Raw genomic sequence first — 72,089 nt, 5'->3', positions numbered from 1 at the left:
CTTGTGGCAGCTTGGACCCATTATCTTGTTTGTGGAGCTTGCTCCTGATTGGCCACTATCAGTATTTAGGACAGGGAGGTCTTAGCCTCCCTGCCGGTTATAGCGTTCAGTTTCCTGGCTGCTGACCTGCTCCTGTACTTCTGGATAGACCCTTCTGTGTATGACCCTGACTTCTGCCTGTGACTCGTATATCCTTTCTACCGGACCTGACCCTTTGCCTGGACCTCACCTCACTGCCTGCTTGTGCCCTATGACCTCGGCTAGTCTCTGACTTTGCTTATCTCCTGCCATCATCCCCTCGCCCGCAGTACTGTTATATCCATAAGCTTGTACTACGCAGAGCATAAGACCTGGGGGCATCTGAGTACCTGTGAGCGCAACAAGCTCTACAGGAAAGGCGGCTGCTCTTGGTGAAAACCTCTGCCACCTGTTCTACAAGCTTATGACAATATTCATTAGCCGTGACGCTCTCCCCTTCCCTTATTATTCGTTTCTCCTCAATCACCCTCCCCTTCACTGTTATTCCTTTCTCCTTTACCAGCCTCCCCTTTCTGCTATTTCTTTCTCTTCCTTCTTCCTCCCCTTCCCCTCTTATTCCTTTCTCCTCCACCACCCTCTCCTTTCCTGTTACTCCTTTATATTTCACCACCCTCCCTTTTCCCTGTTATTCCTTTCTCCCCCACCACCCTTCCCTTCCACTCTTATTCCTTTCTCCTCCACCAACTTCCCCTTTCCTATTATTAGTTTCTCCTCCATCCCCCTCCCCACTTATTTCTTTCTTCTCCACCACCTTCACTTGTTATTCGTTTCTCCTCCACCTCCTTCCCCTCCCCTCTTTTTCCTTTCTTCTCCACCACCCTCACCATCCATTGTTATTCTTTTCTCCACTACTACCCTCCCTTACCCTCTTATTCCTTTGTCTTCATCACTCTCCCCTTCCCCTATTATTCCTTTCTCCTCCACCACCCTTACCATCCCCTGTTATTCCTTTCTCCCCACCACATTTCCCTTCCACTTTTATTCCTTTCTCCTCCACCAACCTCCCCTTACCCCTTTAATAGTTTATCCCCAACACCCTCCCTTTCCTCTGCTATTCCTTTCTCCTCCACCATCCTCCCCATCTTCTGTTATTCCTTTCTCCCCAACTACCCTCCTCTTTCCTATTATTAGTTTCTCCTCCATCCCCCTCCCCTCTTATTTCTTTCTCCTCCACCACCCTCATTTGTTATTCCTTTCTCCCCTACTACCCTCCCCATACCCTCTTATTGCTTTTGTCTTTGTCTCTCCCCTTCCCTTATTATTCCTTTCTCCTCCACCACCTTTACCATCCCCTGTTATTCCTTTCGCCTCCACCACTATCCTCTTCCGCTGTTATTCCTTTCTCCTTCACCCCCTCCCCTTCCTTGCTATTACTTTCTCCTTTACCACTCTCCCCTTTCCTGCTATTCCTTTCTCCCACAGCAACCTCCTCTTTCCCTCTTATTCCTTTCTCCTTCACCACCACCGCTTTCCCCTGTTATTCATTTATCACCCATCTCAGTTTAATTTAAATCCCTGGGGCAGTCAGCACTCTTCCTTTTTAGAATGTTTGATAATCTACTCCTCAGTCTGTACTTCAATTTGCATAAACACTGTACACTCCCAAGTTTAAGAGATGTGTTTATAAGTTATTGTTTGGTAATCTAAGTACTCCACCTCACTCTATGGCTGCTTTTAAGGAGAACTCCACCCATGTTTAATTTCCCTCCTTCCCATGCCCCCTTTCTGCAAACTGGGATTCCTACCTTCACCTCTTTACACACTTGGACACACATTTCAGGGTATGGAGAATTATGAGGATTTTTTTTTTTACACTTCAGATCAGTTAAAATAAATGAAGTATTTTATTAAAATCAATGTAACATTATTTGTGAAGCATCATCTAATCAAGGAAGGTGCCATTCACATATTTCTACATAAGGAGTAAGTGCACATCACAGGGTTAATATGTCTGTCCTGATTTCTGTGCAAATAAACAAACACAGGTGCTGGTCACTATAGCCCCATTTACTCATGATGTGGCCCCCATATGAACTGGGTTGTCTGGAGTAGCCATCTCTTGCCACTCCTTGATTTAATATTTTATCATATATTCACACAGTAAGACAATATATCACCTCTAACTCTCCTTGCTACATTTACCTGTCACAAACTTCACCCTGCGCACTCGTGACTTGGAAGCTTACTGTAAGGGAACACACGTGTTTCCAGCCTAAACCTCACACTCACCTCTCTTTCAGGCTACAGATTTAGCTTGTCCCATTCCCAACAAAAACAAACGCTTCACACCTCTCTGCAACTGTCACCAGCTACATGTAAGGTCCATAGCAAACCTATGACTTATTTAACCAACTGCGCACACTCTGCGCTCTGGTAACTAAACAGTTGACACCGCACACACTGGTATCTAAAGAGTTAACCCAGCCAAGCAATCTCTCTCTTCTAAATGGGCAGTGAATTCGTTTAGAGCAATAAAGACATCACTAATTAAATTTTAGATTTAATATACAAAAAGTACAATGCTTACAGGTTATAGAAACAATTGTCGTGACATAGACAGCAAAACAGATTTAAAATAAAGGGATTAAATTCAGAGTATAATTTACAGACAAGTGGTATATTCTGCACCAAAGGAAATTGGCTTGAAGATGGACAGCTTATCAATGATGATTGATTCCCCAAAAGACTGACAATTAGTCCATTCACAACATAGGTATTAAGCAAAATCAAATGGGACGACATTGACAGGGGCAGTGTGGATGCTAATGTGGGGATGAAATGTCCCCTGGATGTCACCTAGGTTTTGCTCAAAACTATTCCTGAGTTTTGAACTTTTCTCAGATTTATCCCAGTGACATAACTCCTCCGTCAATAACCCAGTCATAATCTCCAGCACATTTAAATACCAAACATGAAGGAATTAATAACAATATGACATACCTTTCCCAAAGACATGTGACCACAGTTGTTCCCTGCTACTGCTGGTACCCATAATTTACAACCCTGGGGTGGTTTTTTTGTCCCTCAGTAAGGAATGACATCTAGATTTACCAAAATATGAAATATGAACGCATTTTCTTTGAAGTTCATATTTCTATATACCTGCATAGATAGCCTTCATGTTTTGCCTTTGTCTACAAGGTTCTCACCTAGGAACATGGCTTTCCTTACTTTACACCCAGTGGATATTTTGTTTCTACAATACCTATGGAAAGCAAGTCTTCTCTAAGTAGAATACATGATCAAAGACAATGGATGTCTGTGATGTACATATCTTAAGTTGGTTTCCTCACAGTGGGTCTGCTCAACCTAATCACCTCCCATTGGGCTAATTGACCAAATGTTTTACAAATGAAACAAAAATTGAGGGAAAATCACATTCATTCCTATTTATCAATTCAATATTTTATGAGGTTTTGAAGGCAAAGGGTGGTCACAACCAATATTGATTTGATTTAGATTTCTCTTCTGTTGTTTCACTTTGCATTTTGTTAATTGATGAAAATAAACCATTAACACTTCTATTTTTGAAAGCATTCTTACTTTGCAGCATTTTTTCCCCACCTGCCTAAAACTTTTGCATAGTACTGTATATATACACTGTATATCAGAGATAGCAAAATAATACTGTACCATCCTGAGTTTCCCCCAGCAGGTCTTTGAATACATGGATTGAAATGATGGTTATGTCTGTTCAGCTGCTGCTATGTGATAAGGGCTTGCCTGCCACGCTTGTTATTTATATTGCCATCCACCTGACCAGTAAAAAAAAAATGCCCAGGGCACCCATTGACACTACAACATAAAAATAACTTAATATCTTATAAATATAAATGTTTTTCCACTTGTTAATTGTGCAATTATTTGCCCATCCTCATAAGCACCTGGCTATATATATGGATTAAAACATATCACCTGGTAAATTCTGTTTTCAGTTGTTTAAAGTGCATGTTGCTCTCCCTATTTAGAGTAAAAAAGTCATCCTGGTTATTCTCACTGCTACCTGTGAACACTGAACACCAATAGGATAAAGTACAATCATTATTTGATAACACACAATTAGAAAGCTAACTCTGCTTTCCTTTTATATAGCCTATCCAAGCGGTGACCGGATCCAGTTCAGCAGCCTGATATATTACTTTTTCTTCATTCTTTTTATCATACATAATGAGATTCCCTTGGCTCTTTTTTAATTCAAATATAAAAAAGTATGGTTTATGCCTCCACCCTTAGGTCTTACTATCCTTCACATGATATGAATTTAAAGTCTGGGTGTTATTTTTGTAGTTGTGGTGCAGTGTTGGACAAGAAATAACATGCAATGAAATGTACAGGATATACTTATTTCATTTCGCAAAACATTTTACAACTTACACTTGGAAATCGTGACATTGGCAGTGTTTCCAAATGACCAGTTCTGTGCTCAATTTAGCCGAATGGGATCGTGATGGGCAACCACAGTTTGGCCAGTAGATGGCTGGAAACACACATGCCTGTAGCGCACACTGGCTCATTTTGCTTTGGTTTGAATCTGATTGGGCAGAACGATGATTTTAGGCTCACATTCTGGCAGATAATGGTACACTTTCATAGGCAAACTGAGGGGGGTTTCCTAGTGCCTGGAAACCCCCCTCCAATCCTGGGGCACTGTATAATTGAGGTGGCTGGACCCTGCCCCAGCTTCACACGGCTCTGCTCGAAAATAGAGAGCTTCATGCACCTAACAGTAGTGCACACAGCATTGCCCATGTATATTATGGGGATAGGAAGAGTTGGAGAGCAGCCAAGCACACTCTAAAATTATAGCTACGCCCCAATACATGCTGGTCACGCCCACTGATGGCGTGGTGTGGAAACCCCCCTCTACAAATCCTGCGTTTGCCCGCCTTTGGCAAATTATTATTAATATCTTTTATTTATAAGGTGCCACAAAAGGTTCACAGTGCCGTACAGAGATAAAAGGATAAAACAGTACACAGCATACAGGGCAAAAACAAAGCAAAGTGCAAATAAATGATCTACCCAGCTGAGGATAGGTGCACTGGGCAAAGAGGTATGAGCGAAGACCAGAATACTTTAGAGACTAGAAAAGGGATGGAGGAGGGGCGGGGAGTGCACCAAAGCAAGTTGAAGCTGTGCCCAGGATTGTGGGCGCGGGCAACAGGATCAGAGCCCGTGATTTAGAGGCAAAGGCAGAGGAGAAGAGGAAATCAAAGGCAGGGGCCTAGTGTCGAGACACAAGAATGAGGCTGGGGTACCGAGAGCAGAGGTGACATGAGAAAGAGGATACAAGATTAAGAGGGCCCTGCTCACAGGAGCTTACAATCTAAAGGCAAAACAAACAAGCAGGCAAAACAAACAAGGTAGCTGACCAGATGTTCTTGGACATTTTTAGATAGAGATATTGTGAAGGATGACATTAGGATGGAATGTGTATGCGTGTATAGGATAATGTATCACTTTCTGTCAATTTACATATTATGAGTTACATATATGTGTATGTATGTATATGTATATATGTGTATATGTATATATATATATATATATATATATATATATATATCTCTATATATATATTTAGATATATTTACACAGGGCGTATAGGGTTATAACTAGACTCTATCTGCACTTAGGTGAATTTTCACAATATCTTCCACTTTTACATTATTATTACCACAGATATTTATACTACGGTTTTGAGGCTATTAGCCAGAGTCAGAACTAGTAATTACTTTACTGCATTTTTCTCTGTGAAAGTTGCCTAATCTGTATTATTTAAAAAAAATAAAAAATAATAATGTTTGATAAGAACAAGAATTCTTGTGCAGAATTTTATACCTGTTCAAAATGCTTTGCCAAATTACCTATGGGGCAAAAAGACCTGGGAGCTGTTTATGCACATTGTGAAACTGTCCTTAGCAGCTTAGTACCCCACTGGGGAATAACTAGTTAATGAGGCTCCTTGTGGTAATAGAGAGAAGACTGTCTATATATATATATATCTACCTACAGTTTAGAGTTTTATTATAGAGGGCTCTAAAGTTAATGGAGACAGTATTTTACATGAGTGTTCAGTCAAATTATTATGAGACATTAATTTTATTATCCAGAGATTTATTTCCATATTGTTTTGAGGCAATAGCCAGGGGCAAAACAAAAGTGATTATAATATCTATTATCTCTGTGGTGATTGTTTACGGCTTGTCTGTTTCTTTTTAAATAATAACATATTGGGGGGAATTCAATTCCTCCCAAAGTATCGCCGCCCTAAACCTATTACCGTTGTTAGGGTAAATTTAACCCGGCTTTCTGCTCACAGCTCAGGGAGCTGCAAACAAAAGCCGCCGTTGAAGCGCACTATTACTGTAATAACGGTAATAGTGTGCAGGCCTCGTTACCTTTTACAGTAACGCGGCCAATTGAATTTTCCCCATAGTGGTTAAAAACTGAGAAGGCGCATTTCATTTTCAGATAATACTGCTCCCCCTTTACAAATTGGTATGTTCCTTGAAGCCAATTCACAGAACTGGATAGTAGATAGTTAACTAAACTCCTGAGCAGTTTTACCTGTCAGACACTACTACTGATCAGCAGTATACTGAGTCTAAATGACAGGCTGATCTCTATCTGCTGCTACTGATCAGCAGTATACTGTGTCTGAATGACAGGCTGCTCTCTATCTGCTGCTACTGATCAGCAGTATACTGAGTCTAAATGACAGGCTGCTCTCTATCTGCTGCTACTGATCAGCAGTATACTGAGTCTGAATGACAGGCTGCTCTCTATCTGCTGCTACTGATCAGCAGTATACTGAGTCTGAATGACAGTCTGCTCTCTATCTGCTGCTACTGATCAGCAGTATACTGAGTCTGAATGACAGTCTGCTCTCTATATGTGGGTTCTACAGTTATCACTGCTACTGATCAGCAGTATACTGAGTCTGAATGACAGTCTGCACTCTATATGTGGGTTCTACAGGTATCACTACTACTGATCAGCAGTATACTGAGTCTGAATGACAGGCTGCTCTCTATCTGTTGCTACTCATCAGCAGTATACTGAGTCTGAATGACAGGCTGCTCTCTATCTGTTGCTACTCATCAGCAGTATACTGAGTCTGAATGACAGTCTGCTCTCTATCTGCTGCTACTGATCAGCAGTATACTGAGTCTGAATGACAGTCCGCTCTCTATATGTGGGTTCTACGGGTATCACTGCTACTGATCAGCAGTATACTGAGTCTGAATGACAGGCTGCTCTCTATCTGCTGCTACTGATCAGCAGTATACTGAGTCTGAATGACAGTCTGCTCTCTATATGTGGGTTCTACGGGTATCACTGCTACTGATCAGCAGTATACTGAGTCTGAATGACAGGCTGCTCTCTATCTGCTGCTACTGATCAGCAGTATACTGAGTCTGAATGACAGGCTGCTCTCTATCTGCTGGTACTGATCAGCAGTATACTGAGTCTGAATGACAGGCTGCTCTCTATCTGCTGCTACTGATCAGCAGTATACTGAGTCTGAATGACAGTCTGCTCTCTATATGTGGGTTCTACAGGTATCACTGCTACTGATCAGCAGTATACTGAGTCTGAATGACAGGCTGCTCTCTATCTGCTGCTACTGATCAGCAGTATACTGTGTCTGTCTGACAGGTTGCTTTCTATCTGCGGGTACTCTGCCCTAGATATGGTACTGGAGGGATTAGTACCTTACATCAGTTCAGTTCAGAAAGGGCTGAAAATTGGTATACTAAGATGTTTTTAATTTGTTAATTTAATTTGTTAATTGTTAAAAGTGTTTATAAAGATTTATAAAAAATATATATATATTTCTTGAAGGAGAAGTGACAGTTGGGAGTGGTTGGTGGTTGCCAGGGGTGACAGTGGGGAGTGGTTGGTGGTTGCCGGGGGTGACAGAGTGAGAGGAGTGTGATACTCAGGACCGCTGAGAGATATCCCTGTGTCTGGATAGACATCTGGATAGATGTGGCGATGAAAATGAAGGATGAGGTGCTGGAGAAGAATGATGAGGTGGTGACATGTGGACAAAACCACGTTAAAAAAGGGCGCTTACGTCGGGAAGTAACGCTCTTCCCCTGAGGAGGCCTGGGCTATGGCCCAAATGTATGACAAGAACCTTTTTAACACCTTAAGTAGCTTGATTTGACTAGAATGCATGAGTATCATGCACGGGTTAACTTGTGTATATATATATATATATATATATATATATATATATATGTAACTCTCAACTGCAGCTCAACGCTACGGGGATGATTTCTCCTTCAGGCTCTCACACATCTCTCTGTGTATGCACAGCCCCTGGCTCTGACACTTCAGCTACCATGCCTCTTGCAGCAACCCTCACTCCAGGGTCTCTTCCATGCAGAATGTCTCCCTCTCTCTCTTTGGGTTCTCTTTAGTGATATGGGGTTCTCCCCCTCTCTTGGATTAGGGACTCCTCCCCTCTGTATATGCAGCCATACTACTGCATGCAGTAATTCCCATTTCTATTTTTGTGTTCCTTACTCTTATGGGCCACCCCTCTTTTGCTTATGGGACATTAGTGATTGTCTCTAGGCAACAGACGCCACTCACCCGCTCCTGGGCAATGCTGGGGGACCCTGGAACACCCACCTCCGCTGCCCAAGGTCCCCAGCTTTCACATCAGCTCTGCTGGTCCTATCTCTATTTCTCTCCCTCTCTCCTTAATCAAGATTTTTTATGTCACATCCTTTTTTTATAGATTCCAGTAAATTTATTGTATAATCCTTTATACATGGATCAATCATAAGGTTTTTATTTACATTATACATTTGTTTTTATTTGTCATACTTACTTTTGCATTATACTTGCATCTAAAATTATGTTATATATAATTCATATATAGTTTATTATTAGCGTTTTTATGCTTACCTAATATATGAGTAATGTGACTTATGCATCGGTTCACTCTTAATATTGGTCTATTAATCATGTTGGATTAATTATCCAAAATGAATGTGCTCCGTGTTTATGATATGCCTTATAAAATGTATCATATAAATTGCCATTTAATATGGTGAGAATTTCTCTTTTATGGATATTATACAATGTTAAGCAAAATATAGATATAAAATCTCCATGTCCACCTTGTCTTGTAAAATTAGTCTTTTTCGCCCTGGACTCTAATTTTGTTTTTCTGGGTGGGGTGTTTGTATTTATGTTATTTTTTTCCAATCAATACTTGAAATCGTAGTTACTGAAACGGGAGATCAACTTCTGCTCAATAGCACCTGACTTGGCTGTCCTTAGATAGGCTGCTGGATTATTATCTTGGGCCACAATAAAGGAGGTGACAACTAAACAACCCTTGAATTTTTCAGTGACTGCCCAGATTAATGCTAGAAATTCCAGTTTAAAAGAACGTTATTGTTTGTTGCGTCTCACAGATCTATTGGGTACTCTACTTGCTCCCTCCACACTTGCTCTTGTTATGTCCGTATCTATTGTCACCTATAACGATTGTCCGATGCGATCAATGTGGTTCCAAAGCACAAAAGAGATTTAATAGCAATAAGGAGTAAAATACAATAAGAATGTAACAAAGTATAACTGATACATGCGCAATGCACCCAGGATCCAGGAACAGTCATCAAAGCTAATGTCTGTTGGCAAAGAGACTGTTTTGCTACCAGAGGCCAGTTAATATACAGTTTGGTTACAAAGAAACGATGATGATGTCACAAGTATATACATATAACACTAGGAATGTTCTTCATTGGTCCAGGGTTTATGATGTTCCAGTAGATTGCTGGTCATAGGTCAGTTCAATAGTTCATCTTTCCAAAGGGGGGGGGGGGCTACTCACTCCAGCTGTTGCATACATGTCTTCCTGCCCAAAAAAAGTTTACGCTGACCCATAAACAGAGTGCTTTTGTGTATTAAACTCGTACCATTCATAACTAGCAATCACTATGTGCGATCGCTTCTCTGTTGATACCGGATTTCTGCTGCTAAAATATGTATTAATATGAGACCAAACTCCACACATTTCTGAGAACCTGAATCATAAATACCTTTACTATAGTTTTTTCTATGTATAAATAATCTCTACTACATTTATTAACAAAATGAATGTGGGTTGGAACTTTAATAAATGTGTCCTATTTACAAATGAAGGTGTGAATGTAAGTGTATGTGCTGTTTACCTGTGTGATTGTGTTATTAACCCCAGTATGACATAACATACTGTTAAGTGCGTATTGTCGCTAACCAATAACGATTGTTGAATCTCGATTTGTGTTTCCAAAGCACAAAGATTTATTCTCAAAAGGTAGAAGAATATATTCAAGCAAAGTAATAATAAGTACAGCCGTTACTTATCGCAGGCGCTCTGAATCCAGTGTACAGTCATTCAATCCTGAAGTCTGGGGACAAGATGTCTGAACACTAGATGAGGAGCTGCTGCTTATATGCACACAGAGATACAGTAAAACAATGCAGATGGTATAGCTGGCTTCTATTGGTCCAGGTTTCAGGAAGGTCCAAGGGATTGTCAATCATTGGCTAGTTTAAGCTCAGGAATCCAAAGGAGGGGGTCATCTCTCCAGGGGATGAGCTCTGATCTTCCCGCCAAGATTACTCAGTCATAATAGTCCATAATTCCTTAACATTAATAGCTTGCGTATGCACTCTGCGATTCCTTCGCAGAGTGAACCGGACAGTCGCAAATGCAAAGAGGATTAGTATGATACCACACATGACTAGATTCCTTCAACGTGTACCATATGTTTTGCTGATATGCATATAACTTATAATATTACATATAAATACTACTATATTTCGACATAAATGACAATGTGTTGCAACTACCTTTAATGTGTACTATTTTACAAGTGTGAGTGTTTGTGCGAATGTATGTAAAAGACTAAATACTGTTGTTGCCACGTGTTGCAGCTGCGTACGCCCTTCCACGCCGTAGCGTGCCCTTCCACGCCGTAGCGTACCGTACGCATCTTTTCAGACAAAGACAACCAAGTTTGCTCAATTTTAATTGAAATGACTTTATCCAATATGCTGACTTCGCCAATACTAATTGCAATCGCACAGTAAACCAATATTAATTATTTTAGCGGACTTCATCCAGTTATTCGACTTTGACACTCTTGGGCCAGAACTGCCCCAAAGTTCTTTATTGCTAACATCTGTGTACAAATTTAATGGCCAACTGCAATAAGGAAAGGCAATAGTCACAGTGGGCCGGTATACGGGGGTAAGCCACACCGTCACTTCTACTGCTGCTTTGATTGAAAAACTATCAAATTACATTAATTTACATTTTCTATACCATCACTTCTAAGTTTGCACTTCGAGGACTGGTGAAAGGTTATATTCAGTAACGTTGGCTTTAATCTCCTTAAAAGCATTTGTTGTTTCTCAGTCCAATCATACCTCGTTGTAAATTTATCAAGCTGCGGGTTTGAAAAAGTGGAGTTGTTTCCTATTGCAACCAATCAGATTCTAGTTATCTAAACTGGAATATCTGTGCTTCAACCTTGTGGGTGTCCCCCTCCATCTCCACCTCATGGGGAATTAGACACATATTATTGGGTTGCAAACCAAATTTCATCGCAGTTAGAATTGAAAGTCTAGCTTAAAGGACTGTTACAATTTTTTTTATCCTAAGTGCTTCTATTTTATTCCATATAAAAGCATAAAACCAAAAAAATTTCCTAGGTCTGTTGGTTTTGCCTTCTTCTTTGACGTGTATTAGAAATTCTTTTAATGGGAACTGGTTACCCCATACACTGCCAGATGGGCTTGTTCTCTTTTACATATGTGATGGACAGCTGTCTGTCCCCCACAGTGTAATGTTTAACACTAAATGAAAACCAGGAAATTATGTCAACTTTATAGATCCATTAGGACTATATTCAAAATGCACAACTATGTAATTAATTATTTTAAATTAAACCGGTAAGGCAGTTTTGAAAAAACAAACATTAGTAGTAAATAGTAAGTAAAAGCTTGATTGCAATGAACAATGGACACTTACGCAATTCCTGAAAAAAAGTTATAAAACAACGGTCCTCTACCACTATCTTGTACTTCCTTCCTATATATGCTCCAGGCATAATTTAAATTAGCTGTGTTTGTGGGCTGTCCTATGACACTAATGTCATGTGATCATTTAGAGCCGCTGGTTTGAAGCCTGGGTCTGATTAAGGGTTCAGGCCATCCTAGGCTAGGCTAATCCATGGTAGGTAAAAACTGATTTGCACTTAAGTTACAATCCAGCCTCCTCCCCTCCACCCTTTAAATGTTCATGTGCCCATGTTTTCGAAACTCAGCTCCATTTGGCTTTTAAAAGGGTACCGGCAATCTTTGTTACCCATTTCATTTTCTTTAAAACCAGAACTGTATAGCAGAATAGAGGCATGAACAAGCACTACTAGCACTACGAAATATGACGGTGGAGTTGGCAGTCAGGCCTGTCCCTGTTGCCATCCTTGTCCCTCCTACTCGCTTATCCTCAAGCGTCCGCCCAAGGATGACTCATTGTCTTCAGCCTTTACCATGGGAATATGTTAAGATTACAACCTTACAATATTTTTCTTTTTATGTTTTATATTTATTTAGGAGAACAACTTATCTGTCATATTTTAAAATTCATTTTAGTTTATACTCCTCCCTGTTACAATTTTTCACCCCCCAAAATTTTGCATCCCCAAAATCCTTGCACACTAGGCTGCAGCCTAGCCAGCCTATTGGATAATCAGACCCTGTTGAAGCTGGCAGAATTCCTACAGCTTGTGAGCAGGGCCCTCTTACCTCTCTGTGTGTATGTATTGCCCAGTATTGTTTTATTACTGTTTGTTCCCAATTGTAAAGCGCTACAGAATTTGCTGGTGCTATATAAATAAATGTTGATGATGATGTCACAGAAAATTTCTCAGAACCGACTCAGCTTGGTACTCGGAACCTCAAAGTTCGGGTGGGTTTGGTTTTCACGAAACCGAGCCCGCCTATCTCTAATAAAAATGTGGATTTGCAGACACTGTACAGTTGTAGCACACAGTAAATGTAACACATGTTTAGTTATATGTTGTCTGTTGTGTTATCTGTGTGATGTGCCATTGTGTGTAGGTGTCAGGTTCACAATAATGTCATTCCCTTTTTTTCAGTAGATAAAATGTATTCATAAATATCATACAGTGGAAATGTATTTTTCATGTGCCAAGAAGTCTCAAAAGAAATAAGAATACATGAGAAGATCTATATTTCATTAAGCGAAGTAAAATATTTATACTGTGATTATACTGTTATTATCTCCCTAATAATAGCTATGAAAGTTACTTGCAGACACCAGAGAGGAGAGAATCGATTTATCATGTTTCGAGATTCTACAAATGTAAGTAGTTCAGACCAAGTGAATTAGACCATGAATTCTGAGCCTAAAAATGTTTGGGGGGCAAATGGAGCCTTTCAAAATGGGCATTAGTCAAATGGTCTCAGATCTCCTACTCCTTCCATAAAGGGGCCCATTCATGCTGTGTTTTTATTGTCCAGGTAGGCCGCATTAGATCTGTTTGGCCACCTATTGTGGCCCTAGGATGTTTATTGACAGTATATCAGGATCTATCAGAAGTCAGAGGGTACAGATGATAAGTACTGTTGGACAATGGACTCATATCATCATATGCAGTCAGCATCCAACCATTTGATCTGATGACCGTTCACTATAAGGGCCGAATGACCAGATCTTTCTGATTTGGCCAAACATGTATGTGCGTTTATGGATACACCTCAAAGAGATCCTGGCCATAGACCTAACCAACATGTATGTTATTATAATCTCACTGGGAGGCAGACAAGGACATTTAAGGCACTAAGCAGCTAGATGAACTCTTCATCATTAATCAGTACCTAAGCCCTGATCAGAGAAAACCCAGTAGTCAAAAGTGGACTTTAATCAAAGCTCCAGGATTGCATTGTGATTGTGAATCTAGAATACATTCAACCCGAGCTAGCTGAGCACAATGGGAACTGAAATTTCAGCAATTGCAGTAGAGGTGAAGGTTGCTATGAAAATCGAGAGAAAAATGATGGAAGCCATAATGTGTTAAATAAATCTGCAAAGGTAAATAAAACCTTTATTTGCTAGACAGCAGTAGTGCCTTCTAGCCTCTGGATACTACATTAAGCAAACCAAACCTATTTGTGGACAGAAAAAGTAATAGTGTAAAGTACAAAAATAAATACATATTGCTGCAGGTTTTTTTTTCTAATAATATTATTTTTTATTTTGGGTGATTTTGTTTGTACATTTTAATATATATTTCCTTTTAATGATTTTATATAACCGTTTCCCAAACATCGCACTATACAATGTTCTGAGATACATGGGAGATTCACACAATTACTTCATGACCTTTGCTCTTTCAGACTCTCCCAGCTGTCACCAAGCTGGTGTGATTTAGTAATAAATATGGATAAGAACATATTTTACAGCTGCAAAATACATCATGTATAGGAAGATGTGTCTGCTGTCTCAACCTAAAACAGAAAAATAACATGGATTTGTGTTGTTCCCTTTGTTTAGCGCAAAGGTGGCAACATGTTACTTGTCTTGTGTGATGGGTTATGTACATTAATATTTACAATTTATCCACAGTAAAGGAAACAATTACCTGTGCTGTGCACATTGCTGTGTGTTGCATATTTTATAGATGAATGGTTTCAGGACAGGTTCTCTAAAACAATGTTATGACACATATACTGGATCTTCAAGCATGTCAAACAAATTGGAACTCACAGAAAAAACCTGGTGAATTTTATCTGGTACAAAGAAGTCTGGCAACTTTGAGTTGGAATATGCATTAAGGGAAGAGTTTACATTTGAAGTGGCACAGTATTTTTTTGCTTAGAAGAAAACACATGCCTATCAGGAAAATTAGTGGGTTGTTGGAATGGTGTAGAGCAGACTTAGGGAATCTGTGGTTCTCCAGCTGCTGTGAAATTCTGTGGAAGGGAAGTACTGGTTCTCCAGCTGTTGTGGGATACTCTGGAAAACCAGGGAAAGTCCTGCTTCTCCAATTGTTGTGGAATGCTCCGGAGAACCATGTGAAGCCCTTCTTCTCCAACTGTTGTGGAATGTTCTGGTGAACCAGGTGAAGTCCTGCTTCTCCAACTGTTGTGGAGTACTCTGGAGAACTAGGTGAAATCCTGCTTCTTCAACTGTTGTGGAGTGCTCTGGAGAACCAGGGGAATTCCCTTTTCTCCAACTGTTGTGGAATGCTCTAGAGAACCAGGTGAAGTCCTACTTCTCCAACTGTTGTGGAATGCTCTGGAAGAGAGGTGAAGTCCTATTTCTCCAACTGTTGTGGAATGATGTGGAGAACCAGGTGGAGTACTACTTCTCCAACTGTTGTCGAATGCTCTGGAGAACCAGATGGAGTCCTACTTCCCAAACTGTTGCAGAGTGCTCTGGAGAACCAGGTGAAGTCCTACTTCTCCAACTGTTGTGGAATGCTCTGGAGAAACAGGGAAAGTTGTGGTTCTCCAACTGTTGTGGAATGCTCTGGAGAACCAGGAGAAGTTGGGTCCTGGAAACTCTTTTGAACACGGTTAGCCTAACAGCCTCCAGCCAGGACCCATTGGAAGTACAGACCCGGCAGCAGTAGCAGTCTATATTCTATAAACATGGGTTGGGTTGGAGAGAAGCAAAATAAATTTAAGGTGGAGAGTCCAATTGATAAGCCATTTTGCTTAACTGCACTTCAACTTGCTATAATGTGTTACACAAACAGAGGGTTGCAATATATTGTACCTGGAAATGGAAAATCCAATGCTCTCCCTGTAATGCTTCAGATGAATATCACCAGGATAACCCAGCTGCGCTGCCAGAGAGGAGGAATCAGATGCCTGTTCAACCCCAGGGGCAGTAAATAATAGAAAACCACAAATAGTTTAAGAGGTTTATTATACAACAAGGTATAAACCAGCAATTAACTTACAATCTGATGATTCTAAGAAGAAAGCAGCAGAACATTTACAGGCTGATCCCCATTGGTCATCAGGTCAACCTATGCCAGGGGAGGCCTGGCAAACTTCAGCTCGGGGCACAAGACTCAAATAAGCAGCCTTTATAAATAGAAAAAAAAGGAGGTGACCCAGCCCAAGGTAGCCCATGATGGGACTGGCCGAGGGGGCAGATGTCCCCTGCCCCCTAGCCCAGCCTGTCCCTGACCGGGGCCACCTAACATTAAAACAACGCATTCCAAATGCAGACATTTTTCATCAGGCTGCCAGACCAGAACGCAGATGAATGTGTCACTATTACTAATCCTGTCAAAAATAATGTTCAGTCACTGACTAAATGCTCTCCATTGAAAATAACATATGAAATAAAAGGAGTATTTTAACAATATAATAATTTTTTGTTATGAATGACTTAAAAATAAATCAGATGTTACACAGCGTAATACCCACATGCATGTAAATAATAGCTGTCTATGTTTGAGCTGTTTAACAAGCTCTCTCTTGCTTCACTACCCAATAATGAAAAGTGAGGGATTTATTAAGTGATGAGAGAACAGCTAATTTTCCCCATGAAATAAAAACCTTTTCTAGCATCTTAACAATCAGATCAAAGGAACCTTTAAAAGACTGTGATTTACTAAAAGGTGCAAATTATCCCAATCAAAATATGTAAGCAGTGTTAAAAGAAAAGTTTGCATTCAGATGAAGTTTTTGCAGAAATTTTTCGTTGGGAAAATTTTATTTAACAATATAATAGAAATATATTTATATGTCTTTATAAACACCATTAAACAGGTCATTTATCCAATAAGTGTAATGTTCTGATAATATGACATTAAAAAAATATTATTTTGACATGTGGATCTAACTATGATTTTTACATTACTTTATGTAGGCAGTCAGACACAAATACCCCATGGTGCCTTTAAACTAGTAACCTGTCTTATAAAATAGGCGGAAAGAGTCTCCAGGTATTTTATTTTGTGATATAACAAATGCTTTACCATTGAGAAAACAACTTGAATTCTTCCTATAAACTGTATACTGCTGGGCTAATTATCATCTCAACAATCTACAAAGAGAATATTTCCCTTATTTTTTCCCAGAAAATCAGACACTTCCCTGCGTGATGACATCAGTATAGCAAGAGGCTGATTAAATAAACTTAGATCAAAGCAGTGTTAAGACTTTAATGGGTCTAGAAGAATATTATAATTAGTGGACTTTCATACACCATTGTAAAACATGAGGAATAACTTGCAACTGTATCTCCACAGCGCAGTGTATCAAATTTTAATTTGGTGAGGACAAAAAAGCAAACCTCTGTTAAGACCAGAGATGCTCACGCTCGGTTCCTTGGAAACCGAACGCACACGAACTTAGGGGATCCGAGTACCGAGCCGAGTCGGCTCAGTACTGTCGCGCGTCCTTGCAATTGAAAACGAGGCAAAACGTCATCATGACGTTGTCGCATCTCGGATCTCGCAAGTTTTGGATTCCATTTTAAGATCCAAAATAACGGTGGATGGGAGGGAGGGCAATCCATCTTGGGAGAGAGGGGGCGGTCCCAAGGACAATTCCATCTTGGGAGAGAGGGCGGTCCCAAGGACAATTCCATCTTGGGAGAGAGGGCGGTCCCAAGGACAATTCCATATTGGGAGAGAGGGCGGTCCCAAGGACAATTCCATCTTGGGAGAGAGGGCGGTCCCAAGGACAATTCCATCTTGGGAGAGAGGGCGGTCTCAAGGACAATTCCATCTTGGGAGAGAGGGCGGTCTCAAGGACAATTCCATCTTGGTAGATAGGGCGGTCTCAAGGACAATTCCATCTTGGGAGAGAGGGCGGTCTCAAGGACAATTCCATCTTGGTAGAGAGGGCGGTCTCAAGGACAATTCCATCTTGGGAGAGAGGGCGGTCTCAAGGACAATTCCATCTTGGGAGAGAGGGTGGTCTCAAGGACAATTCCATCTTGGGAGAGAGAGCGGTCCCAAGGACAATTCCATCTTGGGAGAGACTGTGGTCTCAAGGACAATTCCATCTTGGGAGAGAGAGCGGTCCCAAGGACAATTCCATCTTGGGAGAGAGGGCGGTCTCAAGGACAATTCCATCTTGGGAGAGAGGGCGGTCTCAAGGACAATTCCATCTTGGTAGAGAGGGCGGTCTCAAGGACAATTCCATCTTGGGAGAGAGAGTGGTCCCAAGGACAATTCCATCTTGGGAGAGAGGGCGGTCTCAAGGACAATTCCATCTTGGGAGAGAGAGCGGTCCTAAGGACAATTCCATCTTGCACCATTTTTTTTTTCTGCCACTGCTGTGTGCCAATGTGTCCTAGATGTGCTAAGAACTGCCGTGTGTTTGTGTCATTGCTCTGTCACTTACCATCCAGCCAGGTCGCTGCAGTCTTTGTTTGAAAGTGTATGGAAATAATAATGTAACCTGTGAGGTGACCTAAATTGACTGCAAATTACTTGAAATTAGTGTTATTGAGGTTAATAATAATAATAATAATAATAATAATAATAATAATGTAGGGACAAAAAAAAGCAAAATGAAGTGATTTTAGCATATTTTAGCAATTTTTCTACAAAATACAAAAACAAAACCAAAACACATGAGGGTGGTTTTGCCAAAATCTAAACCAAAACCAAAACATGAAGCTAATCCAGATCCAAAACCAGTTCACGGGGGTCAGTCAGCATCTCTAGTTGAGACTAGATGTAGTAGTTATAGATGTGTAGTTATAGCATGGGTTTAAAGATTATGACTTAGATTTGGTCTCAACGTAATTTTCGGTAAGGGTTAAAATATGGAGTTTATCTTCAGGGCATGGGCCAATATCAGGACTGTATAAGAAATAAGGACTTTTGAGGTTGGTATTTTTTATTTTTAAATTACCATCACCCTGGTCCTCATGGTCACACACTTCCTATGCTGAATGCACAGCACCAGTGAGGGCGTGCCAAGGTCCAGCACTCGCACATTCATCCGATTCAAGCTCTGGTCATCTCTGAAGTGTGATGTTACCTGTATAACTTACACCAGCTACAGGGCAGGTGTAAGTGCTGGTTGATAGTGATGACGGACAGGTCTGCACATAGGAACACGTGTTTATACGTAAAACAACTGTAAAAATGCATTTAATGTACAGTAGGAATTAATAACATCCTGATATATATATCTCATGTAAAAAAAGATTTTTTCATGTTTTTTTTATTAATGATTATAGTATTAAGAAGTGTTAATGTATTTCAGTTTTTTGCATTCTGATGGAATTTAATATTGCACATATGCAGTGTGCGTATCCTGCAGTGTGTTTTGTCTATCTGTATATGGCAAGTACCGTATATCCAGAGCGTACTTATACTCGTAATCGTAATGGAAAAATTTCTTGCGATCCGCTTGTACTTGATTAGGCGCGTACATTTGTGCAATTTCCGTCGGTAATCTTTTGACTTAGAACAGAGTCATCCTCAACAACCATAGTCCTCTGCATTCTAAGTTATGGATAAATTCTATTCAGAGTTAACAGCCAAAGCGAACTGCATAAATGACCTGCATTAATATACCAGGTATAAGGTCATTAAGCTTACATTTTAAAATGTTAGCAATGCACCTTATCTCCCACTCAGTTGACACAGAAAAAATCTGCTAACACATACTGGTGTCCACCAACACATTTTGATGTCAAACGCTCTACTGCTTAGGCGTGCATCCGTGCCTCTGCTTTTATTTTATCTCTGTACCTGAAATGTGGTTGAAAATCTGACTCACTCCTGCTTATATTTTCAGGCTTTGTTTGCTTTAAACTTTGTAATTTGTCTGATTTACTGACCCCAGACTTCTTTTGTACGCTCTTGTCTTTGTCCTTAACCTTCAGCTTGTTTATCAGACCCTGAACCTGCGCAGCCCCTGCTGACTAATTGCCTGTCCTAAACTTAATTTTTGCCTAATTCCTTGGTACCTCCTCTGTCAGTAGCTTCCTAATGAGACGAACAAAGGGACCGTTACCTGTGAGTGTCTAGCCCCAAAGTCCATCACCTCCTTGTAAGGGCCACTGGTGAAGACCAGGAGGGAAATGTATCAAGTTAAGAGTAAGTGTAGATGGTGCCTATAACAACCAATCAGATTCTAGCTGTCATTTTGTAGAATGTACTAAATAAATGATAACTAGAATCTGATTGGTTGCTATAGGCAACATCTCCACTTTTCAAATCTGCCGGAAACTCTCAACTTGATACATTTACTCCCAGATGTCCATTCAAATTTGTGCTTCAGGTAAACCATCGACTGCTAGAGGGCCGCACCTTCAGCCAATCACACCTCCCACAGTCTGTGACACTACTGGCTTTCTGTTACCCACCTCAGCCATGCTGGACCTCTCTGTAAGAGTAGCAACACAGAAAGACAAGTAAGATCCTATTATTCAGTTTCTGCCAGGTTTCTATTAAACAAAAATAAACAATGTTAGTAATCCTTTGTGCCACCCAAGCACAGTCTTGCCAGCTGGCACTTCTGCCAAATGCCAAATGGGCCGGTGGACACTGGTGCTGCCTTGCTCTCACCAGACCCTGCTATCACTGATTTACTTTCTTCTTTCAGATTCACCGCTGCTGGCCCTAGTGGCTATGGGACTATGGTCTTTGAGAAAAATGGCATGCGCAGCCATTCCTCCCATGGGCCTCTGCAGAGCCAACAGCTGCCAGGTGAATAAGTCCGGTGTCCGCAAGCACCACATTGTGTATGTATTTTGAGATACTACAGATAGTTAAACTAAATGAAAACCTAATATGTAAGGTAGCAATTAAAATATATATAGTGATTATAGTGATTAATGATGCATGCAGATAAATAGAATTCAAAAGTAGATATTGTCCCTTACAGGGCAGCCGCCAGCTAATATAAAATATAGTATAATTTTACCTACAAAATGTAGTCTAAATATATCTACTTTTGCATTCCATTTATCTGCATGCATCACTAATCACTATAATCACCATAGAGATGGATAACCAATAACAAGCTAAAAAAACATGAAAAAAGCTAAATAACTTAAGTTTATTGACCTTGGTAAACCTATTAAAACACCAATCATGTAAATACAAAAATAGTATTGATGTGTGAATTCATGTGTAAATTAAAACATGCCTCATGGTAGAAACACAAAACTAAAATGTATTTTTTTTTTTATTAGCTATTAATACGACGTCATGCCTGCACACATCACACGATACAGCGTATGAAATACAAGTGCACAATGTAATTTTTGATGTAATCACAGAGAGCGTGAATCAACGTTTTCTCAACAAGAACACGCTATGCCAGCTGTACTTGCCTGGAACCTAGGACCTTCACCAACGTAAGAGATAAGGGGGTTCAGACACCAGTAATGGAAGAATTAAACAAACTCTTGCTCAAATTTCATGTAAAAGCCACAGATGAAAATTTGCAGTGTGAATTAAGAAGTCTAGCATGGCACTGGGACAAGTTGACGATCATCACTAGAGGCCTGATTCATAAAGGATCTTAACTTAAGAAGTTTCTTATTTCAGTCTCCTGGACAAAACCATGTTACAATGCAAGGGGTGCAAATTAGTTTTCTGTTTTGCACATAAGTTAAATACTGACTGTTTTTTCATGTAGCACACACACACTTGATAGCTTATTTGTACACTGAAATTTAAAGTTGATATTTGTGTGCTACATGAAAAAAACAGTCAGTATTTAACTTATGTGCAAAACAGAATACTAATTTGCACCCCTTGCATTGTAACATGGTTTTGTCCAGGAGACTGAAATAAGAAGTTTCTCAAGTTAAGATCCTTAATGAATCAGGCCGTAGAAGAATACCCTGTTAGGGTGGTAAGAGAACTGCATGTGGAAGACCAAAGTAGGTGCGATGACTTGGGAAATAGCTGTTGAATAAGCCATGTGAGACTTGTCCTGAGAAGTCTTCTTATTCCTTAAAAGTTAACCATGCTCAGAGTTTTTACAGGGATGGAAAAGTTAGCTTTTCTCTGTTTCTAAAGCATCTTGACCCTCCTGTGGTTTATTCAGCATGTGACTGAGCAGGCAAAAATACAGTTGATTGCTGGGTAGTTCTTCCAGAGGTATAAATAGATACAGGTCTATGTCTTTACATCATTCAATGTCTATTTCTAAAGGTGAAGCAGCAGACCCCCTCACCATCACTTTAGTTAGTAGCCTATGGTTAAAGTTTGTTTGTATTGGAGCAAATATTATGATTTATTATGCAATGTTTATGTTTTCATGTTAAGTATTTTATTTAATCATAATAATAATAATAATAAAAAAAACAAAAACACATTTTTGGTTCAATGGTTTAGCATTAATATTGTAAATTGTGTTATGATGTTTTAAAGAATTACCATGGCTTTTATCTGGCAGAAATTATTACTGTGTCTTTATTGGTACAGGGGGAAACGGTAAGTTTTTAAAAATTCCTTTTATTTGCACTCATTATTTCATTCAACCCACAAAAACTATAATAGATGGAACAGAATAAAAAAAAATGTAGTGTAACAAAGGGAGGTGTTTGCCACAGGCTACTATAAGAGGAGATAAGAAGGCAGAAATGGTAAGCACTTCTGCCTTACAGCACTGGGGTCATGAGTTCAATTCCTGACCATGGCCTTATCTGTGAGGAGCTTGTATGTTCTCCCCGTGTTTGCGTAGGTTTCCTCCGGGTGCTCCGGTTTCCTCCCACACTCCAAAAACATACAGGTAGGTTAATTGGCTGCTTACAGAAAATTGACTCTAGTCTGTGTGTGTGTGTGTGTATGTTAGGGAATTTAGACTGTAAGCCCCACTGGGGCAGGGACTGATGTGAATGAGTTCTCTGTACAGCGCTGCGGAATTAGTGGCGCTATATAAATAAATGGTGATGATGATCTCCACTTTTTCAAACCCGCAGCTTGATTTATTTACCCCCAAAAATCTGTCCAGTTATGTGAGGAAGGTGAAACTAGCAGATACCCTAACATCTTAACAGCTTCCTCACATGAAGCAGATCTTCATCTTACCACAACTATTTTAGTAAATAGAAAATACATTCTCGTTTCCTTCTTTCTTGATCTGTCACAGGTTCAAATAAGAAAAAATAAAAATCCCCATAAAAAACCAATACAAGACTACTCAAGACAAATTACCACCAGTATAGGACTGTTCACCAGCCAATCACAAGCAACTTTCCTCCAGTCATTTTTTCCGAGCTGGTAAGTGCTGTTTATGGGGATTCTTTGCGTTTGTTCCTTTTTTTTTTATAATTTGGACCACAATGGTTTAAACATAATAAAAGATTAAGATTATATTTCCTATTTGGATCAAAAAGAAAACAAGATTGCATTTACTACTTACTAAAGTGGTGACTTTAGTTAAAGTTTATTAAAAACAATAAGTATGTGTATTTATTGTTTCAGCTCTTTTGGTAAAAAGGGCTCATCCATTATAGTGGGACCACTGGAGTAGGAAAGTTGCCATGCCAGGAGATCCAATCTTGTTAAGTACCCCATGCCTAACAGCACAGGGGAGTAGGAAGAGTCTAGAGCTTTCACTGTTTGAAGATTTGGGAGGAGCGGTTTGTTTTGTTCATTTTTATTTTATTTTTTTAATACTGAGATTACTGTTTATGGGGCGTGATTGGCCTCATTGAAAGTATAGAAGAAAACCTGCGGCCTGATTCATTAAGGATCTTAACTTGAGAAACTTCTTATTTCAGTCTCCTGGACAAAACCATGTTACAATGCAAGGGGTGCAAATTAGTATTCTGTTTTGCACATAAGTTAAATACTGACTGTTTTTTCATATAGCACACAGATACTTGATAGCTTATTTGTACACTGAAATTTAAAGTTGATATTTGTGTGCTACAGGAAAAAACAGTCAGTATTTAACTTATGTGCAAAACAGAATACTAATTTGCACCCCTTGCATTGCAACATGGTTTTGTCCAGGAGACTGAAATAAGAAGTTTCTCAAGCTAAGATCCTTAATGAATCAGGCCCCTGATCTCTACCAATGTTAAGCTGGTGTAGAAATCAAGTCATTTTACATAGGGAGAGCATGACAAGGAAGGTCCCTGAAACTGCACCCTCTCCACATTTTTGCAATAATTTTTCTTCACAAAATGAAATTTAGCTCAGGTAACTGCTCTGTATAAAGAAGTCAGTATTCTTCTTAGGAACATCAGTGGGGAAGCTTTCACCCCTATGCTTGTGCTACTTATCCACAGCTGCGGTCATTTTGCTCTATAAATATACTTTCCACCCACATGGAAATTGAGGTGCATTAGCACAACATGAGGGGCATAGTGTGGGCAAAGTTATATCTGCACACAGAAATCGATAGTTTTATTGAAGCAATTCTTTGACAAAAGCACATTATTATATAAATATTTCTGTGTTTTTAATTTTTTGTTTCTGACATAATGCTTGCATCCGCTATAAAAGTGAGATAACCCTCCTACTCTCAGAGCACGCAACTATCTCCTCTTTCTAATTGTGATCTTGCAGTTTGCAAAGTAGAATTTGACTGAAGTAGATAAATAAACTTTTGTACCAAGGTCTAGAAAGTTCTAGTTGTACTTCTCAGTTATGCATACATTCCTTCATTTTACTTTTAAAAAGATAGGTTTACTAATACCCCATTCACACCAAAATCCTATGTCAAACAAGGGATAATGAACGCGGTTTCAACCCGTGTTGCAACCCTTCACACCAGACTTTGGTCCCAGGTATATCCTGGGTCACCGGCTTTTACACTTGAACCGTCTGCCCTGCATTATTAAGATGAGTCATTAAAGGGGACAGCAGATAAGTTGCTTTTAACACAACCTGGGTAGAATAATCCAGGAACACCTTTCAGACTGCAGTATCCAGCTCCAACACAGGAATAACCCTGGTTGCGACCAGGGTCAATGACCCGAGTCGCATGACTCTGGTTGACCCATTCACATCGACACACAACCTGGATTATTCCCTGGTCCGTGCCTCTGTGTGAAAGAGATATAACTTAACAAACTACATTTTTATAAATATCAAAAGATTTCAAATAGTAAAATGTGGTTTATATTGATCTCTACTGTTTTTTCAAAACTAACATATGGGGATAAATGTATCAAGGTGCGATGTTGCAAATCCAGCGATTTTCTCGGGAGAGTTGAAACTCGCAGATTTATGAACCTGAGATTTCATGTAAAATCGCCCGAGCTGTGTTTATGTCAAAATCGCTATTTCCAAAACCGATAAAGATCAAACTCACAACTGTCTGCCACACTAGCTATACAAGTCTCAAATGTATGAAGCTGCGATTTAGCAAACTCTCCTGAGTTTGCTTTAAAGCACGTTAGATACAACACCCTGCATTCTAGCAGCGTGTTCAGTAAACACATCACTGTTAAACTGCCCTTCTATAGAGATGGATGTCCCGGCAGCTGTCAAAAGTGATAAAAATAATTAAAAGTAAAAACAAAAAAAAGCGTGGGGTCATTGCGTATCAGAGCTTCTACACTGTAGAAGCTGTTTGCGGCGGCTGTCATCTTTTTTTTATGTTTTTCAAGCAAGCATGTTTCGGATGGGATATTACAAATATGGGGCCCTCCTGGCTGAAGATAAGTAGACTTCAAGCAACAAAGGGGCCCTCCTGGCCAAGAAGAAATGAAGACTTGTTCAAGCCGGACTATTGGATACAAATTTATTTGGGACTTGGTTTACAGCCATTTTAGGATTAAAAGCTGCTGACAACAGATGAAAACATCAGTGGTGAGTATATGGTGATTTATTATTTTTAATAAAAATATGTGGTGTAAATGATGGTGTTTAGTGTCTGTATTGGGGTTTTATTATTTTTATTAAATGTATGTGGCTTTAATGAGGGTGTGGTGGTTTATTTAACATTTTCTTTTGTGGAACTACAGGTCCCAGCCAGCCTTGGGTGTCAGGGCATGTTGGCACTTGTGGTTTTCCAAGTGCCAAAATGCCCTGGCTGCCATGGGTATGCTAGTGCTTGCAGTTATACAAGTATCAGCATGCGCACACTGTTTATGGCACCATGGCTGTCTGGGACTTGTAGTGCCACAAAAGAAAATGGTGTCTGTTTTCTACTTATATCGCCATTTATTACCCTACACCCACCGCCCAGGAGTGTAGGAAGAGCCCTAGTGCATTCAGCACTGGGTTGGGTGTCCCTAGAGGGGGGGCCTGCTCATTTTTTTCGGCGGACCCCACTCCCTAGGGAATCCAGCTCAGCGCTGAACAGCCTGGGGTTGGTTTGTCATTATGGCAGGGGGACCCCTGCCACGTGTCCCCTGCTATAGTGCCACCAACCCCGGCTGGTTTGCCTAGTGCTGGTTAAGTGAAAATCGGGGGGACCCCATGCAAAATTTTTCCCCGATTTTCACGTAACCAGCAGTAGCCTGGCAGCACTAGGCTTAAAAGTGAATAGAGGGGGGACCCCATGCTTTTTGTTTTTCACTTTTATTTATTTTCTCACTTTTGACAACTGCCGGGACCTCCGGCTCTATAGACAGGGCAGTGTAACAGTGATGTGTTTGCTAATATTGCAGCTAGATAAGGGCAACACAGGAGAGTTAGCTAAACACGGGAGTGTTTGACTTCGCAGCAAATCGCCAGAGATGACCAGCGATTTTGAAGATCAGGGTAAAAATCGCAGCTTGATACATTTGATAACTTTTGGACTAAACTCACGGGTTAACACCCGCGATTTGCTGCAATTTTAAAACGCTGGAAAAATCGGACTTTGATACATTTAGCCCCTGGTGGTAAAACTTTCTAAATAGGAAAAGTGGAGATATTGCCAATAACAACCAATCGGATTCTAGTTATCATCTATCTAGTACATTCTAGAGAATGATCTATAGTATTTGATTGGCTGCTCTGGGCAACACCTCCATTTTTCCAATTTAGAAGGTTTGATACATTACCCCCTGGTCTATAAAATGACCTTAAACCCCTTGCAATGTTTCCCAATTAAGTCCCAGCTGCCTAGCATGTTAGGATTCTCAGAGTTCTGGGTATAGCACTGTGAGGAGTAGATGTCTACATACAAAAGGGGAAGCTGCTCAAATCAATTTATAGGCCATAATAGGTGCTGGAAAGGGTGGGGTTATCCTGCAAGGAACATACACACAACATTTTTTCCCCCAGCACACTGCTATAGCCAGCAACAGATCTGCCATTTCTACTGTAGATAAAAATGCAAAAGTCTTTGTTGCACACATTTGCAAATGCATGTTTAAGCCATCCGCCACGCCAAGGCGCTTTTGCTAATAGGATGGTCCTACTCTAAACAATGAGAGTCCCATATATTTGGGCCATAGATATGTGTTTTTAAATTGAGAGCCAACTTACCAAAGAGGTACCCCAGAAGCCTCCAAACAGCAATTCAGTGCCAGTACCCCCTCTCAGCTACTGACACCAACATGCCTCTCAGACAAATACAAAAGTGGAAGCTGCTCAAATCAATTTATAGGCCATAACAGGTGCTTGAAAGGGTGGGGTTATCCTGCAAGGAACATACACACAACATTTTTTCCCCCAGCACACTGCTATAGCCAGCAACAGATCTGCAATTTCTACTGTAGATAAAAATGCAAAAGTCTTTGTTGCACACATTTGCAAATGTATGTTTAAGCCATCCGCCACGCCAAGGCACTTTTGCTAATAGGATGGTCCTACTCTAAACAATGAGAGTCCCATATATTTGGGCCATACATATGTGTTTATAAATTGAGAGCCAACTTACCAAAGAGGTACCCCAGAAGCCTCCAAACAGCAATTCAGTGCCAGTACCCCCTCTCAGCTACTGACACCAACATGCCTCTCAGACAAATACAAAAGTGGAAGCTGCTCAAATCAATTTATAGGCCATAACAGGTGCTTGAAAGGGTGGGGATATCCTGCAAGGAACATACACACAACATTTTTTCCCCCAGCACACTGCTATAGCCAGCAACAGATCTGCCATTTCTACTGTAGATAAAAATGCAAAAGTCTTTGTTGCACACATTTGCAAATGTATGTTTAAGCCATCTGCCACGCCAAGGCGCTTTTGCTAATAGGATGGTCCTACTCTAAACAATGAGAGTCCCATATATTTGGGCCATACATATGTATGAGGAGTAGATGTCCCAAGCATGTAAACTATGTACATATGACTATATATAAATCCATCTCTCCTCCTTTATGTTTTTGACAGGTGAACAGAAAGTGTGTGTAGGAACATGGTACTAATGGAGAAGCTGTTTACACTTCTATCTATAATTACCAAGGTAAAGTGCTGAGCACAGGCAGTTAGAACATATAATTTACCCCATCAGTGCTGTCATCTGCTTTGATAAAATGGCCAAGTGCCTGTATCAGCATCTCTCAATAGGGATCAATGAGCCGTAGGTGAATCAATCTTTCTCTTCCATTATATGTTGAAAAACAGTAGAGGAGACAGTAAATGACAGCTGAGTTCATAAGCCCTAAGTTGCACGAGGAAAGGAAGGACTGTTTGCACAGTAAGAACACTTATTTAAGAGTAGCAGCATGTGTGTCAGTGTAGATAGTAAGTGACACATATGATTACCCTGCCAGAGAACTGCAATTTAGACATTTGAGCAGTGCGATCAACTGGTCTGTGATAGGCTGTTGTGAGAGTGCCACATTAAATGACCTAGATCCTAATCCATATGGGGAATGAAAGGTCATCCATGCTGACAGCGGTCCTAGACAGTCCAACCGACCCGGGGAGTCCAGGCTTTACCTGCCTTTTGTGGGGCAATCCATAGGTTGTGTACAGTCTTTGATGTACAAACCACAAGCTGCATATTACCATAAGGTGGTAGTGCATGGTCATTTCATTTAAACAGCGCTGATCCTGTCTCCTCCTCTACCCAGGTTAGTAGCACTGGCACTTAGTTTTTTCCCAGCCACCCCTGACTCCCCGCCCCATGTTTGTGTGTCTCACCTGTGTCTCTTACAACAGCCCTTGTATGTCTCTATCATTTCTTCTTATCTCGGTTTCTTTATCTGTTTCTGTCTTCAATGTTTTATGTGTACGTCTCTCTCTCTCCCCCTCAGGCTCCCCATGCTCTCTCTGCCCCCATTGCCTTTGTGTGTGGAAAAAAATATTTATTTTTTATCTTAAAAAAAAATATTATAAATATATTTATTTAAAAAGTAAAGCATTTTTTTCACGACACTTTTTAACAGAAAAGGTATTGCCACAAACACTGGAAACTCCCCCCCTCCCTGGTAGAAATCCTGCGTTTGCCCCTTGAACGGTATACGTAAAATTATCAACGCAAGAGCTATGTGGTTATCAGGGCACCCTTCCAGGACAATACCAGACCTGGGAAGTTGAGGCACACGAATAACATCAACTTTAGCCGGAACTTAGCTCAGGACTGATAGACTATTGGTGGAACTACATGACATGGTGTTCTGTTGCGAAATCTTCTCCATAGATTGCAAAAGCACAAAACTATCTTATTTTCCTGACAGATTCTTGTTTCTGAAAAACATTTGTTTTTTTGTTTTTTTTATTGTTGTACTGTTATTCTTTATAGAAATATCTCCCAGACAACAAAATCATATAGCTACAGCATATAGTTCTAAAAAATAAAAATGATGCATTTAAAGTGCTACATATGTGTTGTAATAATGTAAAAAGACATTAAAAAAAAATGACATCTTGATAAAGCATAAAAAAGAAATAGCATCCCTTTACCTAAACCTATTGCTCAATAGCTTACCTTTAATGTGGGGAGGGGCACATTCCATATTGATATGAGGACCTGTAAAGCTATAGAAAAAAACATAACAGTCCTGCAGATGTCTCCATTCTACACTATACAGTGAAATCTGTTCTGACATACACTAGAAAGAGGCATTGCAAGGGCTAAGCCTGTCTGGACATTCTTTGACTTGTCAGAGATCAAAAGGAAATGAAGGATTAATGACACAGATCCTGGTGTAGCCACGCGTCAGCCAGCACCAGAAAGTAACCTCCTGTCAGCTACACAGATCATTTATTAGCAGCCCAGCGAATGGACATATATTATTGAAAGAGAGAATGTGCACAAGAGTAAGTACAGAGGAGTACAACAGAGGGCTCTGACGTCAAGCAGACGGTGTACATCCCAGTCTACTTATGTGCATTATTGCGTCCTGTTCTCTGGATTAATCAGTGCATCACCAACGAGCCCCTGTAGACTGCACCGTGCCAGCACTTGTCCCTATTGTTGCAAAATCAGTCAGGTAAGTTCTGTTTATCTCCAATATACTCTTTCTCTTAAAGTGGAATGGTAGATTATCACTTCCTTATGTTTAATAGAAGTCCCGGGAGATTTCATTATAGAAGAACCGAGACAAGGATTCAGCACCACGGACAGAGACCACGATCATTGCATCCACTTGTATGCTCTGCATTCTACTACCACAGCAATGACAAGCTCTAAAGGTACAGAAGCCAGCACGTATCTGGCACAACATACAGTTTGTCAATTAAATAGTAATATATCAAAATTAAGAGACTTATGTATAATCATATAGCAAATACGATGCAAAGTTGTTTTTTTTTTAGTTTTGTGTTCATTAGTACACTTTAGATTTTAAAAATTCCATTTTGCTGTGGAGAAATGTATACATATTAGTAGGAATTAGCCTAAATATAACTTGTTGTATATAAAGTAGCTACTAATGAATTTAAAATGATATATGCCAAAGCTGGGTGTTTGTCTAAGCTGAACATATGTGAGAAGTGGTTCTCATTATAAAGAAAGTATATTGTTTTTTTCCCATGCACTGCAAACTTCCTGTCTGTAAGACCAATCAGCATATAAAATAGCAGTGATGTAGTTAATAAGATAACAATATATAGTGGCAAACATCTTATCTCCTGTCAAGGTATTAGACTTTTTTATATATATTTCTGAATATCACAAGATGCTTCTTCATGTTAGATTAGCTGCCATTATAATTTTAGTAACCTTTTAAAAGTGTTGACATGGTATAATTTTGTTTTTACATGTTACTATAATGTATAGCTATTTGCCTTTTTAAGGTTTAGATTGTTGTGTTTTTTTAAGTCATACTGGGAAATCTTTACTGGCAGTGCTGTGTATATTGCATGTTGTTGCATCTTGTTTTACAAAGTGCTTTGATAATGCAAACTATGAGTTTATTTTATGGCTGGCTGCAAGTGCATTTGCACAGCATAAATATAAATTTGATGTAAAAATTGTTGCTGGCACCAGTCTTTTGAACTGCATGTATCTGACACTTGTGGCATCAGTTGATCCAGAAGTATTCACTTGTAAAAAAGCAGCACAAGGTGTGCAGTTTTAGAGTTGATGATGGTGATGGTGCATATTTGCTCCAGATGCACCTATAAAGTAAATTTAAGGTTGCACGTATCTTAAATGCATGTAGCTCAAAACACAGACATGGGATTATTAGTATGCAGGTATGCGTATGTGAAATTGGGCAACATTTTACAAAAAGCTCCAAATCAGCCCCTGTACCTTTATTTGACTTGTCTGCACTTGCACGTTCAGAGAGGGGAAAAAACCCTGTTTGAAAATTAGTTATTTGTTCAGTCATCCTGAAAGGGAAAATGTGTTTTGCTCTTATGCACACTGATAAGGTTTCATGATAAAAAGGAGTAATTTTATTTCTCGATGTAAAATGGTTTGTTTAAAGTAATTTGCATTAGTGCAGTCATGCATCCACAAATACGTTTTAGATACATCACACATACGCTAAATTATGTATGAATCACAGCAAACAGCGGTGCCCAAGGCATCTAGTGACATAGGAATCAAGAGGAGCTTTGCTTAAAACATTTGTCAGTGTCATTGATGCCTCATTATGATTTTCTGTGATTAATTGTTAGAATAAGGTGCAGTCTCTGAAGCTAGGAATGGGTTAATACTGTGATTGTGTACTGATTTGTCTGCTCTCTGCAGTTGCCTACACTTAAGTTTAATTAAGTAGATATCGTTAATAAACCCTTTCAGTTGTTTTTCATTTCTAATTGCAACTTAATAACAAATGATGTTGGTTCTAATGCAAGATTGCTGGTGGGGAGATGAGTGTGTCATTCTTCCACATTTACAGGGTGGTGCCTCTGGCAGAGAAAGTGTTAAATGCATATAGTCAGTGATAAGATTCCCTGTAGCCATTCTTCAGTGAGAAGTGGTGCTGGGGAGACAGTCTAGAATCCTGCAATTACATGTCCTGGTTGTGCCCTGTTGTATTCAATTAAAATGTTTCTTTTGTCATTGTCAGAATGTGTACTTTGTAATGTTATATACAGTCTCTGTATGGTATGGTTTAAAGGGACACTTCATAAACAAAAACTTTTATTTCTAAATGAAAATAGCTCAAAGTCATTGAGAATATTATTTCTTTATTTGAATGAGTACATGTAGTTGCTTCATATTTACTGTACACAAGGATAACTTCACAAAGTAGACCCCAGTATATTTGTTATCTTTACTAGTCACCATCAACAGCAAAGAAAAGTGTCGCTCAAACTCCAGTTTTCTCCCATTCTACATATGAACTGAGCGATGTTTGACTCCACCTGCACATCATCATCAACTATTTATATAGCGCCACTGCTTCTGCAGCGTTGTACAAAGAACTCACTCACAGTCTAAATCCCCTAACAGACATACACACAGACCAAGAAAGACTAAGGTCAATTTAATAGAAGCCAATTAACCTACCAGTATGTTTTTGGAGTGTGGGAGGAAACCGGAGCACCCGGAGGAAACCCACGCCAATACAGGGAGAACATACAAACTCCACACAGATAAGGCCATAGTCGGGAATTAACCTATGGACATCTATGTCTCCCAGTTTTGAAGTAGACAAGGATAGAAGAACCTGTAGCCAATCAGACAATGAGAATGTTAACAGACGCACAGAGTATTTCAGGAGATAAATGTGTTGATTTTGTAAAAGGTTGAGAGTGACCTATCCATTTGTTATTGTTCATGTGGCAAGGGCAGTGTTATGATGTGAGGAGAAGAAAGGAGGCAGATGGGAAGCCACAGACTGAGAGTTTGATAGCGGAAGGAACAAGGGGCCCAGCAGTACAGAGTAATGTTGTGAGGTTCCTGTCATACTGATACAGGAAGATACCTTTGCATCAATTGAAGTTCATCCATCTAACTTGGGTTCTAAGCTGTCAGAAATTTAAATAACTTGGAAATTGTGAAACACATTTCGGTAATAAATTAACAGGGCCGCCAAGAGGAATTTTGGGCCCCGGTACAGCAACTTCATGGGGCCCCCTATAGGTGATTAGTATGTAGCGATGCGACGCCAAAGGGGGCGTGACCATACCATTGGGGGTATGGCGGTGCATCATTGGGGGCATGTCTAGCAGTTGAAAAGCACTAGTCCACCCTCCTACTGAAAATGCATTACTCACACATGCCCCCTCTGCCCAGCAGCTTTGCTCACACATGTTCCCCATGCCCACATGCTTTAATCACATGTGCCTCCCTCTGTCCACATGCTTTAATCACACATGTCCCCCAGCTCTAGTCACACATGCCCCCTCTCTGCCCAGCAGCTTTAAAAAGACATGCCCCTCTCTCCCCAGCAGCTATAAATATGCATGGCCCTCTCTGTCCAGCAGCTTTAAAAATAAATGCCCCAATCTGCCCAGCACCTTTAGTCACACATGCCCCCTCTCCAGCACCCCTTCTTCTTACATTCTTCTCCACTGCACAGCACAAAGGACGGAAGGATATCCAGCAGTCCGCCCGCACTGAGTACCATGTGACTGCTGCAGTCACATGACCTGGTGATCTGGCGTCTGAAGGTACCTTAGCTGAAGGGGATTTAGCCACTACCGATCCCCCTTGCACTTGCGGGTGCGCACAAATATTTTTTTTTCAACTAAAGATCTTCAGTGGAGCCCCAGGTCACCCAAGCTGGTCTGGGCCCAGGTAATTTGTACCGCCCCCCCCCTCTTGGCGCCCCTGGCAATGGATGCACTGTGCACCGTGTTGGCCCGCAGTGCTATTTGTTGCGTGGGTCAGCAATACACACATGTAAACACACAGAAGACTGAGCCTGGCTCTCAGATCTCGCTGTCTTTCATCACACACCCCTGGAGTTGAGTAGGACCTTTCCCTCCACCTCCCCCCCACACTACACTACTACCAGAGAAGAAGATGCACTTTCTGCATATTCTAAAGACAAGGAAACACAAAGAGAGACAAAGATGGGCACAAGTTGTAATTCAGAAGGGACAAGCAATCAATAAAAAAGGGTGAAGCAGAAGATGGGAAAAGAAGAACTAGGAAAAGAAAATTCAGTAACACAAGAGAAGCAGCAGCTACAAAGAAAGAAAGCAGTTAAAAAGTAACTCAAAATGAATCAACATAAGAGTATAATAACACATACACATATATTTGTTTTATTGCATTGTGAGGACCCATGTCTTGAACATTCCTCATAGGAACATCCCTTTCCTATTGCGCTATCAACAGGACAATCAAATCAAACAGGTTATAGTCATATCAATTCAAGTATTGTCATTTCTCTTTATTGCTATTATCTGTTTTTTATGTATAATTTCACAGCTAACCAGTTCCAATCTCTCAGTGCGGATGGCTCAGCCATGATGGAGGCGATGCAATCATTCTTTTCCCAGAATTCTTTCCACACTTCTTTATGACCTGAAAGAAAGCAGAATTGACCATCACAGCTGAATCTGTGAAACACAGAGAATACAACATGCTTCTGAGTGGCAAAACAGTGTGTTACACCAACCTTGGAAGCCTTGGCTGTGCTATGGTCCCATGTTGCTGGATCCTTACATTGTCTCCCTTTTAAATGTTGACCAAATGCAACTCCACTTGTCTCTCTGGCTCAAGGGATTGCTCGTCCTCTAACTCGTCACTCTATAGCTGGACCAGTTCTAAAGAAGAACAGATATATAAATGACCGAATTAGATGGTAAAAATCGCATATGAGATTTCAAACCTACAATCTGGATCAGCCAGTCTGGAGAGCCATTTAAAGCTTGGTGATTTTGGCGAGTTTGAGGGTACCATCTGGGAGGCGGCAATACTGCTGGCACACCCTGATGTCATGCCCAAGGGAGTTTGCTTATTGTTCCAATTCTGTGTCCTTTAGCTTTAAAACTTTTGAAAAAGTAGCAACATGCTTTTGAAGCTTTGTGGAAGACGGTGTTTGGGGATTTCTGGCTCCACATTCCTGAGCAAAGAGGAGTATACAAACAGAGCATCGGAAATATGACAAATTGGCTGGTCTTGTGGACATTTTCAGCGGCCACTTCATTCTTCATACTTCTCTGCAGAAGTTCCACTGGACTTTGCTTTGCAGGTATCAGCAGGATTAGAACTCTCCTACTTCGTTTTCCTTCTTCTGAAGCTTGGAAAGTGCCAGGGCAACATCTTCGTGGAGTTCCAAAGCATCTTTGGAATAAAAAGTGGTTAATATCTTGGAATCTTACCCTTCCCTTTTTACTATTGAATAAGATCACCTGTGCCGGGGTGCAAGCAATGCCCAGTTTTTAAGCGAAGGCTCGGTGGATAAATTGTATGCCTGCTGCTTCTCATTGAGTTACAGATGCATCTTATTCACATCTTTAGTGAAAGATAAAAGCTGAGACATGTTCCATTTTGACCCCCTCAAAGTTGGTAAGGCAGCAGATGAGATCAGCTTGTTCCATCTTACCCCATTGAGCTTCCTGAAGTTGGGTGCATTTTCCACTACCGCAGTGGAGCCCTCCATCATTGTTCGGCACTCCACAATGCTCAAAATCTTCTGCAAGCCACGACCAAACTTAAATGCCAGGGAGTGAATCTCGTACTGGGTTCATTGACGTAGCCAGATACCAGCTTCACTGGATCTACTACAAACTGAAAGTTTGATGGAATGGTAATGTCTTCCATCTTCTACAAAGGGGTAGCTCTTCTGGCGTATAACAGTTGCCTTCTCATTTCTCAAAGTTTTTAACTGATGTATTCATGTTTGCTGACATGTGATCTGACCCAGTTGTAGAGATGCTGCCCCACCAGCATGATGCAGCTGATGAATAAAATTTAATCTTGGGTCATGTCGCTCAAAAGCTTCCAAAAGCCACCAGTGATATCTGGTGGAACAGGCTAAGCATAGAGACTGGTCTGTGTTTGTTGCACCTATGGGTTAGCTTATATTTCTTCATGTGTAGCCACAGGTCTTTCCTTGCAAACATGCCTTGATGAGCAACACAGTGCGTTAAACTTTCGGGAACCATGTATTTTTGGGGTTGTTTGCACTGATTTAGGACACCGCGTCCTGTCCGTTTTACCTCGGAGTTGTGTGCAAAGTTGCCTCTTTTCCTTCCAGTTCTTGGGAAATTTAAGTGCCCATGAAACTTCAGTCTCCTTATAGTGAACATGCTTGATATGCCGGGCTATTTTTGATTCAGGTTACTCACAGTACAGGCAGTACTTCTGTTTGTTATACGTGTTGGATCCATCACTTTTTCTTGAAAGTGTTTTGATGGACACCGCATTAGATTTTCTGCATTTTGTGTTTAGAACACTGCTGTCATCAGGTAGAAAAACGTGGTAGTCACTTAAACGGCACTTGAAATGCTGACACACTATACAACGACAAAAAGATACTGATTAGCATAACAGCGACAAGGTGAAAATATCTACTTACCATATAATACAGTCAGTATTTCCGGCACCTTTACTTACCTGCAGATGTAAAATCCGACTTTCAAAAATCTGTACAGTAACAAGTGACGTCACTTTTAATGGCCACACTGAAAACGTCGCTTTTAAAGCGACCTTCATCTGTCAGTAGTTCTGCTGGAGTGCGCACACGTTCCCCTCCATGGCATAAACACACACACTTTTGTCTGACAAAAGTGACTCAGTGGGACATGCTAGAATTTGATGCTCGAGATAAAAGGTCTCCTGCATTGAGTAGCATAGTTAGTTTCATTTCAATTTAATTTTGTGCCCCTACTACACCTGAGGTCTCCAAAGTGTTGGGGTGTAAGCAGGTTGTCACACACCTGGCTCTCAGGTTCTGTCACTTACCTCTTTGCTGCCTTTTCAAGTTGTCCCTGTGGTCCTCAGGCTCTCTGTCAGATGCTGTCCAGTCTGTCTCCACTCCAAAGATCCCTCTAGAATCAGAGTATGGGCGTGGCCATCTTGGATTCAGTCACATGATTCCTCTCAGTCAATCAGATGATAACAGACTCCATTTCAGATCCCCTCCAAAACCAGTCCATGGGATCTGCCATCTTGGATATAGTCACCTGATCCATCTTAGCAACTCAGAATGCAGCTTTTGTCCAGCTGATTGCATTCTCCAATCAGGAATCAACAACAACTATAAAAGAACTTTCTGGCGGCCTTACCGTTGCCAGTGCAACGTTGTATTTCAGACGCCAACTTGGTTCCCAGCAGTTTACAGTCTTGCTGCCTATCTTGCTTCAGCCTTGCTATTAATCCAACTCTGACAGTGCAGTCTGCATTCTGGCTCCAGTCTGATTCCAGCACTCTGGTTCTATTGCAGCATTCCGGTTCCAGTCTGGTTACAGCAATCCTCTTCCAGCATTCCGGTTCCAGCAATTCTCTTCCAGCATTACGGTTCAAGTCCCATCCAGCAATCTTCTTCCAGCATTCTGGTTACAGTCCTGTTCAGCATTCTGGTTTCACGCCGGTCCAGCAATCCCGTTCCTGTTTGCTCTCCTCTGCTAGTGTAATCACCATCTGCACCAGTCCATTCACTCCATGCAGAGGAACATTATCAGGCCACCCAGCTTTTTCCACTTAGTCAACAGTCCAGCTCCAGAGACCCAACCCAGTCTGGGTATAGACAAATCCTCAGTCGGGACACAGGTCAATGTCCCCACATGTATAGGAACACAAGTACACGCACTTCACACACACCAGAAGAGAAGTGCAATAGTGACCTGGAAACTATCATCTGTGAATGGTTCATATGTTTTGTGTTGTCATCTTTGTTGAACTGTTTGAAATCATATGTATTGCGTGTAAGACATAGGATGTATTGTCATTATGGCCTTGCGTACAATATATTGCCATGTATATCTGCACTGTTCCTGTGAATAATATATACACCAAGTACAGTTGTATATAATTGGTAACAGGGACAGAGGATTTGTCTATTAAGTGGTAGAAAGGAATAGAGTGGATGTTGGTATAAATAGCTCAAGGAAAGGTTGGGAATAGTTGGAAGTAATTAACAATGTTATCAAGGAATAGTATGTCAGACAATAATTATACAATACCTATCTTAATATATCCTAATTAATTTTTCATTTGCATATACACTCAAAGCCCTGTAGTAAAGCAATATAGGTGGATCCATACAACAAATTAAGATAAAGGGTTTCATTAGGAGTTCAGCACAATTTTGCGGGACAGGGCTGTTTTTTTGTAGTGGAAGTGCCCCCTTCTCTACCTAGACGAAACAACAGCAACAACCCTGAGTGATGGAGTATTATGTGAAAGATAGTTTAAATATGGTGTTTTAATATGTGGCACTAGTGGTCTCAGCAAGCTTTGCTAGCCACTAACTGTTTGGGTATGCTGGCGGTTGTAAGTACAAGCATGACTTGGCATCAAGTGCCCATTGGGGTCTGAAGTTTCCCATAGTAAAGTACTAAAGTAATAAACATACTGTATTAAATTCCTTTATTTGAAAAAAAAAAAAAAAAAGGCTCACTCAATCCATCATTGTCCTCATTCATGCTCACCTAATTCCTGTGATATCATCAATGTCCTTCTTCTTTTCCTTTTTCTTTCATCTTCCCTTCTTTTCCTTCTTCTTTCTTCGATCCTCTCTGGTAACCCAGTAGTTAAAAATAAAAAAACGTGGTAGCCGATGCACTACTTGCTCCTAGCGGAGGTACTAAGCAAATGAGAGTTTAGGGTCCAGTCAGAGGAGCCTATGCTCTGATTTTAACATATAGATGTTTAAATTCGCAACATGGTGACCTAGCTTCTCCTATTTTAAATTTACTTATGGATCAACGCACTAGAGTTGGCTGAGATGAAGTACCCAGTGCTCTTGTTAATAATGTACTGCTCTGATTGGCCCTAGGTTGTTCTAGTCCCACCCACTTCATCTCCTGCACACTGTGGGTACCCATATTGAAGAAGGAACACAATGGGGCATATTCAATTAGGTGCGCGGCTGCGCATGTAAAACGACAGTACAGTACCGCAACATCGCGGATTTCCCTTCGAAACCCTATGGGGTGTGCACGGAAATCCGCCATGTTGCGGTAACAGGACTCGTGCAGCTGCGCGTAATTGCAGACCACACACCTAATTAAATATGCCCCAATTGGTGCTTTGATCCTAACTAAACACACCTAAAAATACATAGGATCACTATGCTTTTTTTTTTTTTTACACACCCGCCACTCAAGCTAACTAGTAAAAACCCTTTCTCCAAGGGGATTGTTGTATCTTTGTAAACAGTCACTGATGCTGAGGCATTATGCCTGCAGCTAAGATACTATTTACTTGGTTTTAGCGGAGGAGGGGTTTCTGTAAAAGCATAATCTGCTTTAGAGTCTATACTGAAATATTCAAGAAAAAAAAACCACCCAGGAATATTGATGACCGCATCAATTAAAAACTTCTTTTCCTTTTTGTATCCAGGCAATATTGCAAATATCATGCAACTTATTCATTGGTAGCACTTTCCCACTGGAGTTGATTTCTCTTTCAATAAAAACAAGAGATTATATCATTTCTTCCTGTCTAGTAAAATTGTGTTTCATCTTTTCAAACAATACAGGAGTACAAAACAAGATCATTATCTGAAATTTAATATGGAGGGGAAAGAATTAAGTTGCCACAAACAAGTAATGAGATGGCTATGGCAGAATAATAAAGAGCTTGATATAATGAGGAGGGTCTGGGGGTCACACAGATGAAGCTGCTTGTATAATTACATAATGGTGTATGAAATCCAGGTCCATCTCCTCTTTAACATTAAAAAAATAAAAAAGTTCTTTAGGATTCACAGCTCCTCTCTCTGAAGTTTCTTATCAAAATCATTATTTTATTGAATAGAAAGACATGAATATAATATTTCTGGGCCTGATTCATTAAGGATCTTAACTTAAGAAACTTCTTATTTCAGTCTCCTGGACAAAACCATGTTACAATGCAAGGGGTGCAAATTAGTTTTCTGTTTTTTCATGTAGCACACAAATACTTGATAGCTTATTTGTACACTGAAATTTAAAGTTGATATTTGTGTGCTACATGAAAAACAGTCAGTATTTAACTTATGTGCAAAACAGAATACTAATTTGCACCCCTTGCATTGTAACATGGTTTTGTCCAGGAGACTGAAATAAGAAGTTATTTAAGTTAAGATGCTTAATGAATCAGGCCCTCTGTTCTTAACTGTATTTTTGATAAATGATTCCTGTCTGTACCTTGTAAGGTAACTAACCACGCCAGACTATAAAAAAAATATTTGTTTTGTTGGTGCACTGCATATTTGAATATACGACAGTATGATGCTATAATGTCAGGGATGACTGCTGTACACTGTCTGTGGATGCTTTATGTGCAACTTGTATTCTTTGTAGCCCTTGTGTGCTTTAGTGCCAAAGTAAATATCATCAAAATCACAGTGGTTTCCAGCTTATTAGCTATTGCCTGAGGTTGGGTGGTTGTCAAACTTTGAAGATTATCTTTTGCCTCAACTTGGAAATTTATGTTACGTTCTGTGTTGAGGCAGAATCACTTCTGTCATTTTCAGGGGCAAACACAGGATTTTTATAGGTGAGGATTCCACCCCGGCCTTTCATTAAATGTCCCATATTGTCTGTGTATGCCTGTATTACAGTTTGTTTTATCCTGCCTTGAAAAATACCTAAACATCACAGTTCCCAGAAAAGAGGAGACACAGCACCAACTTCTACCTTGCAAGAGTTAGTACTACAACAGCTCGTTAAAATACCCCATTCAGTATTTTTGGTCAAGAAGGGGGAATCAAGGCCTGTAAAATCCCTCATCCGTTATATTAAGTCTTTAAAGCTTTTTTTTCTTACAATCTGCTCCTAATTCCTGTAAATGTTCACCAAGTACCTCCCAAAACTGGGGATATTTAATGAGTACCCAAAGTGTTTATAAATATATACACTGTACCACTAATGAGTTTTGTTAATACACATATAAACTTATCTGAAACTTGATGTAACTGGTTTAAATACACTTGAAGTTGTCAATTTGTTCGAAAATTCCCAAAACAAGCATGATGCCCGGAAGGGTTTGAGGAATATTGTATGCCGGCCACACTAACAGGGCTTCTTGTTTTCATTTTGAGCTCCTGTTGTCCCTCAGGCCAACATAGAATATAGAGCAAGCACCAGGACCAGAAAAGGACAAAATAATACTTAATACACCCTATTTTGCAAACACGATTCCCTGCCTAACTTATTTTGCTTATGTATTTGACATTACCTGCTCTTCAGTGGGAAAAATAACATATGAAGAACTCTTCATACACCAGCCCTCACCACAATGTCGTCTGGTTGATAGTACCAAGTATGGAATTACCGACACAGATAACTTCTCTAAGGGGCATATTCAATTGTTAGCGTTACTGACAAAAGTAACGCGGCACGCGCACTATTGCCGTCATTACGGTAATAGTGCGCGTAAATACCATTATTACGGTACCTTTCACGCTGGATTTCAGCTCGCAGCTCAGGGAGCTGAAATCCGGCTTAGTATTACCGTAATAACGGTAATACTTTTAACGCTGCGGGAAATTCAAACAATTAAATATGCCCCTAAAAGTTGAATCTGCAACCCTTGTACCTTTAGATACACTCTGCTTGAGAATGTATCTGACTACTAAGCATCGAAGCAAAGTAGGCATAGGATTCTATATGCAAATTAGACTGTTATTTACATTTTTCAAAAAGTCACAAATGTGTCCTTATTTTTCTATCTGAGGTGTCTCTTCCAAAGGGCGAGTTAAGTAGAGGTGGCGGGAAGCACATTCCCCTGCTGTAATTGCTCCAACACTGATGCTAGAGCAGGCAGTGATTGTTTGGTGACTGACATCATCTCTACTCACGTTCCTTTTCACTGTAGTGCTCTTTATACACTTGGGGAAAATGATGGTGATCAGGTGAGGTAGCCTGGTGATTATTTATTATGTGTTCCATGCATATGGGGATATATGTCACAAGGTGGCTAAGTGGTTAGCACTTCTGCCTCATAGCACTGGGGTCATGAGTTCAATTCCCAACCATGACCTTATCTGTGAGTTCTCTCTGTGTTTGTGTGGGTTTCCTCTGGGTGCTCCGGTTTCCTCCCACACTCCAAAAAACATACTAGTAGGCTAATTGGCTGCTATCAAATTGACCCTAGTCTCTCTCTCTGTCTGTTTGTGTGTGTGTTAGGAAATTTAGACTGTAAGCTCCAATGGGGCAGGAACTGATGTGAATGAGTTCTCTGTACAGTGCTACGGAATTAATGGCGCTATATAAATAAATTATGATGATGATGATAAAATGATTTAGAGCATATTTGTATATGATGATCTGTTTTGTGTAGGGAGGATGGGAGATGTAGTTATTGCCATTTGCCTTCAGTTTTCTGCCATAATGAATTGGGAAACTTGATTATTTTAATTAATAGAGTGTACAGAAAGTTAATTAAGTCTGCATGGAGCAAATTAAATAAAGCAATATCATTATTTCCCCCTCCATCTGTCAATCAATTATATAAATACATCATGCATGTAATCATAGTATATGTACCATCCTCTTGGTTTGGATTCCAGGAGTTAAATAATAATTACATGTGTATATACAGTGTGTACGTTTGGTTAATGCACCCGTTATATATCCTATACATCATAAATATTGGCATAGTTCATATGCAATGACAAGGGTCTTCTAGTGTATACTGGTTTTACGTTGATTTAATTTACTTTTTGCTTTAGTAGCCTTTACTAACCATCTTTTTTGGAAAATGAAGTGTTGACTAGTTTAAGTAAGGGTACATTCAATTACTATGTCTAGTGCTGTGTCAATGCTACGTAATGCCCATTGAAAAGGGCATTTATTTTTTCCTTATAAAATATGGGCATACGTGGTATAGGAAAAAGGATTCCAGGTGTGGTTTAATGTTTGAAATCCTTGCATCACACCTGGTTAGCTGTAACAGAAGTAAAGGGATCAATTGAAATCAAGGTTCCAAACAATAGAGGTGTTGTAGAACTTGATGCTTGATCCAAACAAGACTGCAAAAGTTAATGTGTGCCAAGCCAAGCATGCAGTTTTGGCCACAGCAAATCCCAAATCATGCCAACTAACCAATTTAGAGTTTCTCTTTGGTATGAATTATGTCTATACGCATTTGCTAAACAGTATTAGAGAAATAAAGTGAAAATCAACATCAATTAAAATTAGTGTAATTTCCTTTTAAAGAGCACATAAAGCCAATATTAGTTAATAATAAATCCACCATGCTCCTTCTCATTCTTCTGCTGCACTTTGTCATGTAAGGCATGGCGTACCTCTCTAACAGAAAAGACAGACTGACATCTTGGCAAACTTGCTTTGCACAAATACAGTGTGGATTGGTCGATTTGTGCACAGTGGCGGGGCCAGTGATGTCAAAGCAACTCAGCAGCATCTTTTTGACCTGTATCAGATCCCCTCAGAGCACATTGTCCTAAAGCTGTGGGAGGGGCTTAATCTGTTTGTAATGAAATGCGAGGGTAATACTTACTTTTAATAAGGCTATAGTGGAAAGTTGGGTTAACATTGAGCAATGCATTTTACCTTCATCGTACATATCTGCAGATTTAAATTTTTGAGTTTTGTGGTCTCTTATATCTTAATTTGAATCATGTTAGTAAAAGGAATGTGTCAGTATGATGTATAATTGTAGAGGCATTTCGCATGTTACCATAAAGTTTTAAGTTTACATACATTGCATCCATTTTTCCTATTCAAGAGTTCAGGTTCTATTTTATTTTTACTACTGAAGATTCTTTAGAACTCATCATTTGTTTATTTACTTTCCAAAGAATATTCTAGGCTGCACAGAGGATATTACATATAAAGTGTACAATTCCTTACATAATGATCTAATAAAGCTTTATGAAGTTTCCTGGCTTATTGAGAATTCTCTCCTCATTCTGATCTGATATATATATATTGTCTTCTTCATTAATGTAAGTGAGACATCTCATAGTCTAATCTATATTTATTGCATTTTATCTTTCAGAGTTGGAAATTTTCACTTGCAAAATGCAAATACAATATATAGCGGCTGAACAGAACATAATTGCAGGAGGCAATGCCAAGATCTCCCAATTAAATCTACAGCTAAAATTATCAACGTCCTGCTCACCAGCCTAAAGGAAGCAATGAATTCCTCTGCTCGTACTCTGGAGTACAACTATTCTCTACTAGACTTCACCATCAAGGCCAATCTGTCTATGCAGATATTTGGAAATGACAGCAAGGAACTGGATGTGGAGGAACTTCAGAAAATGTTATTTCTCTTTGTTAAAGAACCTATTACCATAAGCCTCACTGCCATGTACATCCTGTCCTTTGTTGTAGGTATTATTGGTAATATAATGTCTATTAAAGTGCTGACTGGGAAACGGACAGGTAGGACATCCAGTTTGAGTGCCACCAGAAGCCTTCTTATCAATTTGGCTATTTGTGACCTGATGGTGGTTTGCGTGTGTATGCCGATCACAGTTGGCAACTTGATCTACAAAGCCTGGGTATATGGTGATTTCCTTTGTAGGGCAGTGCCCTTCATCCAAGCTGTGTCCGTTTCAGCCAGCGTACTTAGTCTTACAGTCATTAGCATTAATAGGTACTATAATGTACACAATCCATTAAACGCTAGATCTTTTTTTACCCAGAAGAAAATATATGGCACCATTGTGGTAGTGTGGGTATTGTCCTCCAGTATCTGCCTGCCTCTGATATTCATGAATAAAAGGGATGAGATAGAGATAGTCCCAGGCTTACCTTTAGTGTTCCCTATATGCAGAGAAATTTGGCCACATGTCATGTTTAAACAAGCCTATAATTTCCTCTTGTTCTGCGCATTATATTGCCTACCAGTCCTCTTCAACTTGGTCATTTGCTTCCTTACCATACGTAAACTATGGAGATCCTCCGGGAATTTTAAAGAGTGTGACTCTAGAAACCAGTCTTTGCCAGTCTCCAGACTTAAGGTCAGGAAAAAGATTGCCAAAATGGTGGTCACCTTGGTGTCACTTTTTGCGGTTTCGTGGCTTCCTGTTTACATATTGGACATTTGGATTGACTTCAACATCCCAAAACCATCTCAAGATGTTACTCCCTCAGCGTGGATTCTTCAATTGAGACCTTTCGCTCAGTGGCTTGGACTCACGAACTCCAGCCTTAATCCAATATGTTATTGTTTTGTGGGAGATTTGTACCGGTCAGCCAAGCAAATGAAGAGCATGTACCACAACAGGATGGTTTCACTATTTAGCTTCTCATTTTCAGATTCATCTCCACCATCAATACCTAAACTGCTGTCTTACAAGAACTCCTTACATACCAGCAAAAGGTCCAAACTGAACTGCCCAATATCATTGGGGGGGAAATGTGAGAACTGCTACCCTGTAATCAGTGTAAGTGAAACACCTGGTCTAGCCAGCCACCCATTGTCCCTGGAACCAATCATATAGATCTGTGGATATGAAATGATCCGTCACTTTGTAATGATATATTGTACAATAGATTCCACTAATGACTATCATTTGCATTATAGATCCAGGGACAGAGCAAAGAGATATCATTATCAACATATTGACTGCTTGAAATATTGTACTCCGACTGGAATGAGTGATTTCCACACTAACGTCTCCCCTGAGATGGAAGAGGTGTGTACCCATATGGCAAATTAATGTTTGTCAAAGACTATAACCAATCACATTTCTCTAACAAGTACACCTTTCTAATGAGTGGACTGTTCTACTCCAAACAAGGCTTTGGCGTACAACCTAGTATCCGCTGTATCTGCTGGTGTACTCAGGAGACAGGAGGTAGGAAATAATGTGTATTTGAGCACCACTGCCATTTTCAAAATCACGGTTTTAGTAAAGTTGATAGGGTGATTGTCAGGATTTCCATTATTGTTAGGCTTTTTAACTCTCTACCCAAGCTAAGTCCCCAAATGGTAAAAAAAAAGTGTTACTTTATACCCAAACCTTAAGTAAATTCCTAATGACTCTATTTAAAAAATGGATGATCAGTATGTACCAATTTTCATGTAACAACAATTATTTTAAGGCAATGCTTATTTCATACAGGTATTCTACAGAATATAGGTATTCTATACAGTGGTTAGATTTTATAATTTGCCGGGAACATATATACAATTAAAATAGGGATTTTTCTAGTTTATCTACAGTATATAAAAATGCAATGCTTTCAAAATGTAGCGTATTTTCTATATTCATCTCCCAAATTCTGCAATTCTAAGGCCTATACATCTAGTAAGACACTTTTGTGTGCTCACTGGCAATGACCCAAGTTACTGCATAGCTATTACCCTCCTATATTCTGTATTCTGTTCCCATACGTTAAACTTATCCAACCATGTCTATAGTCCACCAAATGTAAAACTGAATTCAAGAATATATATATATATATATATATATATATATATATATATATACATATATATATATATATATATATATATATATATATATATATATATATAAAAACACAGGACTAATAATAGTAGAGACAATGGAATGGCATTAATGGAAATGAGTGCAATGGGAAAAGGGTGACATTGCCCAATCAGAGTCTGTAATTTTATTGAAAATGAAACCACACATCTGATTGGTTGGCATTGTCAACACCATTTCCATTTCCTTTGTGCCAGTTTTAATAAGTGCATCTGAAACTGTACAATATTTAAGATGCAATTTAATTAACAAGTCAGACATGTTAGATGTATAAGGAGAGAGAGGGAAAAATAATTCTAATATTTTAGGTGTATTGTGCACCCTTTGTCTTTGTTAGTGAAGACTTCTTTATTCCTATTTATACACTATTCCAAACTTATTTTGGTCAAGTTTTTAAAAAAACAAACTTGTGGAGTTTATGATAAAGACCAGAAACACAGGATGGGAGAACATATGAGTTTATATTGTCTAGTGAACAAAGGACCTTTACATACTGCCAATCACAATATTAACATGTGGTAAAATGTATTATAATGTGTGTTACAAAGAAATGCTACTATTGTATTTTGTATATTTTTAATATGTCTTCTTTGCATATACAGACATTCTATATAACATATCAGATCAAATGTGAGAGTTAATATTACTGAGATAGTGGAATAAGTAGGCAATATTATTCCCAGTTGATGTACTGTAGTACATCAGGGAGCATAAAGTGTTGCCCTACCAGAATTAATGCTATCCATTTGTATTTTTCATAAGCATGGAATAAATTATTTTCTAATAATTATATTAAATATGTGGGACTTGAATTTTGCATAAAACTTTCTTTTTGTCCATCACTTGGAACATCATGACTTTAATATGCTAAATTTCATTTACAAGTTAACCCTATCTTCCCCTTACACTGCTCTTGCGAATTTCCTCCTCATGAAATTGTTTCGCAGTGTTCCGTGCAGGAGGAAACTCTCAGTGATCCTGTGTGTATGATGTTATTACAGAAAAGCAACAATCACTTATTTATTTCTCCTTTTGGATTATGGAACTGTCTGGATAAAAGGTTTCAGGATAAAAGAACCCATAGCCGTTTTTAACGTAACAAGCAGCAATGTGATGAACACTGAATAACCAGTATACTGTCCAGTGAGTTGTTCAGTACGTGTCCCCATTAAATAAATTGCCAAGAAGTAATGTGTTGTTTCTCTTGCATATTGTTCTTATTGATTTGTAATGTATTACCTTGACTATGAAACTCAATCAATAGTTTGTTGGTTGTCAAGTCTTGCATAATAAGGGAAATATCTGATTGAGGAAATTATTTGCATAACTTATTATACTTTTATACTATTATTCTAAGTAATAATAACGAACCAGGAAAAAATATACTGACTTCAAAATGCTGTGGGGCAGGGTAGCTTGAATGTTAAGCAGGAGAAAAAGTGTGTTATATACTCAGGACCGGCAGTGTAGACAGATTTCTATAGAGTTTACAGAGTCATGATCTTTTCAGCAGATGGTTATCACCGATGAAGAGCACGGATCTGAAGGTAAATTGTGTATAATGTGTTTAGTGTGTACACATGAATCGGCATCCTGATTGGGACTTTTTTTGGGAAAATTTTCTGTAGTGTGTACCCAGCCTAAGAGAGGGAAAAATTTAGAGAGACAGGATTATTTTTCAGAAAAGTAGAGTAGAAAACCCTAAATACTAATTAGAACGGTTGTCCACATACTTTTGGCCATGTAGTGTATGCTTGTGAATCAGTGGCGCACGCAGGGGGGGTTTCTGGTTCTCCAGAAACCCCTCCCCTCCGCGAACCAACGGTACTGTACAGCAGCCGCAGCACTGTCAAAGAAGCGTCCGCGGCAGTGCTGTATTGTAGTATAATACAGCACTCCCGCGGATGCTGCTTGACAGCGCCGCGGCTACTGTAGAATTCAGACTCACCGAAATGGAGCTGATCGCAATATTATTTTTTTTCCGGGGGGGGGCAGAAACCCCCCCTTCTAAATCCTGCGTTCGCCCCTGTGAATGTTATAGAAGTGTGCATTTAATGTGGTCCCTTAACAAGCAAAGTTATGGTCTAGGTATAGCACATATGCATTCATCCACAAAGTCCAATTTTGCCTAATTTTGACATAATTTGTGCCTAATTTTCCATTGACTTTACATTCGCAAACATCCACTATGTGTGTAAGTCAAACTGACGCACTAATGGAAAAATAAAATGTGTAATCACATCTCTGCTTCCATTTGTCTAATTTCCAATAAATTAAGCAGTAAAGCAAGATAAACAACAGCATTTGTGAACACATAAAACTAGACTATACCATGGACTGTTTGATGCAGCCAGAAAGTCTAATTAGCTTTTGACATTTTATTTTCAACCAAGTCTAAATATCTTGTAAATACAAAATAACTGAGATGCAATATATATATATATATATATATATATATATATATATATATATATATATATATATATATATTATTAGATATAATAAATACTGGCGCTCAAACTCGAAATAAGAGAGTAAATAATAATATAGATCACCGATCTTGGTGTACACTATTCTTCATAAGAGTAGGCAGCCTCCCTCTTAATTTTCGGATGGTACTCCGATCGAGAAATAAGTATTGTTAATATAGAAAGAGGGATAATGGCGCCAAATCTAGTAGTGCTAACTGGTACAGATCGTCCAGACAGTCAGTATTACTGTATACAGAAATATAAATACAAAGTGTTCATCATGTCAGGCTGGTATAAACAGTATAAACCAATGTTCATAACTCCTGATCATATGCCGAAACACAGACAGAAGAAAGCAGAAAACAACGTTTCAGATGTATCCGTGACAATCAGTAGCAAGTGATAGGTGGCAACGTACCAAAAAGATATAAATAAACAGCTTATCTGTATCAGAGGTTCTTGGAAATGAGCTCCAGTCAGCTTCAAGAGGTCAGGAACAGACGTGTAGATATCTTATGTAGGTATATGGTAACTGGATCATCAGCCACAGCACAGTCACTGCTCACAAACTCCACTCATACGGTGTATTAAGAGAGGAAAAAGCCATATAGTGTAGTACTTATGTGCAATAATTTATTCAGCATGTATCATAATAAAACACACTCACAATATATATAAGGTTTAAAAGCTTATCTGTTAATCCTGTGGACATAGGATACTGCTACACGATGTAGATCACTGGGATATATAAGAAGTAAACACCAATGGGCTCCACACAGAAGTTCTCAATGGGGTAACTTTTCAGGGATCAGGTAAACAGTACAGCCTTATGTGTACCAGGAATGATGTATGTAGAACAGCCTCAACGCGTTTCGGCGTATAGACTTCATCGGGAGGAAGTCTATACGATGAAACGCGTTGAGGCTGTTCTACATACATTATTCCTGGTACACATAAGGCTGTACTGTCTACCTGATCCCTGAAAAGTTACCCCATTGAGAACTTCTGTGTGGAGCCCAATGGTGTTTACTTCTTATATATCCCAGTGATCTACATCGTGTAGCAGTATCCTATGTCCACAGGATTAACAGATAAGCTTTTAAACCTTATATATATTGTGAGTGTGTTTTATTATGATACATGCTGAATAAATTATTGCACATAAGTACTACACTATATGGCTTTTTCCTCTCTTAATACACCGTATGAGTGGAGTTTGTGAGCAGTGACTGTGCTGTGGCTGATGATCCAGTTACCATATACCTACATAAGATATCTACACGTCTGTTCCTGACCTCTTGAAGCTGACTGGAGCTCATTTCCAAGAACCTCTGATACAGATAAGCTGTTTATTTATATATTTTTGGTACGTTGCCACCTATCACTTGCTACTGATTGTCACGGATACATCTGAAACGTTGTTTTCTGCTTTCTTCTGTCTGTGTTTCGGCATATGATCAGGAATTATGAACATTGGTTTATACTGTTTATACCAGCCTGACATGATGAACACTTTGTATTTATATTTCTGTATACAGTAATACTGACTGTCTGGACGATCTGTACAAGTTAGCACTACTAGATTTGGCGCCATTATCCCTCTTTCTATATTAACAATATATATATATATATATATATTGTGATAAAGTACAGCATTCACTGGAATCTCACACAGGTTTGCTGAACTGCTGAACCATTGCACTATTTATAAGCAGTTGTCAGGATGGCTAAACTGTTTCAGCGATGGTACAGCAGTCATATCCAGCAAAAGTATCACAAAATCTCCCATCACCTACATCTGGCTAAACAATAGTTCCCTGACTACTAGCCAGCCACTTACTGGCATCGGTGGTCCCGCCCACAAATACAAACAGTGTCTTTATCCTCCACCCACGCACTACAAACAAATCACAGCAAAACAAACCAATTACATCAATATGGAACATTTGTGTGTGTATGTGCTTAAAGAGGATCCCATGGAAAATTTAACCCTGTCTGCAGCCCAGTGCTGAAGACTGGCTGTGTTTTTACCTATTTTCTTATAGGGGAACTGTGACAAATATGCCTCTTTGCCCCAATAAATATACACACACACACACACACACACACACACACACACACGTTACAGTGGCATGCTCTTCCCGTGTGAGGGGTGTGACATAGTCAGGGAAACGGGTACCATCACCTGGGAAAGATGGCTTTGAACAGCAGCAATGAATCACGAAATGCAGGATTTCTGGTACAACTGACCTTAGCCAGTTTTATTGAGCATGTGCAAATAACAAAACATAAACAAAAGCCTTGCCAGACCGGTACTAACTAAACATTCCTTAGAGGCCCTCTCTCAAGTCTAAGACCTTGTATCCCAGACTCAAACGCCAAACAAAGGTTATTTGCTCACCCTTAGCAGGTTCTCTCAGGAGGCATCCAGCCTCCTCCCCAGGTCTGAGAGACAGAGTAATCAGTGCTGCAACAGTTTACAGGCCCCAAACAGGTGCAACTCTTAATTAGTCTGCTGTGAAACATACTCTGGGAAGCTTTACCCCACTGAGCTAAACAATCTCCCTGCTCTTAGCGTATACAAGGCAGGAGACCTGAGACAAATATCTCTGTGATTTAACTTTAATCCAGTGACTTTGTCACAGAAGTTGCTGAACTTTTCAATATGTAAAATTCCTTTTAGTTCCTTAATCTCATTTCAGTAATTTTACTCTGCAAAAGGATTTTTTTTTCTGCTCTGCAAAATTAGCCACTCCTGTGTGCCCGCTATGTGACCATCAAGGAATCCTTTCACTCCGCCAATTGCTCCCAATGGCCTCAAAGCTCTGCTCCACCCTTGATCTGGAAACATATGTGCTTTGGTTGAAATCTAGGCGCACTTGCACAAGCAGAGGCATGTGGTGCCAGGAAAGATGATTTTGTGCTGCATCTGTAAATTATGCCATTGTATACTAGTTATCCTCACTGGTTAACAGAGGTCTGATATCATGAAAAAGTATCTGATATGTTTTAGAAAATAATAATAATAATTGTCTACAAACTTCAATTAAAATAGTGTCTTAAAAGTAGTGAAATTGTAATTCAGAACATCTAATTTTGTTACGCCTTATATGGATGCTATATGGCATTGTTACCACTTACCATATCACTAAAGTGCTTTTGAAACAATTGGGAAAGCATGAAATGTAACTCTTTTTCAACAAATAATAATTACACAGAATCTGTATCTCAGAAACTTCTCAAGTGGATAATTATATTGTCTTCATTCCCAGCATGAGTTCGATTATGGTTTGGCAGCAGGGGTTGAGGATTAAGATACTGGCTGTACATTGTAATGATTTAAGCATAAATGCTCAGAATACCACTATTTAAGGGAAAAGCAAATTTTTTTTCCATCACAATGATGGCATGTTCTATTAATTCAGTGTTTTAAAATCAAAAGTGTTAATGGTAACATCTTTCCTTTGATAGAATGATAGTTTTGATATGCAGAGATGCCTCTGCACACAGCAGATACATTGCATGGATCGTATAACAGTGATTTCCCCAGCTGAGCTGGACACATTTAAGCATCCCAATGGCAGGCTGGACGTGTCACAAATATTTAAGGATAATAAGTGGGCAATTTAAAAATAAATAAAGGGAAAATATGCAGTGGGTATATGTGACATCATTTAAGAAAACAGTAAGGAAGTCGATTTGATTTGCAGTGTTTTCCCACGTTGTTATAATTTTCGATTGATTACAATGTTCTAACACAAGTGTGCCATAAAAGTTCAATTAAGAGGCAGTTGCGTCTGCAGGTTCTACAGTCACAAAGTGAAGGCGTGTATTTGTCATTCAGGGGATGATTAATCTTCGGACGTAAGTCCCGTTGCATGAGTATCTTGCGTGAAATAGCTCTGCGGATTTTATGCCAGTGAACACAATTGCATCCAATTCATGTCCAAAGACAAATGACACTTCCAACTGCCTATGACTTGGCGCAGAACGTGGGCCGGAAGAGGCGGATGCACGTTGGCAATATACAGTAAGGGCGTGCTGAGGTTGAACGCCCGCACATTCATCCAACTCAAGCTCTGGGCATCTCTTAAGTATGTGTTTGTTAGCCGTATCATTTGCACCAGCTACAAGGCAGGTGTAAGTGCCAACTGATTGTGATGACACGTATGCATGCCACAACATGTGTTTGTAAGTAAGAGAAACTACACAAATGCAGTCTATGTACAGTATCCATTAAGAACATCCTGATTTATGTTTATCATGTAAAAAAACCCATATATTTTTATTTATGATAATAACATTAATAGTAGCAAATTAACTTTATTACATCTCTTTGTATGTGTTCTAATAGGACTTGATATTACACATATGCATGTGTGTATCCTGCAGTCTGCATACAGCCATTAACGTATAGCTAGAGCTTACTTATACCCACATTCAAATGGTAACGTTTCCTGAGATCCGCTTGTATATAAATATGGACGCATGCGCGTGCAAGTTACGTCCGTATTTTTAAACGCGAGTTGCGTTCCAAGATGAATCAGGCTCTCAGTATTTGGGAGGAATGCTCTTGCTCAGAATTATATATGCGGTTATTAACATATTTTCAAAATAACAGCATAATAATGTCATTTATATGTAAAACATATATGCCTGTATAGATTTAAGCTTAGCCTCGACTAGGGCGGTGACAAGAGAAGAGAGCGGCCATTGTCTGGCTGTGGGGCTATAACTCGGAGAGCTCCAACAGTTTAGTAAAGTGAAAGATTTGTTCAGGATGATTAAGTCTCTGGAGAAATGCTTGGATCCAAGTCTGATTACAATTGTCTCAACCCTGTAACTTCTTGACTAGATTATACTGTAGCAGGGTATTCTGCTTCTCTTGAAGAAAGTGTCACCAATGCTAGTCTATCCAAATGTTCTCCACATGGCAGAAACAAGTTGCCACTGGTGGACTTTCAGAAGAGTCTCCAGCCCTATCTGCATCAATGTGTTCTATTAGGTTTCACTTGCTGGTTGCCTTAGCTTCAAGAGCACCATGCTTTCAAATAGCTCACAACGTTTACAGATTGCCGGTCCTTTTGGCTTGGTTTTAAGACCCTTTTGCATCAGATGCCCATTGATGCTTCAACGTCAGACTTCTTGACATTTTGTTTGCTGCTGCTGCTGTAAGCAATATCCTATTTATATTTGACTTGTGGATCAAATATCTCACCATATGTCTTCCCATTGTTTTTGGGAATATCATTTGAGAACAAGCCTATCTTTCCCAACTGTTTCACTTTTGATTCTAAATGTTCAGTTTGCATCCTTTGGTTGTTCTCTCTTCTTTTAACTCTGTGATTGTCCAAGTTTGTTTATCATGCAGGCCCGGCGCTCCCATTAGGCAAGGTTATGCAATTGCCTAGGGCGCCGGGCTCTGCAGGGCGCCTCGAAATTAAAAAAAATGACTATGGTCATTTAAAACGGAAATCCACGGGGAGGAGAGGAGGGAAGGGGCTATGAATCTTACCTGCATGAAGCTGCTCCTCTCTGCTCTGTCTCCTCCCCTCCGCTCACTGACAGTGACAGGCCGTGATGATGTCATCATCACGGCCCGACAGTGTCTGTGAGTGGAGGGGAGAAGACAGAGCAGAGAGGAGCAGCTTCATGCAGGTAAGTAAAAGACATGGGGAGCTGAGGGGAGGGAAGCGCAGCGGCAAATTTGACAGGGGGGCACCGATTTTTAAAGAGGGGGTGCCGATTTTTAAAGGGGGGGGCGCTAATTTTCACTCTGTGCCTAGGGCGCCAAGGACCCTAGCACCGGCTCTGTTATCATGCATTGACCTTATTTCATCAGCAGCTGTCTTTACCAGTCTGTTCTCTTCTCCTTCTGAAAGCTGGGATCACATGCTAATAATACTTGCTTTGTGCCAAAGTTGAACGGGTAACTTACCTCTTTATTCTATTATAGTTATTACATCATTTCTTATTTTTTCAATCAGAGGGACATAAAGCATTTTATTGGGCTACTTTGATGCTGCAGTCTATTTACTGAACTGTGCTGTGTCTGGGCCCTTAACCTGTTGCAGAAAGCGCTTTATATGCACACGCCAGTAAACAGTAGAACATTATTAGAGTAAATTTTACTTGCACAATGCAGAACTGCAATGATTGCTATATTTCAACACAGAGACAGCCGACTTGTCAGCTACTGATGTTTACAAACACTATTCATGGGTGTAACTATAGTGTTAAGAACTCAAGTTATAGAATAGTTACAAGAAGAAGAGTTGATAAGAACTCATACAAATGTCATCAGCCAAGGACTCGTGAGTAAATATGTACATCCAAGAACCTCATCAAGGCATATGTATAGTGATATAATTTCAGCCATTAATCCTAATCATATAAAAGGCCGCCATCAGGGGGTAAATGTATGAACATGCGGGTTCTTCAACACCCGCGTGTTCAGCGATTAAATTTCAAGCGACGCTGCATTGTAAAGGGAAGTTTCCCTTTACAATGCAGCGCCGCTTGAAATTTAATCGCCGAACACGCTGAACACGCGGGTGTTGAAGAACCCGCCCGTTCATACATTTACCCCCAGAGGTGTACAGGGGGTACCAGTGTATGGGGCCTGGACTGACCATTGGACCAATCCTCGGATGCCAGCTATTTTTTTTTAATAATCTGTTGAGACCCTCACTCATTCTGAATGGGGCCCCCAAGCTTGAAAATGTAGTAGGGACTGTCTGGCATTTTTGGGTCCAGCCTTGTCCTAACTAGGGCAGGTCCTATCATTGCTGTACTTCCTGATGGCTGTTGGTGGGGGAGCTGTCTTCCATTATAGTCCTACCACTCCCCTCAGTCTCTCTTCCTTCACTTCCCTTCTCCCATCCCAGTCATCACCTCTCCTTTTACTTCCCCTTACCCAGCCTGTCTGCTACACATCTCCCCTCTCTACCTGTGTCTGTGTGACTGTCTCCATCTGCTTTGGAAGCTACGTAAGTGACATGGGGTGATTAATATCATGTTGGGGGGTGGGTTATAATATGTAGGGTGGGTATTATTGTTAAGGGTGGGTTGTTATTTATAATATGTGGGTAGGTATTAATGTTATATGGGGTCTGGTGGGTCTATTTTTAAAATGCCCACTGTAGCAGAAACTCACAGGGGGTTCACCAGTATGCTTGCTCTGTACAGAGGCAGTTTCTGGACTGGTGCTATTACTAGTAAAACCTTCCCCATAGTCAGTGCAATATACAGGTTATATCTCTATCCCTTTAATTATATGTGCTGTGTTCGTCAAAGGGAGAGGAGGTCTGTGAGACATGTGAGGAGATTTGTGGTCATGTGGGAAGCGCTATGGGGCATGTGGGGGGGTCCACAGGGTATATGGGGAGCGCTGTGGGGCATGGGGTGGTCTGAGGGGCATGTGAGGAGGTTTGTGGGGCATATGGGGGGGTCCAAGGGGCATGTAGGAAGGTCTGCGGGGCATGTGAGGGGGTCCAAGGGGCATGTGTGAAATTCTGTGGGTCTTGTAGGGGGGAGGGTCTGTGGGGTTGTCTGAGGGACATGTAAAGGGCATTTGGGAAAGTCTGAGGTGCATGTGAGGTCTGAGGGGCACATTGGGGAGGTCTGATGGACATGTAAAGGGCAAGTGGGGAGGTCTGTGAGTCATATTGTTGCTCTGGGTGTTATGGCTCGACATTACACCTCTATAAGTGAGGGAGATGAGGACGGTCAAGGAGTAGGGAGGGCCTTGCATGTTTCAATTTCTGATGGCAGCTCTGAATATATATAGCTCAGGCGCCTGTATGACATTGTTAAGACATAATTAGTAAGTGGCAGTTTAGTAACACATCATTACTGGGATGGCTTCTTTTTTAAAATGTTCCTATGAGGTCCAGTAAATTCCAGTTATTCTAGCTGCTATTTGTGACTGTCATGGCAACAATTACAGTAGAGAGCTACAGATCTATAGCAGGAAAAAATGAAAGCATTGCAAAAGCAAGCAATGTCTGCTTTAAATATTTATCTCCCTTTGCATAACCCTGGGCCCTATTTGTGTAAATTAAATTCCGTGTATATGAAGAAATCATAAAAATTTAGTTATATTTCTCCAGGAAACAACAGAGTGATTGATTTGTTTATTTAGTGTCACCTACCCCATAGGCTTCCATAATGAATGAAGAGAATTTTCTCTGACAGCTAATAACTGAATAATTCTACCTAAAATAGATTTTATGCTATATACCTATGCTCACAAGTAGTTATTATTATTATTATTATTATCCTTTATTTCTAGGCCACTAGTGGCCCACAGCGCCGTACAGGGGGCAAACATAAAAACAGTAAATGGTATTGCAGGACAAAACAGTAAATATATAACAATACCAATCTCAGCACAGCGAATAATAGCCTAAATAGGCAATGGGGTGCAAAGGGTATATTCAGTGCATGCTGAAACCTTTGTCCAAGAGCGTGGGAGCAACTAACAGAGAGCCACTGGAAGCAGTGTGTCGTCAGTGAAGGAGTTGAGATTGGGGCAGAGGGCCCAAAAAGGAAGTGCAAAAAGTAGCTGGTGAGCAGATGTTATAGGTAATGACAGGAACAAGAACAGGAGGGAAGAGGACCCTGCTCATGAGAGCTTGCAAGCTAAAGCAGTGGCGGTAGGAAAAATGTAATGGGAATGTAAGTGACTGGAGTGTGATAGTGTTACAATGAAGGCAGTAGGTGAAGTGGCAGTGTGGCATACCCCTGTATATATATATATATATATATAATGTAAGTGAATGGAATGTGATAGTGTTACAATGAAGGCAGTAGGAGAAGTGGCAGTGTGGCATACCCCTGTGTATATATATATATATATATAATGTAAGTGAATGGAATGTGATAGTGTTACAATGAAGGCAGTAGGAGAAGTGGCAGTGTGGCATACCCCTGTGTATATATATATATATATATAATGTAAGTGAATGGAATGTCTTAGTGTTACAATGAAGGCAGTAGGAGAAGTGGCAGTGTGGCATACCCCTGTATATATATATATATAATGTAAGTGAATGGAATGTGATAGTGTTACAATGAAGGCAGTAGGAGAAGTGGAAGTGTGGCATACCCCTGTGTATATATATATAATGTAAGTGAATGGAATGTGATAGTGTTACAATAAAGGCAGTAGGAGAAGTGGCAGTGTGGCATACCCCTGTATATATATATATATATATATATATATAATGTAAGTGAATGGAATGTGATAGTGTTACAATGAAGGCAGTAGGAGAAGTGGCAGTGTGGCATACCCCTGTATATATATATATAATGTAAGTGAATGGAATGTGATAGTGTTACAATGAAGGCAGTAGGAGAAGTGGCAGTGTGGCATACCCCTGTATATATATATATATATAATGTAAGTGAATGGAATGTGATAGTGTTACAATGAAGGCAGTAGGAGAAGTGGCAGTGTGGCATACCCCTGTATATATATATATATATATATATATATATATATATAATGTAAGTGAATGGAATGTCTTAGTGTTACAATGAAGGCAGTAGGAGAAGTGGCAGTGTGGCATACCCCTGTATATATATATATATAATGTAAGTGAATGGAATGTGATAGTGTTACAATGAAGGCAGTAGGAGAAGTGGCAGTGTGGCATACCCCTGTATATATATATATATATATATATATATATATAATGTAAGTGAATGGAATGTCTTAGTGTTACAATGAAGGCAGTAGGAGAAGTAGCGGTATGGTATACCCCTGTATATATATATATATATATATATATATATATATAATGTAAGTGAATGGAATGTGATAGTGTTACAATGAAGGCAGTAGGAGAAGTGGCAGTGTGGCATACCCCTGTATACACATCCACTTCCACCACTGATCTAAAGTGAAAGATACGGTTGATGCATTGGGTCTGTTTAAGCGGATCTAGAAATCAGAATGTGTAGTTAAATGGTATTATTGGAGAAGTCTGAGATTTCACCAAAACAGTTAATAGTGGTAAGTACCTCTTGCAAAATGTTCTGAGGGTTACCATAAGATGGCATCTGCAAATGCTGTAATTTTAGTTTCTTTTTCCTTTTTTTATCCCTTCGAATAATTGTGAATAGTGTAAAAGATGTAGTAAAGAGACCAAAGCCAGATTAAACAATAAAGATGAAATAGGACAGCCCTGTCTTGTACCTCGTCCCATTAAAATCCATGGCTATAGCCATGCAGATGCCTCTATCCAAGTGTCTCTGTTTGACAAAGCTTTGTTGGTGTGTGTTTAGGAGGTCATGTAATATTAATTGCAATCTATCCACCATTATTTTGGCCAACAACTTATAGTATGAGTCCACCAATTGAGGATCTTTACCAGGCTTGGAAAGCAGAATGGTATGGGCTTCATTAATACCAGTAAGTGAGGTGTGCTGTCTATGTATAGTTGTGTATAGTTCCAACAAGACAGGAGCCAAATGATCCTGTAGGATTTTCTAATAGTCATTAGAAAGGCTATCTGGCTTGGGAGTCTTACCCAGTTTAATAGCCTTAATAGCTTTTGTAATTTCTGTGAAAGTGATATCTCCTGCTAAATCTGCTATCTGTATTACAGTTAACTTGGGTAAGTGCGCTGCCCCTAAAATGAGGACCTGATTAGCAAAATCTATGAAATAAAGAGATGAATAGTGGTTCTAAAACCTAGGGAGAATCACACCTGATTTAGTGACTATGGGCTAGATTTACTAAGCTGCGGGTTTGAAAAAGTGGGGATGTTGCCTATAGCAACCAATCAGATTCTAGCTTTCATTTATTTAGTACCTTCTACAAAATGATAGCTAGAATCTGATTGGTTGCTATAGGCAACATCCCCACTTTTTCAAACCCGCAGCTTAGTAAATCTAGCCCTATGTGTCAATGTGTTTGACAGCAGCACTATATGTTTTTTTTCCTCCAAGGTTTAGACATAGTCGGTAGTAATTCTCCTGCCTTGTTACCCCAACGGAAATCTTTATATGTCATGAAATCGAGACTATGTTTTGTTTGCAAAAGTAAACATTTTTAGGATTTGTATAGCATGAGTATAATCAGTCATAGAGGAGTCATTTGGGCGTTGTAAATAAATCTAAAAGGCCTGGTTCAAAGATCCACAGAGCGATTGATAAGTAGCAGTGAGCTACTTTTTTCCCTAGATGCAAAACCAATGGCCCCTCATTACTGCCTTAGAGGCACTCCAAAGCAGTATTGGATCATCCCAATATACAAGATTATTTTCTTGGTAATCCATTAAATTCCCGATCAAGAATTGTCTGAACTCGTCAAAACACCTTAGATATCCTTGGAACTGGCAAATCTGCTCAGAGATAAAAAGAATAATGTTTTCGAAGGTAAGTGAAATCAGGGCATGATCCAAAAGTACCAGATCATGGATATTAGTATTGTGTACCTTTGCTATCAAGGAGTCCAACACCAGTAGAATTTAACTGATTTAGCGCGGATTACAATGTGAAGGCTTTCGCAGAGGGATGCAATAATTGTCAAGTGTTGCCTGTGCTTAAGTAATTGTATGTGCCTCAAACCAGAAACCTGATTGCCCTGGATAGAAGAAGATTTGTCAATTGTGGGATCGTCAACTGTGTTCAGGTTGCTTCCAAGGATGAGGGGTAATTGTCTCGGTGAACTAAAGTTTGTAAAAAATGACAAAGAAATTCTTTAGTACCTAAATTAAGTGCATAAGTGTTCAACTACGTGAAATTGTGACGCCAGATTTCAGCATTTAATATGAAATAACGGGCTTCTGGATATACAATTTTATTTAAAATAGTGTATTGGAGATCTCTACGGATAATTATAGCCACACCCCTATTTTATCTTTGAAAAGGATACACCTTCACCTATCCAGGGAGCCTGAAGCATAGAGCATGTCCCATCAACCCAATGTGTTTCTTGGAGAAACACCAACTTAGAGAGTGATTTTTGTAAGGTGTGTTAACACTCTTTTCCATTTTTTACTGTCGAATTCAGGCCTGGAGAGAGCTTTTTACGTGACAGTGAGGAGTTTAAAGACTGTCTGTAAGGGAAGGGGAGCAAGTGTAAGGCTTGGCAAGCAAGGGAGGCAGAAGTGGAGCAGCAAGAGGAAAATAAATCTTGCTGCAGCTTAAATATAGACCGAAAAAGAGTGAGATGGGATCCGGAGAGGCCAGTAAGGAGAAGGTTGCAGTTGTCAAGGCAGGAAATGTAGTGAGTGGATATTAGATTTGGTGGCATCATGGGAGAGGAATACGAGCAGTGTTTCGCAGCTGGGAGCGACAGAATTGGGCAAGATATTAGATGTGATGGGCAAAAGAGTGGGAGGAGTCAGCGATGATGCCCAGGCAACAGACTTGGGGAACCAAGGAGATAGTGGTGTTGTCAACAGTGATAGAGTGTTAGGGGGGAGGAGACTCTTGAGGGAGGAAAGACAATGGGCCTGATTCATTAAGGAAATTTAAACAAATTTAAGCAAGTAAGGCAAAACCATGTTGTATTGGAGGGGAAGGTAAATTTAAAATGTGTGGATATATTTATAGTTAGGGTAGAGCATGTCCTAGATCAACTGTAACTTTCAGTGTACAAATCAACTATCAAGTGTTTGCGTGCTACATGAAAAAACAAACAGTATTTTCCTTAAGTGCAAAATAATAAACTCATTTTCACCCATTGCATTGCAATATGGTTTTGTCCAGAAAACTTGAGTAAGAAAACTTACTCAAAGGTAAATGGTGTGAAGGGTGTGCAACAGTAGAGGGAGATCCATGGTGTCAAAGATCGTAGAGAGAGCCAGGAGGATAAGCAGGGATAAGAGGCTCCTGAATTTTGCCGATAGAAGATCATTGGTGACTTTGGTCAAGTCAGTTTCTGTGGTGTGGAAGGGGCAGAAAACAGATTAGAGAGGATCAAGAAGGGAGTTGCCAGAGAGGTAGCTGGTGAGATGATTGTAGTCAACCACTGAAGTGTTTTGGAGAAAAGGGGAGGAGAGAAATGCAGCGGTAGTTAGAGAGGGAGGTATGATCAAGATTGTTGTTTTTGAGAATGTGTGAGGCAAGAGCATTTTTGAAGAATGATGGGAAGATGATAGTGGAGGGGGATAAATTGAAGAGGTGAGCAAGTTGGGAGCAGTCAGTGGGGATGAGGGAGCAAAGGAGGGGAGAGGGGATGAGATCCAGGGGGCAGGTGGAGGGGGAAGAGGACAATAGAAAATAATGGACTTCGTCGCCTGTAGTGGGGAAGACAAACAAGAGTTGGTGGACGGAGGAAGAGAAGGGTGGGACGGCAAAAGGGGCAGACGAGGGAAGGGAGGAAAAGTTGGAAGGAGATGAGAGATGTGAAGAAAGATTGTTTGGCAAGGGAGAGGGCAGAGCTGTAGGACAAGAGGATGAACTTGAAATGTAGGAAGTCTGCCAAGGAACGAGATATCCTTCAGTGTCGTTCATGTGAGCATTTTTGAAGGAACCATATAAATTTAGAGTGCCAAGTTTGGGGTTCAAATGGCAAAGGTGGACAGAAGAGGCGAGTTAAGACTGTAACCATGCTGCGGAAAATGGTGCCCAGATTTATTCTCATCTGCTCTACATATGACTTTTTTACTGCCATGATTTGCATAATAACAATGAGTTCGTACAACATGGTGATAAGTCTGATATGCAGAGTCAAATCTGGGACCAAGCCTATCTTACAGAGCCATACCTAGTGGGCGATCTTACACGTAGAACCATATCTGACTGATATGCAGAACCATATTTCTTCTTCACCTTAATGGCTTTTGTATGGAACTACTATAAAATATCCCATTTAAAAAGACCATAAACTATTAGAAGTTTATTTTACTGTTATAGTCATTTCATGTGAGGATTTGAATTTTATATACAAAGGTAATAACAGAGTTTGCTCTGTAATCTGCTCTATTCAAAGCTTAAGAAACACTTTAAATACCTTACATAAAGACCTGTACATCACTTTCCTGATGACACCGGCTGTTTCAGTGAAAAGCATAGAAGTGGTTCCCAGTAGGATTAGTTAATTTTGCATTCACTGAGACATAATCTGCAACCACCTGGACCATTTAATATCTATTGAACTTTTTAATAATATTTATAAAAAAATTAACAACAATAATAATATCAAAGTGAAATTACTTCTGACCGAAAGTGAGTGAGTCCTACCTTGATATGATTGTTTTTAAGAACATACTGCACTTCTATTTTTTTATATTTATTGTAGAATAATCTTTCTGTACATTATGTATGGTTTATGATTTCAAACAATAAGAAAAGCCCTCTACACTTCAGTCTTCGGCACAGGTCACGTTCCGTTTTCCAGAACCATATCTGTACATAGTGTGATATGTAGAACTATATCTGGTGACAAGTCTAATATGCAAAGCCATACCTAGTGCCAAGACTGATATTCAGATCCATACCCAATACCCAGTCTATTATCTGGAGCCAAGTCTAATATGCAGAGCCATACCTGGTGCTAAGTCTAAATTTAATTATATGGCGTCACAGGATCCGCATCACAGCACAATCAACAAAAATGAAACAGAAGAAAAATACACAAGTAAGGGACAAGAGAAACAACAGAATCAGTAAATATCAGCACCAGAGAAAATAGAGAAAGCAACTACATAAAAAGACAAAACTAGAACAAAGGAAACATTACAAAGAGGATGAGGCGATAGGAGGAAGAGAGGGCCAAACTTAAAAGAATTAACATTAATAGGATTAGGGTAGTAAATGGAGAAAATAAAGGTGCAGTGAATGGCATCATGAGGACGAAATTGTCTTAGGATGGGACCGGGTAGGCAAGTATGAAAAGGTGCATTTTGAGAAAGTGTTTAATATATCCAAGGTTGTGGATGAGTCTAATTGGGAGGGGCAGGGAGTTCCAAATGTGGGGAGTAGCACAGGCAATATCCTGAAATCAGGAATGTGAGGTGCTGATAGGCGATGAGGGGAGGCAAAGTTCATTGACAGAACGTAGTGTGCGAGTAAGGGAATATTCGGTCAGAGATGTAGAAGGGGGAGGCATTAAAGAAGGCTTTATAAGTGAGGGTAAGCAACTTATATTGTATTCTGGTGAAAATGGGAAGCCAATGGAAGGTTTTGCTGAGAGGAATAGCGGAAGAGAAACGTCAGGAGAGGAAGATTAGTCATGACGCCGCTTACAGTACAGATTTCAGGAGACACAGACATTTGTCAGGCAAACCAAAGAGGAGAAGAGTAGAATAATCAAGGCGGGAGATGACATGAGCATGGGATGATGGTCTTGGTGGCATCCAGGGAGAAGAAAGGGTGAATGTTGTGATGGTGGAGACAACAGGAATGGGAAAGGGACTGGATTTGGGGAGTGAAATTGAGAGCAGAGTCAATTATGACCCTCAGGCAGCGCATGTGGGGAACAGGGGAGGGAGCAACACCATCAACCTTAAGGGAGACCAGAGGAGGGGATGTGATGCTAGGTGGTGGAAAGATGATAAGCTCAGTTTTGGATATGTTGAGCTTGAGTTAGCATTCAGCCATCTAGGTGGAGATGGCAGAGAGGCAGTTGAACACACGGGAGAGGAGGTAAGGAGAGAAGATTAGTGTGTCATCAGTATAGAGTGTAACGATACTTACCTCTCCTCGCTCCCCCGCCGCTCCGTCGGACCCGGAAGCCGAACTTCCGGCTTCAGCGGTCACATGACCGCCAGACCTAGGGCGGGGAATTCAAATCTGGGACATCCTATTTAAACAGCGCTCTGACACTCTAGGAGTGTCAGATCAACTTACCTGTTCCTGGCTCCTGATTCCTGTGTCCTCCTGGTTCCTGCTTCCTGTGTGTATTGATCTCCTGTGTACCGACCCGGCTTGCTGACCCTTCTGGATTCTGTTTCCCCTGTGTACCGACCCGGCTTACTGACCTCCCTGATTGCCTGTGCTCCTGACCCGGATTGTCTGACGCTCCTTTCTCTATACGTTTATCTGCCATTTCTGTGTACCGACCCGGCTAGCTGACTTCGCATCTGTTCTGGTGACCCGTGTACCGACCCGGTTTGATTGACTCCGAGATTGTCTCCCGATTCTGTCTGCATTGCCTATCTGTGTATCAACCCAGCCTGTCCGACTATTCTCATCCTGCTCCTATTCCGCTGTACTACATCTTGAGGCAAACCTGAGGACCGTGGCCTGCGACTCCTGGCAGCAAAGCCCATCCCGCCTTGCGGCGGTTCTTGGTGAATACCGGGGAGATCATTAGACTCCGCACCTCAGCTAAGCCAGCGCTAATCAAGATTAGTAGTGTATCCATTAATCCGTTACATAGAGGTGATAATGGAGGTCAAGGAGTGGATGAGATGACTAACAGAGGAGGTGTAAAGAGATTAAAGTAATGGTCCAAGAAGAGAGACTTTGGAAACCCTAACAGATAGAAGACAGAAGACAGAAGGGGAGCAGGCACATGAGGAAGGGACATCGAAGGAATGATCAGAGAGGTAGGAGGTAAACCATGAAGGGTGTCAAGGATGACTGGATAGTTAACTGTGTCAAAAGCAGCAGAAAGGTCAAGGAGCAAGAGCAGAGAGAAGTGGTACTTCGACTTAGCCAAGAGTAGATCTATACTTACCTTGATGAGGCCAGTCTTGGTGAAGTCGAGAGGACAGAAGCCTGATTGTAAGGGATCAAGGAGGGAGTGAACAGTGAGAAAGTGTATTAAATGATTGTAGACTAGAAATTAAAGAGGATAGGAAAGGAATGGGAAGTGGAATATGGGGCAGTAGCTGGAGAGAGAGGCTGGTTCGAGAGATGATCTCTTGAGAATGGGAGGGATAGATTCTTGTAGAATGAGATAGATTGCAAAGGTTAACTAGTATCTAAGGAGAGAGAGTGGAGGAGGCGGGATGAAGCAGTGTCGAGAGCACAGGTTGAGTAGGAAGAGGAGTGAGAGGACCTCAGAGTCCGTGTCAGAAGGGAAGATGAACAGTGTTGCAGGGCGCTTTAAAATGGGCTTGGGTGAGGGAAGGGAGAGCTGTAAAGAGAAGATATCATGGCAGATGTAATCTAATATAAAGAGCCATATCTGATGCCAATTCTAATAAGCAAGGCACCATCCCTAGTATTGTGCACTAAACTCTGGCCAATTAGAGTGCAATGTATGACACAGATATTAGCAGCTATCAGCCAGTGATTGTACAGCTGCTCATGATCAAACTGTGTGAGCTGGTTTTATTCATCTGTACAAACATTAATGACTTATCACACTGAATTAGTTTTAATACTTAGTTTGTGTTAATGGAATGAACTGCAAATGAGCCAGTGGACCTATTTAGTTTTTACTATTACTCAGAGAAGTGATAACACACACCTATGAATCATCATCTATAATTTCCAATAATTGCCCCTTCTGAAGGGTGATGCATATGTACTGTTAGCTCATGTTTTTCAATTTGAATATTACGCCAATTATCTCCAAGCCAGAAGAAAATGAATGCATATTTAAATGCACCATCAGTTAGGTGTTTTTTTGGAAATCTATTAAAACTAATGTATTGTGTAATACTTGTAATATACTTAGCAAAATAAATCCAGTTCTATTTCAATATTAACGATCCACGTCTGCAGGACAAAGTCACACTTTTTAAATAACCTAGGTGCATTTTAGCTGTGCTTTCCCATAGGCAATAATAATTACTGAAATAATTTGATCATCTGTTAGTCCAAGGGAACTAAAAATACAGACTGCAACCAGTTGGAGAGTAAAATCATGCGTTTGAATTTTGTGTAATGGACAACAACTAAACCGACCTAAAATGAAAAAAAAAAGGATTCCCTAACCAGTACTCACACCACCAAACATATTTTGTGTAGAATCGCTGTGTTCATGCCAAGAAACGAACTATACTCCAATTAATGTACAGTAAAGACGTTCCCCGAGAGATAAGAGTGAGTCAAGCTCGAGCGCATGCAGAAGTACGCTGCTATTCAGACGTAAGGTTTGCACATGCTCAATGGCAAGTGTAACTGATGGATGATAGTGATGACCAAACACAGCATTCACAACCTTGTCATCTAATGGGAGTATTGACTGTACGTCTGCACACCTGACTCCACTCATCTCATTATACAAGACTATATACTATATATAACACTATATAAGAATGAAAGAGGGAGATTACTATAGTAACATTTCATAAAATCTGACAAGTTAGTTGTTGTTCAAGGGGATTCATTTACTAAAGAGATAGGTGCATTCTTTAATATTTAAAAAGTAGTGCATACTCTAAGTATGTGCGAATGCTTGAAATTGTATCACCCTTTCAAATAATTTTCATCTTTGCAGTGTAGTAATTACACACATTAGCAATGCTGTTGCCTAATGTAAATTGTTATATTGTCTAGTTCCTACACGGTTTCATACGTTTGCATTGCACATATGAGTTTTAAAAGCTTGTGACCATCTTGTCTATGTTGTCTACAATGTATACCTATGTTTCATAATTTTCATGCATTTTTCTTTTGGGGGGGGGGATGTTTTACAGAAACTGTAATTTATATGGATCAATCCAAGCTACTAGTAGGTATGTATATAATTATTATTATTATTATCATTTATTTGTTAGAAGCCACAAGGTTTCCGCAGCGTTGCACATAGTACAAACAGTAGACTATACAGGGTATATTATATAATGTATAATGTACAAGGAGAATCCAAAATCTGCAAAATTAGGACATTTTTTTTCTCCATCCATCTTTCTCACATATTGCCAGCCAGGCACCATTGAAGTCTGGAATCTGGAGGATGACAGGCATCGTCCCTTCCAAAACTAGCAACTGGTATAGCATCGCTGGCCCAGGGAGCATGTCATTCTCTTTGGGAAGTCTGATGCTGAGGTGGGGTGAGGTCATTCGCTACCGACTTCCACCTTATGTCATCAAGGTTACCCTGCACATTGTGTAGAGTGACCTAGAGCCTTTGCTCAACATCCCGACAGCAATATCGCCACTAACCAAACTGTTGGCAGTATTGCAGTTCTGTGCAGCTGGATATTTTCTGCTGCTGGACTTCCTATCACACATCTGGCACTTCAGCCATCTGCCACTCAATGAGGAGTCTCTTGTGCCTATAAAATGGAAGTTTTCCACCATAGCTTATTTTCTGCCTAGGGGTAGTAGATATTACACAAGTAGCCCGGGACCCTTCAGGTGGAAATGTTCTATTTATTTGAATAGAAAGAATTTCCACTCAGTCAATGCGCAGGCTATATGTGATGCATCTCTCCAGATTCAATGCCTGGTTGCTAAATTTTCAGGGAGCACCCATCACTCCTTTTGTCTTCAGGCAATCAGTTATGTGGCACAGATTGCAACAGAGGCACAGAGGTGCAAGGTCACATGGTGACGTGTGGCTATTTTCTATTATATCATTATTTAAAAGTAGCCCTTTGCACCGACAAGTCTGCCAATTGCTCCTCTCTCTTTGCTCCCAACAACTCTCATTACAACATACTAACCTCTCCTTCATGCAAGACTGACAATGGTATCAAATAAAGCAGCCATCTCCTTTTGGTATGAATATCTATCTCTCAGGCGGGAATGAATTTCCGAAAACTCCATCCCAGCTCCTTTGGAAGAGAGACATCGGGCAGGAGCTTGACTGAACCCAAAGGGAGTCTGTCTTTCGCACAACTCACCGCATATCTCGCTGCTTAAACCATACAGAGATGATGTATAAACTACTCTGTAAGCTCCAATGGAGCAGGGACTGATGTGAATGAGTTCTCTGTACAGCACTGCGGAATTAGTGGCGCTATATAAATAACTGATGATGATGATAAGCTCTACCTTAATTGTCAAATATTGTATCATTATAATAGCACCATATCATGTAAAGAAATATCCCTAATTGTTTGTATGTTTAGCTTCACATTACTTATATTTTCTTTTCTTTCTTGCTCACCTTTACAGGAGACAACGCATACCCTTTCCGCTCTAGGATCGTCACTCCCATTTTAAATCCACACACGCAGCAAGAAGTTGCATACAATTCAGCACATATATACACCAGCGCAGTTATAGAGTGGACTTTGACCTTTTGGAGTCCAGATTCCGCTGCCTTGACTGGTCTAGCTCGTATGCACCCAATATTTTATGAGACATAATTGTGTGATATTCCATAATATTGCCATTAGAAGTGGGGTTTCATGGGTGGAAGAGGCCGAGGATACTGTGCAGGAGGAGGATGACGTTGATGGAGTGGAGTGGAATCATGTGGAATACGGGAAGGAGTGGAAATATGGGGCATAAGGGCAAGAGGTGTATTGGTGACCTACAGGGCAATGAGGTTGGTGAGGCGGTCCAAGGTACTGTGAATGTTTTAAAAAGTGGAAAGGATAAGGGTGAGTATTGTATTGATTTACTCCATGTTAGTCTACAAAGATTTGTCACTAGCATACTGATCATAAAACACTTGCAAACTTGAAAGCTGTCCACTGCCCACTACTTCCTCATCCTGGGGCTGCTGTTGTGCAGCAGCCCCCTCATGGGTGTCCTACACAGTGGCGTCCTCTTCAACATCAGTATCTACATCTCCAGCTAACATAGGGGATGATAACATAACAACATAGGCATGTATGTTTTCATCCATAACATCCACCTTATTGCATCATATTAGTAAATTTCATAACACACATTTGTCAGTTCACATGTTTTTTTTGTTTATTTTTGGATTTATGTATTTATATGTGATGTAGAGCAAAAATTACACCAAATGATTGGACAATCTTAAAAAACGAACTGCATATCTTTGGCTTGATGGAAATTTTAGCTATGCATCCATTTAAAATCTTCACTGAAAATACACAGTAATAGGTTGGCTAGGTTGCAGTATAAGTCAAAAGGTTTTAGTGGCTTTATTTGGTTCTTAATTGACAATTTAATTTGTAAAAAGGCAAGTGTGATTTTCTAAAAGACTTGCATATTTATATTGTTGTAGGGGGTGTTTACATTTCTTTAAAGAAAAAAATTAGCCTTGTCACATTGACATGCCTACGTCAACACATAGCCTGAGAACCAATCAGTGAGGAGAATGTTGAAAAGTCTCATCCTGACAAGCGCCATCCCCGCTTACTTACTTCATCGAGGGGATGGACGCATTCTCTTTTTGTTGGTAGGTGCAACCATTGCCTGGCAACTGGATGCGATCTATGGCTCTGCCTTTGCAGGCCCAAAGCTGCTTCTGCGTATACGCGCCCGTTACCAGGCATCGGGACCCGCTCCCCTTGATCTTGTCAGCGGTCAGTGAAGCCACTGACAACCCAAATTGAATCACCTATTTAAAGCAGAATCTGACATTCTATAGCTGCCACAATATTGTTTTTTTTGTGTCCAGCTCCAGCGTACTTCTCCTTCTCTGGAGCTGAGGCTCCCTCCGCCAGGAAAACATGATGGGGACCCTAAGAAATGTTGCATTTTTCTAAATCAGTACACTATCCAATTTAAATTGTGTCCAGGAAACACCCTCTCCTGAAAGAACCAAAGTGGCGTGCATGATTTCTCTGTTGTTCAGACTAGCTCTTGTCTGGACATCACCCCCCTGGGAGCGTAATGATGCCATTCTGCAGAACCTGCTACTTTCATCGAAACATTTAGAAAAATCAAAATTTCCTCAGTGGCTTCTAGCCTGTTAAAACTCCAAAAGGGGTCCTTAAATGGGGGACAATATGCCATACAGTTTCGGACTCGCCTCTGAAGTAGGATGGAACATTAAGGCCTTGGTGTCAGCCTTCTGGCAGGATCTGGTGGACCATATTAAAGATGAGTTGGGCTCCAGAAAACTCCCATAAGACATGGATGAGCTTAACTACCTTTGCGTCGAGGTGGATATTTGTTTCAGGGAGTGAATACAGGAGAGAGAGTGTTTCCGTCGCCCCACTCCACATTTGACACTCAGGATCCAGAATCCTTCAATAGTGAGAGAAGGTTCAAGAACAACCTGTGCCTCTATTGTGCCAGTCCTGATCATATCAGGAAATACAAGATCCTAATCGGTACCAGGGATGCTGAATTAGGATTTAAAGGACCATCTCCCCGGATTAGAGATAATCCTGATTCCCTTATGCCAGTAATCAGTCAGTTATCTAAGGGTCCATTTTCTCTCCTGGCATTTGTCGATTCTGATTATTCTGGAAACTTTATTTCTGACTCTTTGATTTCAGAACTTTGTCTTCTTGTTAAAACACTGTTCCTGCTTTTGTCGCTGACTGCCGTGGATGGCAGTCATGTTGTCAACAGTTCTATAACCAAGAGGACTCTTCCGATACTTCTGCATGTTGATAATCTTGACTTTGAATGGATCTGCTTTCTCATGCATCCTCAGGTCATTAATCCTGGGTCTACCATGGTTTAAGACTCACTCTCTACAGTTTGGTTGGCATCTGGCTCAAGTTACATCAAGTACTGTACTTACCATTGTCTCTAAGCTTTGGTTCCAACTCTCATCCACACTACGTGTCATACCTTGTGTCCTGTCAATGACTTATGCTTACTTCCAGGATGTTTTCAGTTAAGTTGCAGTTGAGAAACTATTTCCTCACTGTCCCTGGGATTACTCCATAGACCTTATTCCTGGTAAAATCATTCCTCAAGAAAGGACCTACTCACTTTCATTACCCGAGTATCAGGCCATGTCTGAATATGTTTCAGAGAATCTTGAGCGTGAGTTTATATGCAAATCTTGCTCTGCAGCAGCATATTTCTT

The 72,089-nt window shown here is 40.1% G+C and overlaps 1 protein-coding gene across 2 annotated transcripts; it reads left to right on the top strand.

Annotated features, from left to right (window-relative positions):
- Positions 1-29,973: 29,973 nt before the first annotated feature.
- Positions 29,974-46,856, top strand: LOC142098659 (QRFP-like peptide receptor). 2 transcript variants are annotated; one of them, XM_075181484.1, is made up of 3 exons: positions 29,974-30,347; positions 30,424-30,549; positions 44,384-46,856. In XM_075181484.1, the coding sequence occupies exon 3, from the start codon at positions 44,526-44,528 to the stop codon at positions 45,837-45,839; it is 1,314 nt and encodes a 437-aa protein (XP_075037585.1). In that variant the 5' UTR covers positions 29,974-30,347; positions 30,424-30,549; positions 44,384-44,525; the 3' UTR covers positions 45,840-46,856. The 2 variants fall into 2 exon arrangements, with proteins under 2 accessions (XP_075037585.1, XP_075037586.1); XM_075181485.1 differs by lacking the exon at positions 30,424-30,549.
- The last annotated feature ends 25,233 nt before the right edge of the window (positions 46,857-72,089 follow it).

The sequence above is a fragment of the Mixophyes fleayi genome, chromosome 7, assembly GCF_038048845.1.
Source record: "Mixophyes fleayi isolate aMixFle1 chromosome 7, aMixFle1.hap1, whole genome shotgun sequence".
NCBI classification, from domain to species: domain Eukaryota; kingdom Metazoa; phylum Chordata; class Amphibia; order Anura; family Limnodynastidae; genus Mixophyes; species Mixophyes fleayi.
This window is presented reverse-complemented; position numbering and strand designations above follow the sequence as displayed.

Coding starts and splice junctions, on each gene's coding strand:
- LOC142098659 (XM_075181485.1), top strand. CDS start 44,526: ATGAATTCCTCTGCTCGTACTCTGGAGTACAACTATTCTCTACTAGAC.